We start from the raw sequence: 67,526 nt of genomic DNA on the forward strand, positions 1-67,526 counted from the left end.
TCGATTTATTTTGACAAAAAGCCCAAAAGTCATACTTCACCGACCCACAGATCTCTAGGCGGAGCTGTGGCTTCACAGCCCGATGAGAGAGAGAGAGAGAGAGAGAGAGAGAGAGAGAGAGAGAGAGAGAGAGAGAGAGAGAGAGAGAGGCGAAAGAGAGAGGGACGGACGGACACGGACGGACGGACTGGTGTCGCGGTGGGCGTGCGTGCTGCTGGCCCGTTCAGACTGCAGCGCCGTGCTCCATGATTGGATCATCCCCGTCGCGGCTGACGTGGCCGACGTCCCCGTCCCCTCGCCGCGATGCAGGTGGCTTGGAGGAGAGCAGATCCACCGCCAGGACACCGCCAGGACATCGCCAGGACACCGACAGGACATCGCCAGGACACCGACAGGACATCGCCAGGACACCGACAGGACATCGACAGGACACCGACAGGACACCGCCAGGACATCGCCAGGACACCGCCAGGACATCGCCAGGACACCGACAGGACATCGCCAGGACACTGACAGGACATCGCCAGGACACCGACAGGACACCGCCACGAGGGCCGCCTTCGGCAGGGAAACTAGATTCGCGGTGATTTGGCCCGGGAAGAAAGGGAAGCGGCCGCGCTGCCGCTGCCAGGGGGAGGTAATGAGTGAAACGTAGGGCGGTGAAAGAGGAGGGGGGAGAGTCCTAACGGCCGCGTCGCTCTGCCTCGAAATTAGGTGTGGTGGCTCGGGGGCTGTCCCGGGGGAGGCCCCGGGGGAGGGGGCGGGGGCACGGCCCGGGGCGGCGTGAACATTCGCGCGGTCGGTGGGATGGGCTGGGGGCGGGGGAGGAGGGCATCACAGCTGCAGCCTCTTGGACGATGCGGACGCACACACAGTGTACTAAAGTGTACAGCGGCACGGCTTGGTCGTCCTGGGTGTTCTTGTCGGCGCCCTTGTCGGCGTGCTCGGCGCTTGGTCGCCGAGCTTTGCCACTCCGCCGCACGCACTTCCGGTGGCGCGACCGTCTGCGGAATAAAACGCCCGCCTCGCCTTGCGGTCCTCTTCCTTCTGATTGGCGCAGTGGAGCCGTTTGTCAGGCCGTCTCTCTCTGCTTTGCGCGCGCCGCGACGCTCGGCGAGACACCGCAGGTCGTATTTCTGGTGGAAGTCCCCCGACCTGCTCCAGCTGGAGACCCTCCAGCTCCAGCCGCTGGCCGGCAGTCCGCCTGGCTAATTCGAGGCGCACCCTTGGCAGCCAGCTCTCGGCCGCTACAAGTACCGCGCGCTGGCCCAGGGCACCCTCAGCCCTCGGCCGAGTGGAACTGCGAACGGTGGAACGGGTAGCGCGGACGGAGGGCAACCAATGAAGCAGATTCGATTTTCCGGGCCGCTGTTCAGCGAACCCTTTTGTGAGGCTGTGGCAGCGGTTGGCCGTGGCTTGTTGTGGTTACTCTGATTGCGCTATGGAAATAATACGCCAGCAGGTGCTGCGTAAAAAGCGGAACTGAAAACAATACGCCGTGCCACCTCCGTTCCATTACAGCGTGCTGGTCCCACTGGTTACACTGGTGGCATTGGTCGGTCTGGTTGCACTAGTTGGCCTGGTTGCACTAGTCGGCCTGGTTGCACTAGCTGGCCTGGTTGCAATGGTTGCGAGATCTGCACTTATTGTGGTTGCACTGGTTTTGCAAGCCTCACCGGCCTCGCTGTGTACGACAGGCGAAACAAGCTTTCCACACCGACGACATCACAAATCGTAGCAAAACCAATACCCTCCCTCAGACGCCACGTAGGCGGGAAGGGCGCGTGATAGCAACCCCCCGCAACCCCCTCCCCTTCCCACGGGGAGAGAGAGAGAGAGAGAGAGGAAAATGAAAGTCGTGACGGCGTGTCGCACCATGACGCCAGTTATTGGAAGCGAGGCGAAGCGCGACAATCATGTCGTCATGGCAACGCGCGGCGCCGCGCTCGGTGCGCGTCATGTATCCGTGTTGTTGTTTACGGCATCATTCATATTCCTCCCGATCGGCGCGTTTTCCCTGTGCCTCGCCGGCAGGAAGCCGAGTTGGCCGACAAGTCAGCGAGGCGACCTGTCTTTCCCGCTTTCCGGTTTTCGCTTCAGTTTCGGCACGGCGGCGTGCTTGAAATTCCAGCGGCTGATCGCTTGGGCGGACCCTTGCCCCGCCCCGCCTGCCGATGCTGTCATCCCCCCACCCCCTCCCCCGAGGTTATTGCGGCGACCCGGACGGCCCGGACGCCATCCAGGTGTCCTATTGGCCGGCCGGGGTGCCGCCGGCCTGTCTCTCTCGCACCCATACGGGGCTCCACGAGTGCGAGTGAGGGAGAGAGAGAGAGAGAGAGAGAGAGAGAGAGAGAGAGAGAGAGAGAGAGAGAGAGAGAGAGAGAGGGAGAGAGACCTCCGTTCTGAATCCGTCCGCCGCACGCGTCATCCCTTCCGGCGGTCACCCCACTGGGAAGGGCAGGGCAGGGCCGACCCTTGCATCCTCGGAAGTCCGGTCCGGTCGCCGACGCGGAGAGACGCTGGGCCCTCGGTAATGGCAGAGGCCGAGGCCGCAGTCTTATGGCAGCCGCCTGCGCTGAGTAGCGAGTGTTTTCGAAGTGAAACCACCTCTTTGGGTTCGTGGCGTGTCTTTTGTATCGATCATAGTAGTTTTCATGAGAGAAGTATAGCCGAGACCTAGACCCTCTCAGGAAACCATGTTGCCTCCGATTTGAGCTCAGTCTAGTGTTTGTTTTTCTTTTTCCCTTGTCTTCTTTTTACATTTAGTTTTTTTTTTTTAAAGCATGGTGAAAAGGGAAATGCCCTGCCTAGCGCGAAGCACATCTCGCTTGAAACGACCCCCGTGACTGCCCCACGCATCCCCCGGCGGTCCCAGGTCTGCTTAATAACGATACCACCCCCCACCACCTGGAACGCCGACACTGCATGACGTCGCTCCGTTGTTCCACATCAGTGTCCCTGTGCGACCGGGAGACTATTACACACCTCACGTGCAAGGATTGTGTGTGTGTGTGTGTGTGGTGTGTGTGTGTGTGTGTGTGTGTCGGTGCTAGGCCAGAATTATATACCTGTGCCGGGTGCAGGGTCGGCCCCAGCGCGCACCCCTCATGCATATCGCCTTATATGTTACATCGCCGGGTCGGAAAGTGCTAAACCTGCCATACGCGCAAAACACCTTACCCGAGTACATAGTACTACACTCCCCGACAAAAGTGAAGAGTCTGGGAAAATATATTTGCGATGCTACTGCTTACGATTTTACAGTGCCACCACGACGTGGCCAGACCAAGACCTTCGCCCAATAATTAGGTTACCGTGGCGTACAGTGCCCCCCCCCTCTTCTCTCTCCAGCTGGAACAGAAAGTAGCTGGTCAGTGTCTGGCCTGCAGGACAGCGCGGCAGTTGGCCAAAGTGTCGCCCCGACTTGGTCGTTCTGCACACTGCCTGTATTGGCTCCATTCAACTTTTTCCCCGGCACTTCGTTCCGGTCGAAACTCTCGGTGCAGTCTCGCTGCACAGTACGTGACGCTGTGGCGGTCCACAGTGGGCCAGAAGACCGGTGGAGGCGGACAAAACTCTAGACGCGTTTTGAGCTCCAGAGTCGCTAAATGGGACTTGAACCGAACGTGTGACCCCACCAACGGATTGCTCTCCGAACGAGGAATCCATTGATGGGGTCACACGTTCGGTTCGAGTCCTATTAAGTGACTCTGGAGCTCAAAACGCGTCTTGAGTTTTGTCCGCCTCCACCGGCCTTCTGGCCCACTGTGCGGTCCTAGGCTAGGCGACGCAGGGCCGCGCAGCCCACTTACTTTGCCCGGCTGTATTTTATTTGGGCGCTAGGAGCACGGAAAATAAACCGGCTGTATTATTCAGAGTCTCTTGGCTAGGGCCGCTGCCCCCGGCTGCCCCCGGCTGCCCCCACGCACCCCGCATGACAGGTTGACCTGTCGAGAGATTACCTGGACGTGTGGGGGTGGCTTTGCGGAGGAGCGGCCAGACGCACGCGCGAAAAGGGAAAGCTCGGAAAAAGCTCGGGGAAAGGAAAAATTATGGCGGAGCGCCGTTTCTGCTGTTTCCCGTTTTTCACCGCGGCTGGGTATGAAAACCCCGTCTCCTTCAGGATTGGGGTCAGTTCAGTTAGGCGGGGCTTTGAGATAGGGTGATAAGTGGGCAAGGAGGGGAAGGAGTGACGTGGGGTCCGATTTGGTTACGGTGTTTGGACGACCTGCGTGCTTTTTGACCTGCGCGCTAAATAAAATTTCAAAATAAATATTTTTAATTTTTTAATTTTTTTCTTGCTTAAAAAAAGGACCCCCCACACTCATTACCAATGATGGTTACAGCTGCGACCTATTGTGTTCCAGTCGGCCCGCCTTTGCTGCACCCGGCAACGTGACCCGGCATCATCAAGACCCTTATCCAGTGAGCGTGGCACGGCACGCCGTGGCGCGCTGCGTCCCGAGAGGCCTTCCCCTCCGCGTCGCTGCCGCACTGCGCGGTCGACATGCAGGGCCTGCCGGTCCTGCTCCTTCACTATTTAATGCGTGGTCTTCTAGTGGCGTGCCGCTGCCCCGCTGTGCCGCTCGCCGCCCCGGTCCCGCTGGGTCGTTCGCTGTCTCCGTCGGAACGGCCCGCAGGAAAGACGACCCTTTTACCGGCGCTGTTTTTATTGCCCAGTGCCACACCGCGCACACAGACACACGCACACACGCACGCACACACACACACACACACACACACACACAGAGACACACACACACACATACACATACACACACACACACGCGGCATCTCACGGACTCATCACGCGCGAGTTTGCCACCCTGAGGGCTGGCTCGGCCCCCTTGGAAAGCAAGCAGACGTAAGAACCCTTCCCGCGTCACTCCAGTACTGCCACTTACTCCTGTCTTCACGCAAAAAAAGAGGAAATACGGCTATTCGTGCGACCGCGAAAGAGAAAATGTTTTGTTTTTTTTTAATGGCAGAAAAGTTTGTTTCCCATGACCTTTATGTCGAGTCAAATGATCAGAAGTACACGGGGGCTGCTTTTTACACTGCAGGAGAGGCACAGAGGGTTGGTTCCCGGCCTGCAGGCAGCTTGTCCAGGCAAACCAATGCATGCTCACCTCCCTGCCCGCAGTAGCCGGCCGCCCCGGCAGGCCTGCCAACCCCGCCGCCTCCAGATCGGTGCAGTGCGAACTGAAGTTGTTAGCGCGCCCCGAGCTCCCCGCCGCTAACGATGCCGCCGTCTTTTGTTGCCGGTGCGTTGTCGGCCTTGGCGGCGATGGAGATCCGCCAACTCGAACCGCAAAGTTTTTGAATGCGTCTGGTGCACCACTGGTGCGATCGGACGGCCGGCCACGCAACAGCCACGTGCTGGCGTGGGGTCTGTTTGGCGAGGCAGTATGGCAAACCGTACCCGACGAACTGTCCCCGACCGGCTGGCTCAGACTCTCGCCGCCGCCAGGACGTCTCTCTCGCACTCGTGCGGCGGGCGACGGCACACCCTAGTTGGTGGGAGTGAGACAGATGGGTCACCGCCGCCCTCCTTTCGAGGCCAACAGAGTGCAACAGAGCCGCAGCAAATGAGTCCAGACCTTCGTGACCGCATCTGGTGCAGACTGGCCGGACTGTCCAGACGCCCTACCCTTTCAAGGCCTTCCAGGAACCTTCCAGGGCCCTTCCAGGCGGCTGAAGAGGGCCGGCGATCCCGTCGCGTCAAAAGGAGGTCAACTTGTCGCTCTGTCTCTCTCTCTCGCACCTCCAGGGACCGAGTGCGAGAGAGACAGCGTGGCGCCCCACTGCGGCGGTCTGCCCGCTCCGCGCCACGCCGCACTTACGCCCCAATCGCGTGTGTTCTGCTTCGGCGGCTGTGGGCTACCGAGAGGAGCGCGCGCGTCCGTGTGAGTGCGGGCTGCGCTGGGCTGGGCGGGGCGGGGCTTGCAGGAGTACCCGGCCGATCCCCGGCGGACCGACCCGAGCCGGTCCCCGAGGTCCCCCGCCGGATCGGGGTCCCTGTGAAACGGCGAGTCGGTACCAGGGTAGCCAGGGCCTTGGCCTGGGCCGCAACGGGTTCAGGGTCGACGAAACCTAAAACCCGAAACCCCGTGCCGTCAGGTGAGCCGGCTTGGCCGGGCGGGGCGGACGACGCTGGGGAGGCCACGGTCCACCCTCACAGGCCTGGGTACCCGCCGAGCACCCCCTGTCGCAATTAGGAGATTTCGCGCGGGCTGTTGGCCACCCTGTGTTGCGTGCGTGCGGGGCGCCAGCCGGCCACAACGTGACGGCCCCGCCACAGCACCGAGGCACGCCAGGGCCCCAGCGAGGTCTCGTTTGGTTCAGAGTTTACGAAATTACTCCGACAGAAGTGCATGTGGAGTTGCCTCTCGCTTGGAACGCCCGGCGGGTGGGCCGCACAACCCGTGCGTGTGTTGCGGGTCGGCCTATGCCGAGCTCGTAAGGCGCTCCCCGCTCCGCCCGGCTCCACGCCACCCCGGCCGGACCCAAGCCACTCATGCCTACCCAAACTCGCGCCGATGCTGCTGCGCTTCCCCCTCTCTGTCTCCCTCTTTCCTTATTGCACACACACCTTCACCGCCGATTCAGCCGCACCACACCGGAAAGAAAATCGCCTGAAGTGGTTGGCCGCAACGCAAATGCTCTCTCCACTCCGCGTCTCTCTCTCTCTCCTCGCACGTCCCGCGAATAAGGGAGGAAGGCAGCGTCGATCTCTGTATTGAGGCCGCGGAGTAATCTCATTGAACAGCGCGTAATCTGCTAGTCGATTTTGCAAGCGTGTTTCCCCCTTCCCCGATGTAACCCCCCCCCCTCCCTATCGCGCTGCTCGCAGGCGTGCCTATTCGCCAATTCACTCCCCGACACGGCGGCAGCGCGATGCCCGTCTCGGAGCCTAACTTGACTGGCTCATATTCCATTCGTTTCCGCTGCTTTTTTTCCAGTCTTCCCTCAGCGCGCGCGCAAGCTCCTCACCTTCAAAGTAAAGTCCTCCCAGTCCTACCCAAGTGTCCCATCCGTGTCTCTGGCGACACTTTGCGGGAGCCATGCATGCCAACGACGTTTGTGTGTGTGTGTTTGTGTGTGTGTAGACTTTGTGCATACGCCGATTTTACATATTTCATTTCGAAGTTGGTGGCAGGATGGACTTGTCAGACTCTGCCGGGAAAGGTCGCGGATGCTGGTGGCGTGGCAGTGGCGTGGCGGGGCGCGAGGCTCACGCTTGCTGACATCGACTCCCACTGGCGGGCCTGGGTCCTAATGCCCTCACTAATCCGCGATGTACACCCCGACTCTGATTGAACGAACAGCACTCACACATGTACGCGCGTAAAACACTCACACACACACACACACTCGACCATCAGTGACCTTGATGCCCGCACACGGTTTATCGCGTTCGAGCCATCATTTCTTTGACGGTGCTGCTTGTGATGGCGGGCAATTAGACCAGCGTGAAACCCGCGCGCTCGCTGGACTGAGTCGTGGGTGGCATCCACAGAAACTAGACCGAACCGAAGGCTCTGGCTTTAGGGTGTTGAAAAAAAAGGATCATATTTTCAATAACTTTCTATGTGTTTTTAGCTGTTCAAAGTCCGTTGCATGGACCCATTTGCTGATCCATCTACCCTTCCTCCATGTCGGTCCGGCTCGGTTCGGCTCTCGCTTAGTCCCCAAGACATTCCGTTATTTATACCTCCCCCTCCTCCCTTTCTCTTCGTGGCAATTTCCGGGACGCGCATGACGGGCAGCGGCCGGTCGCCAGGGACGCGCACAAGGCCGACAAGATGCACGCCGTCACAACAAGGGGAAAAGAGAGAGAGAGAGAGAGAGAGAGAGAGAGAGAGAGAGAGAGAGAAGGGAAGCGACAACCCTCTATCCACACCGCAAGACGCCACGTGCTCGCGCGCGCGCACACACACACACACACACACACACACAGACACACAAACAAACAGAGACACACAGCACACGCCGCGCGCTCACGCACTCGACGAATTGAACATGCTCCCCGCAATTGCCGGAGGACCCCCTGAAAAGAGCGTCGCGGTTGCCTGGCTGCCTGCCTGCCTGGCTGCTTGTCTTGCTGCTTTGCGTGCCTGCTTCGGTCTCAGCTTACCCCGGCCGCGGTGGCGTTTTTTCGGGTTCCAGGGCGCGTGACGTGAGCGCCGCGGTCAAGGGGGCGGTGGGAATCTCCTTTGAGATCACGCGGCAGCAACCATTTGCTTTCATCTTCTTTTTTTTTACTTTTTATTTTGGTGCCGGTGATGCGCACACGCCGCATCGCGACGCTGGCGTGTCTTTTACAAATTTCTTTTTAAAAAAGACGCCGATTTTGTGCTAACGGCGCGGCGTCACGCACGCGGCCCACGCAAGCCCACCGCAAGAATGATGACAATGTAGGCACGACGCTCCGTAAATCACGACACGACGGCCCGTCCGTCGGCCTTTCGCGTTTTTAAAATAAAATGAAAATGAAAACAACAATAGAAAAAATGTGAAGGAAATTGGGTGAGTTCCGCGCCACGTCCTGCAGGTCACTGCGAAGGACGACAGGCACGACACGGTCCCGGGGGGCAGCCACCACCTCGGCGAGGACGCGGCGAGGACGCTGTGGGGCTCGGGGGGCAGGGGGTCGCGGGGGGCCGCTAAGAGCACTTCTGAGCCTGGCGACGGATCCTGGAGGCGACCCGGGCAGCCCGACCGGCCCGATGGAACGACCGTTCTGTGGGCTGGTCGCCTGGTCGCCCTGGCCGCCCTGGCCTTGGACGCGGCCAGGGAGCTGGACCGCGCGGCCTCCAGGATCGTCTTCCGGGAACGTCTTCCAGGGGGGGGGGGGCATCGTGGCGGTCCTCATTTCTGACGGGAATGCCTCCCCCTGCCCCCTCCCCCACCCCACACCGCTGGAGGCTCCAGCCAATCAGAGGCGAGTGAGTGACTGAGGCGTCGGGCGCGCGATGAGGTGCCAGGGAGGCGGATGTCATACACTGTGTTGCCGAGATTGAGCCAACCTTTGACGTATTGTGCGTCTCCGAGCGAGATGGAGTGTCTCTGGGACGGGGAGGGTGGGCTCAGCCCCGCCCCGCCACTTCCAAGGGATGCAAAGTGACGCGACACGCGCAGGGCGCAGGGCCCTACAAGGACGCGTCGTTCCAGCCGGCACAGTTTCGGCGCGAATGTGCCGGTGCAATCTGTGCTGCTAGCTAATTGCTGCATTGTTAGCCCGAGCGCGGGGGGGGGGCACCCTCATTGCAGGGGGGCTCAAGGAAGAGCGTAATATGAAGAAAGTGACGCCGCGCTGAGGCGATGCTGACAAAAAGAACGCCTTTTCGTAGTCGGGATAAAAATATAAAATAAAAAATACAGTGGCAAAAAGGACAATTACTTCTTTTTCTCTTAGTAAGTTTACTTCTCTTTGTTCTTCCCCTGCTTCTCCTCCTCCCTGCATCCAGCCATCGCCAATAACGGCGCTGGTATGCGGGGACTGCCGCGGCGGGGAAAAATATAATTGCGGGCCCGACGGGGCCAAGAATGGAATACTCGCTATGTGTGACGGAGAGAGAAAGAGAGGAGGGCCGGCCGCTAGGAAAAAACGGACCGAAAAGAAAAAACGGGGGCAGGAATGCTCGGGGGAAGGGGGGTGGGCGAGGGGAAGTCGAGGGGGCGGAGATAGAATTGGGGAGCGAGAGAGATAGAAGAGTGATCACGGGGTTCAAGTGGACTCTGATGAAGGGCACTGGGAACGCCAGCGAGAAGTCACCCGGCAAAGGGGGCAGCGGGGGAGTGGTGCGGGGGTGGGGCGACACTGCACTGAAAAACTGCAAAGCCACGCCTCTTACCTGCCAGCTCAACGGCGCGGCTGCAATATCTGAAGGCAAGGTCGTTCTGGAACACCACCCCACCGTAAACAATTATTTTTCGTTGTTTGAGCGTGCCGGTGTGAGACACGCCTTTCGATCCAGCCACACGTCACGACGAAGCGGCTGGTCCCACCGCGTGATCCTTCCCGCGGGATGATAATCCACCTCATCCTCCGGGATGATCCTCAGCCCGCGACGCCTCACTGATCCTTCCCGGACTCGCTCCTCTGGACGCGGTGCGCCAGGACGCGGCCGGGCAGCAGACGCCGCGCCACTCGACGCGGATCGGCTAATATTGGCGGAAGGGTCTCTCTCTCCCTCTCTCTCTGTCTGTCACTCTGGCCGTGCTGGCTCGGCTCTCTCTCTCTCTCTCTTTCTAATCGGCTCAGGCGGGATTAGTCAGGCTGCACGTTGCCGCCTTTTGACTGGCCGTCGCGTTTGCACGCCGCGCGGCTCGGCTCGGCCTTGGCGAAGCCAGCCCTGCCAGCCTTGGCGCCGCCACTGATAGAAAGCGAATGCCCGCCGCTTTTCCGCGCAAGTCCCCGCTGCTGCCAGTGGCGCCGCCGTGGCCGTTCGTGATCGGAACTACTTCCACCAAATGTTCGCATTACGGCGCGGCGGCGCGGCAGTGGGGACTGGCACGCACGGAAACGTGGCAAAGAGTGTCGAGGCAGGCTGCCTCTCTCACACCCGCGGGGACACCCAACGAGTGCGAGAGAGACGCCGGCGGTGAAATCAGCCGCGCATGCACACGTGACCGGGTCGTACTCATTGACATTTAGCCAGCGCTTCCCGAGCGCGGCCCTTGGAGTGCCGCGCCGGCCGCGCTGACGACGCGCGAAGGGCTAACGAGGGGGCGGCCAGAGTCCAATCAGGGCCTGGGCCGCCTGGACCGCCTCGCAGTGGGCCAGAGGACCGGTGGGGGCGGCCCAAATCCTGGACGCGTTTTGAGCTCCAGGGTCGCTAAATAGGACTCGGACCGATCGTGTGACCCCACCAATGGACTCCTCGTTTGGCGAGGAAGCCATTGGTGGGGTCACACGTTTGGTTCGAGTCCCATTTAACGACTCCGGATCTCAAAACGCGTCGCTCGGATTCCGATTCTGAGTGTCCTGAGTGTCCCGCCCAGTGCACGTGCCGTTTCAAGCTTCGACGGCCACGTGGCTGTCGCCGCTGTCGCGGTGCGCAGCGCAGGGCGGCAGGGCGCGGCCAGCGGGGCGACCGCCTCCAAGACCGCGGTGTTCGCCTCGCCTCGCCTCGCCCCGTCGCACGCAATGCTTGACCTTGGTGCACAATGCTCCCTGACGGGCCGAGGGCTGAGGGCCGCCATAAGGGCCTCTACGAGGGCCTCCACGAGGGCCGGGCCGCCGCGGTCCCTGCATACATTAGCTTTGAGCGCATGCACAAAGGGCCGGGCAGAGCCGCGCCGTGCCGTGCCGCGCCACGGAATCACAGCCCACTCATCAATCGCTTTTCAAAAACCCTGTTCTCTTTTTGCAAACATGTTGCCCTTGAAAAATAAAAATTGAGAAATCAAAAATAATGTTGTTTTCTAATTTTCTCCGTGTGCTGCAGCAACTGCCCGCGGGGCGCCCCGGGGGCGCTGCGTGCGGCCGGGAACTATGTGCCAACAATTCCCGCCACACTTGTCGATCCTCACCCGTCCTCACCTCACACAAGCTCTGCATAGCTTCCTCGGACAAATACTCGGGGGGAAGGGGGGCGGATGCAAACACTCTTGTCTCCGTGGCCCGCCACAAGTAGTACGCTGGGCTGTTCGTTCTTCCTTCTCTCTCTCTCTCTCTCTCTCTCTCTCTCTCTCTCTCTCTCTCTCTCTCTCTCTCTCTCTCTCTCTCTCTCTCTCTCTCTCTCTCTCTCTCTCTCTCTGCACACACGGCCGGGCCGGCCATGTTTGCAGTGTGCCCGAACCAGGCCTCCGCGCTTCCTTTCAGCCCGTCACTTAGCCCACCCCCGACGTATCATTTTTTTTGCCGCGATTCCGGAAAGTCGTTTCGTCGCTCTGTCACTCTCGCTCCATCGAAACCCGGCAAGTGCGACAGAGCGAGAGCGAGCGGCACTCTCAGGAGTCGGTCGGCAGAGGCAGAGAAGAGTAAGCAGCAAAGGAAAGGCAGTAATGTCCACGTGAAGCGGTGCTTACCTTGCTGCCTGACTGCCTCGTCTTTTCGGCGTTCTGTCTGTCTGTCTGTCTGTCTGTCTGTCTGTCTGTCTGTCTGTCTGTCTGTCTGTCTGTCTGTCTGTCTGACCGCCCTCCCTGACCAGCGTCAGAAGAGCGGTGCTGCGCATATTAATTTCATCAGCGCAGTGCCCAGTCCGGTCCCAGGTGGAGTGAGCGGGTGGGGCGCGCCGGGTGGCCCCTTCCCCGGGATCGAAGGCAACCAAATAACTAGTTTGCGCTGTAACTACCCACCTGCCCACGCCCGGTCCGCGGCCCCGGAACACTGGGACACTCTCTGACGAGCCGAGTGCATGCAACGCGGAGGGGGCCCGAAGGCCGGCCCCGCTGGCCCAGAGCGCGCGGACACCGAAACACGTCGCGCTCTGTCTCCCTCGCACTCACGTACCGTTGCGTTGGGGTGCGAGAGAGACGGATCCCTGCATGGCCCGCCGAGTGGTTGTTACCAAATAAATGCCGACCCGCTGTGAATGCTCGTAATGAGGCAGCACTCTTACTTTGAGGCTCGGCGCGCAGTGCGCCGCGCACCCTCGGGGCCGCACGCGAAGCCCGAAATCGGGTTCGTTCGAATAATTCGCAGTGGAGGGCCCATTTACAGCGCAGCGTCGCTAGATAGGCATCGGCGGTGGAGGCGAGGCTGGCGAGGCTGGCAAGGCTACAGTGGAGGCATTGAAGCGAAACGACGGCAGCGACACGGGGCGGTTGTCGCGGCGCGCCGCCGTCTTGCTGTTCCTTTTGCCGCAACAAGTTTCTCTTTCGCTCGCTGTTTCCTCGGTGTGGCCGCACAAAAAAATGCTACGATAAGGGCCCCGCTGCATTGTTACTCTTTGTTCCTTGACACTGGAAGTGACTGACGGCGACCGTGTTGCTTGTTGCAGGCCTGACCATGGAGTGGTTCGACCACCTGGACGACATGGTGCTGACGGGCGCCACGGCGTCGGCGCCGCCCGACGTGGTGAACGCCACCAACGCGTCCGACGTCCTGATGGTGGAGGCGCCCGGCTGCCCCGAGGTGGTGGCGGTCCGCTACCGCAGCCACCTGTTCGACGTGGACCTGGCCGTGCCCGAGTGGGAGGCGGTGCTCACGGCCGTCACGCTGCTGTCCATCATCATCGTGACGGTGGTGGGCAACGTGCTCGTCATCCTCAGCGTGTTCAGCTACACGCCGCTGCGCATCGTGCAGAACTTCTTCATCGTGTCGCTGGCCGTGGCCGACCTCACGGTCGCCATCCTGGTGCTGCCGCTGAACGTGATGTACGCCATCCTGGGCCAGTGGGTGTTCCCCATGTGGGTGTGCAAGATGTGGCTGACGTGCGACGTCATGTGCTGCACGGCGTCCATCCTGAACCTGTGCGCCATCGCCCTGGACCGGTACTGGGCCATCACGGACCCCATCAACTACGCGCAGAAGCGCACGCTCCGCCGCGTGCTGCTCATGATCGCCTTCGTGTGGGTCTTGTCCTTCATCATCTGCTCGCCGCCGCTGGCCGGCTGGAACGACTGGCCTGACGTGTTCGAGCCCAGCACGCCCTGCCAGCTCACCTCCCAGCGCGGCTACGTGGTGTACTCGTCGCTCGGCTCCTTCTACATCCCGCTCGTCATCATGAGCGGCGTCTACGTGCGCATCTTCATCGCCACCAAGCGCCGCCTGCGCGACCGCGCGCGCGCCTCCAAGCTCAACGCCGTGCGGCAGACCGTCGCCTCGGAGAACCACAGCAACTACCACCGCAGCAAGAGCAACCAGGCGGACCAGGAGTCCGTCAGCTCGGAGACGAACCACAACGAGCACAGCAGCGGCGGCAGCTTCCGCCGCGACACCAAGAAGCGCCGCAAGAAGAACAAGAAGAAGTTCTGGAAGGACGACAAGAACAAGGTGACGGCCAACCAGCTGCTGGTGCCGACGCCGTGCCCCGGCGGCGCGGGCGGCGTGGGCCCGCCGGAGGACTCGGGCGCCACCAACACCACGGGCACGAGCAGCCAGACCAGGTCCAGGGACTCGAGCCAGCGCCGCACCGAGGACGCCAAGGACGCCAAGGACGACCACCAGGACGGCGCCGAGCCCCCCGCCGCCTGCGTGGTCCTCATCCCCACCCCCGCGCCCGCCCCCGTCAACAAGAGGCCCACGCAGGTGTTCCAGTTCATCGAGGAGAAGCAGCGCATCTCCCTGAGCAAGGAGCGGCGCGCCGCGCGCACGCTGGGCATCATCATGGGGGTCTTCGTGTTCTGCTGGCTCCCCTTCTTCCTCATGTACGTCATCCTGCCCTTCTGCGAGTCGTGCTGCCCCACGGACAAGTTCATCAACTTCATCACGTGGCTGGGCTACATCAACTCGGCCCTCAACCCCATCATCTACACCATCTTCAACCTCGACTTCCGCCGCGCCTTCAAGAAGCTCGTGAACCGGTGTTTCCCGAGTTGCTTCATGATGTGATCCGGACGGCCAGAGTGAGACGGACGCTCTTACAGTGGTACGCCGCATGGAGGGGCGGTCTGCGTGCGCCGCCCCTCCAACGCCTTGCTTGTCCGTCGTGTTTTGTTACGTTTTTATAGAGTGAAAAAAAATTGTGTAGCACTTTTGGGCGGAGCAGCCCAGGACAATACACTCGAGGTAAAGTTATGTCTTCTTACTACTTTAGTCGTGCTACCAGATTTCCTGAGCCCTTATGTCTTAGGTCTTTATTCTAGTGGGCTTTATCTATTTGTTTGGGGTGAGGTCTCAACGGGACGAATTCATCAAGGTTGTGTCCAAAAAATATACTGTAGTTAGTTTAAAATAAATTGTGTACAGTATTTTAATCTTTATGCCGCCGTGGTGGCGCGTCCAGTATAGAGGTCATCCATATCTCTAAGAGTGGAACAAACTATTTGTAACATAGCACTCAAAAATTTCAGCTGAAAACATTCCCGTTACATTTTTAACAGAGTAGAACCTTTGAAATTGTGTAGTCTCACTACGGTTCAAATTGTAAGGTATGAAGACTTATTTTGTTCTGTCTCGTGTTATTGTGAGTCAAGAGGCGACTGATCTCGCCTCTTCATAGTTTCTCCCACCGCGTAAGGGAGGGTCCATTATTTACGTAACTCCTTGGGGAACAGGGACCTTTCCATTAAAAATGAAGAAGATCTCTAATCTCCTCTCCCTCCCAAAGAATAAATTATTTAACTCCTGAACCCATAGCCTTATGTAATTAATGGACTGCCTCTAGCCTGCTAGTCACTAATCTAAAGATTTTATTTTGATTTTTAAGAACAGACATGTTTGTGCCAATTTGCAGCTTAGGATGGGAAGGGTTGTCATTGGGTTTGCCATACATTTTTGCCAAGGATTGTTGTTTGACGATTGTTTTGGAGGTTTTGACGACCGGTTTCGTGCAAGTTTCCAGTCGAAAGAAAAGTGTGAAAAATGCGGGGAACGATTGTTTTAGAATGATGTTCAGACAATGCAATACTCCTCCAAATGTGATTTGAGAGTTCATGGTGCGCTGGGCTTGAGCCAATCCTGTGTGAAAGGTGCGCACGCCGAAGCCACTGTGAGCTTCTCAAACTTTGGTGTGAACTTGCTCAACTTCCGTCGTGAGATGAACAAAGTACAAAGCATTTTCCATGCCTGAGCGTGGGAGACCATTGTGATAAAGTATTGCTCGATGAACTGACGCTGTCGTCGGCCGAGGCTCTCGAGAGTCGCGGTGCTTCTTCGATACCTCGAAGCGGGGAGACGAGAAAGGTCAAGGGGAGCCAATCAAGGTGGCCCGGGATTTCGGTTTCGTAAAGACGCGGTGTGTCCTGAAAATTTAAACATCGGTTAAGGTCAAAAAGTGTGCGAGGAAAAACGAAAAATGGACGTCACTCTTGTACCACGCCGCACAGTCCATTCAAAAACTTTGAACCTTTTCTCGGAAGGAAATTCACCTCCGCTCTCGACTTGAGTTTTTATTTATTGTCTTAAGTTGTTTTTATGGAAATTCGAAAGAAAAAAAGCAGTGTAGCTGAGAGGAATAAATGTGATAACTGCCAAAAAGCAGGCCACTTAATAACCTTGGTGACTATTGTTGTTGTCGTTGTTTTTGGATCGCCCACCTCCTCCACGTGCAGAATATGTAAAGTCACCCTCCACAGCCCTACTTTTTTTACAATCAGGTCAATTAACGAAGTCAAATTGCAGGATCTGATTGCGTGATTGCAGCGCGATTGCCACCTGCAATTGCGTGCGAAGGTCGCGTTCGCCGAGGGTCATGCCTGGTCAGGCCGGCCGGACTGTAGTTAATAGGAGGCAGTGGGCTGGACACACACACACACACACACAGCGGCCTAGTCACAGAGAACTGCCTCGCGCCCCTAGTAGATGAAGGCTGCTTGTCGCAGCCCTGGGTCGGTTTGTTCAATTTTCCGCTGTGCGGTCGCTCGGTCGGGTATTCGCGAAAGGAAGAAAAAAGTTTGGGCTCGGAAAACAAACCCAGACGGCAACGAGTTTGCCACGGCGGCTGCTCGAGGGATGAGTATCCGGATCTGCCGCCCCACCGACCGGCCGAACCAAAAGGACCAAAAGGAAAAGAGGGCACCCTGCGCCACTGCGCCGCTCGCCCGTGAAACCGACATTAATTTTCATCAGGCCAGGGGGATGGGGATCCGTAGAGCCCGCGCAGACCTCCGCATTGGCCGAAAGGAATTCGAATCGGCATGGACTGCCTGCTCCGTCTGCCCGGTCTGCCACGCCAGGTCGGTCGCCAGCTCGGCCGGCCTGCCGCCGATTGAAAACAGAGCGAGCCTCCGGCATTAATCACACACAGCCAATACGATGTCGCTCGCTTGAAAAGGAAGGCGGATAAATGGCCCTTTAATCGGTTTTACAAGCCACGTCTCGCGCCAAGCTGTATCGGACTGTTTAGTCAGGGCGAATCAGTTGACCTATCAACATGGCTAGTTTACACATTAAGTCGGATGTGAGCAAAATGCCAATCCTTTTCTTGGAGGCTAAATAATTCGTTGGGTCAGCCAGAATCTTCCGGGGCCGAGAGTCCGCCCTCCGTCGAGACGGACCGCTCGCCAGCCCCGCCACCCACACGCCGCTTGCTTTCAAATTCAACAAATACGGTGCGCTAATATTTGCCTCCGTCGGGCTGTGGCAAGGCAACCGGGGGAAGGGGGAGGGGGCACCTCGCTGCGGCGGCCTCTTCGCTCGGAGAGGCGGCTGGCCGTTTTGACGCCTGCGCTGCTGCTTAGCACGAGCCGAAAGTCCACCTGCAGATGGACAGGAGGGACAGGCTGGACAGGGTGGAGAGGATGGACGGGACGGACGCGACAGGGACGCGCCGGCGGCGGTGGCGCTTTGGAGGGAAATGGCGCGGCCATCTGCATGCCATGCGCCTCTGGGATGCAACCTGCACGGGGGCAGCACGCCGGCCTCGCCGGACACTTTGCAGAATGGACACTTCGCCCGATGGACACTTACCTGGCACAGAAACGACGGGCCATTTTCGTAAGTACAGCCCAGCCTCGCGACCGGAGGAGAAGAAGAAGAAGATGCAGCAGAAGAAGAAGACAAACAGCCCTGGACGAGTTGTTTTTCCGTACACGTCGTGTGTGCATGGTGTCGCAAAAACGCGCGCGTGCACAATGTTCTGCAATTCGATCATCATTCCCTCCATAGCAGCGGTTGATCGAGCTAGCCCGGCCCCGCCAGCCAGGGGTGTTGCCGTGCTGCCCCGCCGATTTGGCGGCGGCGTGCACCTCGCGCGCAGATTAGCAGTCCCAACGACGCACGCAAAGTTGTGTCTCCCCGCGGGGCGGGGCGCGACTGTGATGTCAGCTGCCACGTGCTCGCACTGTTTCCCCCGGCCAAGTTAGCTCGGCAAACGTGGAAGGATAATCTAGCACTCACGGACTGCCAAGATGATGTCTGGTCCCGCGCCGCCAAGTTTGAGTCGGGGCCGAGAGATGGGCGGCCTACCTGCTGGGCGGGTCGGAGCGAGCGGAAGCCGCAGCTAGCACCGAGGCCCCTCGCGCCGTGCTCCACGCCCCGCGCAGCGCCTTACAGCAACGCGCGCGTAAAAAAGGGAAACCCCGTGAAAGTTTACCGCCACGGCCGTGCGTGCACGGCACTGCCAGGCGCTGCACGGCCGGCCTATCCACTGCTTGGCGTGCGCGTGACCGCGCCGGGTCGCGCGCAAAGCGGTCGTGCGTGACACATATGATAGTGTAGAATTACGGGCGAGTCCGCTGCGAGCCCCCGGGCCCACCAGCCGGGACCCACAGTGCTCCAGCCCAGCCAGCCCGCGGGTGACGGGGTGTCCGCTCGCGAACCACCCACCCCGCCGTCCGCCCCGCCGTCCACCCCACCCACCACCCCGCCGTCCACCGGCACGGCCTACAGGGCCTGCTCGCCTCGCCCTCGCTTAACTCAGTGATTGCCCAGGGCGTGCCGGCTTGCCAGGACTGCCCCTCCTCCGCCAGGGGGGGGCGCGTTTATCACGTTTTGTATAATGGAACCCTTTGACGTCTGGAGATTAAAGTAGGGGGTTTTGTTTTTGTCTCGAAAATGTGGACATTTTTACATGACAAAATTACCTTGTTGGATTGAAACATAGTTCGTCTTTCTTTTTTGGGGGGATGCGCGGGGTGGGGTCACGCAAAACACTCACAATGCAACCCTCAACACTTGCGTCACTCGGAAGTTGGCAATAATGCGCAAAAATAACAGGGAAAGGCAAACGCCTCCACCGGCGATCTTCGACAGTCAGCGCGCGGCGGCGCGGTGTTTTCCATCCAAAGTTGGCTGCGCCGCGACTGGCTGCTGCGCGCAATCTCTCCGCGAAGGCAATATTGGTGAGGTTAGCCCGGCGGCCGGCGGCCCTCGCAAGGAGCAAGGTAAAGTCTGGCCGCCGATAAAGAATTCCCCGGGCCGCCTGGCCCGCCTGGCCGGCCGGGCATTTGATTGAAAAGTTGGTACTGGCGCGCGGCAAAGTTTGCAAACTGGAGGAAAATAAGAACGACAATGACAGCCGGCGTGGGCGTCAGCAGGGCGTCGCGGGCCGCGGGGTGTTGGTTATTTAGAGGAACACGGGGACCCGCACTCGCAGTCTCTGATTGAAAGGGCTCTTACTTTCCCTTTCACTGCTGAGAATTAAAAGCGACGGAACGCCCTGGCAGCGAATCCGCGCCCGTTTTCTTGGCCAGCCCACGCTATCGCGGCGCGGCGGCGCGGCCTCGACGGCAAGGCCTCGACGGCAAGGCCTCGACGGCAAGGCCCGGCCCAGTCGCCGCCACTCCGTCGACGCGGCGGCCCCGGCCCGGCCCACGGCCCACGCGGCCACCAACGTGGCGACCGCTGCCTGCGCTGCCGGCGGGGCGGGGCGGCGCGCGCGACGCTGCCGCCACACAGACTCGCCGTCATGCGGAGGCCACGCCTGCCGCCCTCCACTGGACAGCGGGCATGCCCTTGACTGCCGCGACGCAGCGCGCGGCCTGCAGCCCACCAAGGTGGCCATGACCGCAGCCACCGCGGCCGTGCTGGGGTTGCTGCTGCAGGTACGGAGAGTCGCCGTGCGGTTCAAACTGAGAAAGCTTTCAAAATTCGAGTGCTTGTCATTTTGATTGTTTGCTCGCCGCCACCTAGATGTACCCCGTGTCCGGGCTGCCTCAAGGGCTGTCTCGGCCCGCGGCCACCAAGCCTGGATCAACCGGGGCGACGAGCAGCACCACGGCGATGACGGCCGCCAACAAGAGCCTGCTGCTGGTGCTTAACCAGCACAGCAAGCCCAACCTCGTCATCAACATCAACAATAACAACAACTACAACGGGGGCGTGGTCATTGGCGGGGGCTTCGAGAACTGCGGGAACAACCGGGGCTGCAGCCGGTCCTCGACCAAGGGCTCCACGACGCCCTCCAAGGGCGCACCGACCACCACGCCGACGGCGGCGGCCACCGCGGTTACCACCAGTGCCACAGCTACCAGCTCAACGGCAGCTACCAGCACGAGGGCCGGCTCAAGCACCACGAGTGCCGGCGGCATCACGTCCACAACTACGACCAAGACCGGAGAGACGACCACGGCAACAAGTTCGACCAAGGACATTGGATATCTGCTCATCATGAACCACGCCTCGTCCAATGTGATTGTTTTGGAGCCGCCTGGGAGTGCGGACAAAGCAGACGACGCTAGAGGCCCCGGCATCAACACCCGGAGGCCCACACCTCTCGCTCTGGTCACCAGCGCCGCGGACGACGAGGACGCCAAGGCTGCCGCCACCAAGTCGACGGGCACGACGTCGACGGCGAGCAGCGCGAAGCACTCGGCGGTCACCACCGCGAAGCACAAGGTGGTGACTACAGTGGACGAGGAGGATGTGAAGGCGGGTGTGTCCAAGACGACGACGGGTGCGAGCTCGACGGAGACCAGCACGAAACATCCCAAGAGCACTACCGCAATGCACAAGGTAGTGTCTAGCGCGGACGAGGAGGACGTCAAAGCTGGAGTGACAAAGTCAACTGCCGGGCCGACCTCCGCGGCTACGACGTCCATCGGCACCAGCACGAAGCCCGCGTCGAGCACTACGGTGAAGCGCACGGTGGTGGCCAGCACGGCCGGCGGCTGTCAGACGATGGTAGAGGAACCCGAGGGCGAACAAGCGGCTGACGTGGTCTCGGCCAAGGCCAAGCTGGTTGAGGTATGCCAGGTGCAGATGAAGTCCGAGGAGGCCGCTGAGGAGACCGCGGCTAGGAAACTCGTTCCGCGGCCAGCGGCGGTCATGAACGTGAGGGTGGTGGCGGAGGCCTCTGGCTGCGAGATCTCCGTCAAGTCCGTCACCGCCGCCGAGGACGGCCATGAGGACATGAAGGCCAGGAGCCTCAGAACGAGAGCCGTGGACGTGAGAGTGGTCGCCAGCCCGGGCGGCTGCAACGTGGACGTCAAGTCCGAGGCCGGCACCGCGCTGGAGGGCAAGGCCACCACGTCCAGGTGGTGGACCAGGCCGCAGTACTGGCCGTCGTCCAGGCCGTCGTCCAGGGTGGCGTTCACCATGCACCTCGCCGTGCTGCCGCAGCCGTCCGGTGGCTGCCACGTGCACGTCCGGGCGGACGACGACGCCAGTCACCAGGACGCCGACGACAAGGCCCACGCCAAGCACGGCGGGATGGGCGTGCACATCACACCCTATCGCACTGGTGCGGGCTGCCGCGTGGAGCTGGCGAGAGGCCAAGGCAGTGGCCAGGGCAGCAAAGGCTCAACGTCCCCGATGGCCACGAAGACGCCTTCGAACAAGGCCGCGAAGGCCTCCACCGCGCCAGCGCAAGGGAAGACGTCGCTTCCGCCGTCAGGCCCCGGTGGCCATGGCGCGGGTAAGGAGGACGACGACGCGGACCTGTCCCGGTGACTCGACGCGCTCGACGCCCTGGCCGATGTACCCGCCTCGCTCACTTTGCCGCCTCTGACGCAGTGGCCGCGGCGGACGCGCTGGCGGACGCCGACGCCGTGGTGCCACTGGACCCGGACGACATCGCGGAGCGCACGGGGATCTGGTCGGCACTGGGGCAGACGTTGCGCGCCGTCAAGGTGACCATGATGAACGGGGCCGAGGCGGCGGGCAGCGCCGTGGCCAGCATGGCGTCGCGCACCGCGAAGGGGCTGCGCGTCGCCATGGACATCGAGATCACCACCACGGCCACAAACGCCACTGGGACCACGGGGGCCTCCACCGAGGCGGCGGCGTGACGTCCGTCAACACCAAGCCGTCGATTAAATCAAAGTTGTTTGCCTCAAGCGCACTTGCGTGTCCCTTGTTTCCTTTTAAAATTTGAACCCTAACCCTTATCTATTTTGAAGCTTAAACCCGCATTATTTTTATTCAGTGCGAACCGTCAGCTCAAACAGTTTAAATTTCGCCATTAAAATGTCAGGACGAAAAGGCTGCAGGCACTACTTTCTAGATTCTCCTGTTTGCCCGAGTTTCAGAGGTGAAATTAAATAAACGGTCTCAGAGGCCGTTTCTTTGAAAACCATAGACGCAGTGGTGCGCGTCTCCCTCGCCGCGTCGTTGAAAGTAAAGCAGTCGTGCATTTTGGCTTTTCGGCGACCGCGAGGCGTTTGTCTGTGACTGCGCCTCTGTGCTCCGGGTACGCTGTGTCTGTCTCTCTCTCTCGCTCTCTGCCGCATCCCGGTGGGGCACGCTAGTTGGGCCGGTGCGCCGCCGGTGGACTGGCTCCGAACAGCGTCTGTCTCTCTCGCACCCGCCCGGGACGCCCCACGAGTGCGAGAGAGACAGTCTGTGGGGCACTGGGGCACGCGGCGTTGTCAGTCTCAAGGTAGGGGCTGCCATTACGCAGCCAGGGCCTGCAAGGCCTGGGGCATGGCGGGCAGGGGGCACACAATGGGGAGGAGAGACGGGCGGACAGAGGTAGAGAGAGAGTGGGAGAGAGACGCGCTGTCGCTCGTACTTACCGACTCGAGCACTGAGAGTGCAGCCCCAGCCTCTGCCCGGGACGCTCCGGGCCCTCACAGCATCGGTGCCCCGCCAACATTGCGCAGCCGACAGAACCGAGGGTTTGGTTATCAATTATCGCCTTCACAGGTACACCCCTAACAAAGAGAAGTTTACTCTGCGTTCCAAGAACGGTTCTCGGAACCCGTTTTATTTCCTTCTCCTTTCCCATTTGTGTATTTCCCGCGCGCAGCGGAGTGTGTGACTGTGTGGGTGAGAGCCGCCAACGAAGGCAACACCAAGAGACACCTCTTCAACGCGCAGTTGACAAAATGCGGTGTGTCGGCCCGGAGGTGGTTTACAGAGCCCTGCTCTCTTGGCCCAGCATTCTGTGCGTTCTGCGTGTCGCGGGTCTCTCTCTTTCCGCGCCACTGCAGCCCGCCGCACTATTCCGCAAACGGCAGCCCGGCCTGTGAAAGGGGCGCGGCAGCGCAGCCACGACACGCTAAGGGGGCGCCCAGGCCCGGCCCAGGGCACGCCGGCACGCCACTGCCATTTGAGGCAGCGCCGCTTGAAAGCTCGAAAGAGGGCGGCTTCATTCCACGCGGGTTGTCCGCCATGTGTCGCGTAGTCGTGTCGCTCTGGAGCAGGTCCTCCAGGCCCTCCAGCCGAAGATGATGAAATTCCTGCTCCAGCGCCATGCACCGCCCGGCCGCCCCATCCCCGCTCGCATGACACTGCCTGACACGCGAAACGGCAGACAATACAATTTCAGTCTGTTTTGCGTGTCACTGTCGTGTCTCTTTTTATATTGTTTTATTACTTATAAACTCGCTGCTGGATCCACCCACCGCCACCGCCCCGTCCCGACGCATGCAAGACCCGTAGTCCCCAGCGAAAAAAAAATATCGAATCGAAATTCTGGGGAAAATAATGAAACGCCCGACTTGGTTCGGACATAGCCGAATGTGGACGTCGGTCGGCCGATCGTCCAAATTGGAAATAACCGGCATTCCAGGGGGCGGGGTGAGGCGGGGCGGGGCGGGGCGGGGCGGGACAGGGCGCGGTGGAGCGGGGTGCACGCCTTAAAATGTGCTGCCTCGAAGGGAGCGTCTGGGATTCCAGACTAGTCTCCAGAGCGTCTGCAGGTTCCAGGGAGGTCTTTTCCAGGGACGGCCTGTTCCAGGACGGCCTCCAGCAGCAGCTCAAGGAAAGTTGGAAGCGGGGACATCATCATTGTTCACTAACTGTGGCGGATCCGGCCGCGGTCCGCCCCGGGGAGATGAACTAGTGTACTGCAGCATGGCCTGCCTGACGTTCTCTGCGCGTTTTCCGTCTCCGGTGCCGCCCGACGCGCTCGGCGCGCTCGGCGCGCTCGGCTCCAGCGAGTTTCTGAGCCGTCGCCGGATTCCGAACTCGCACCCCTTGAAGTTGCCGGACGCGACACGCGACGTGGAGCAAAGAGGAACTGCTACGTGCACGTAGTCCGACGTAGTCACAGCTGCCGTTTCTCAAAGCGCGCCGAAACAAGGAATGTGGCCCCAAAAATGTGCACTGTAAATTTCTTTTGGTGAAAGGTTGCACTAACATATTATGGCGGAGATTTTCTCCATAATACCAACAAAATTCGTCAAAATATCCATAAGGTACAGTGAATTCTCAATAATAATATGGAACATTTTCACTATATTATGGAGAAGCTTCACTATACAACATTTCGAGTGTGGGCGGTGTTGATAGTTGACATCGCCAGTAAAGAATTTCAAGCAGTTGAAGAAATAAGTGTGATAATTGGAGCCAGTGGATCGGGCACACGCGACAGCGATACCAGGTTTTTGCCACGCCCGGCTGAAGTGATATTTATCGTCGAGTTGAAATATGGGGCGTGATTTGTAGAAGCGGGGCTGTGTGTGGGACGGGGGATTCGCACGGTGAAATATGGACAAAGTGATAAGAGGAAAAGGCAAGGGTTTTATTCCGGACAGTTTTCTGATTTGTCAGTTAGATCCGCGGCGGTGGCGGCGGCGGCGTGTCGTCCCACGGAGACAGGGACGTCCAATCTGGAAAAGAAAAGGGGTGCTGTTAGCCAGGATGTCGTCCGTCTCCGTCACTCTCGCTATGCATGACGGGAAGAGACTGTTGCATCGAATGCAGGCCGGGGCGCTGTGATTGCACGTTGAGGTGCATCGAACACAGATCACTTCCGGGACATTCGCTTTGACACTGCCGGCTCGTCAGGCCTGGCTCGAATTACGGAATTAGGCCGCCGAACCGCGGCGAACCGCAATGCAGCCCGCGGCAACCTGCACTGCAAGCCCCCCCCCCCCCGCCTCGATTCCGACTCCCAACCATAAATCCTTCAGCAGCAGTCCACCCCCTGCCGGGCGCCCCTTCACAAAACGCGACGCTCCGTCTCTCTCGCACTCGCGGGGTGACCCGCAGGTTTGCGAGCGAGGCAGAGCCTGCCCTAATGTGTGTTTATGCCGCGCTGACATCGGCCAGACAAATTCGCAACTATCGACGCGAGCATTACTTTTGGCCGCCTCCACCGGTCTCCTGGCCCACTGTGGGCTGGCTTGCTGCTTTGCAATGACGGAGCGCCTGTCATCCGTCGGCACGCTGTCCCGCGGCGCGGACGAGGCGGCTGGGCTGCCTGCCTCGCAGGCGGACGCAGCGCCGCGCAGCGGGAGGCACCGGCACTACAGTGGACCTCCCGGAGTCCGCTGGCGTAAGTTTACTCCGAGAGTCCGCACAGGTTTGAGTGATACAGCGTCAAAGTTTTGACGAGCAATTACCACGATTTATCTGGTGGTCACGAAAGGCTACGTTAGTCTAGATTGAGCCGGAACCGCTTGCTATTTCTCAGAATTGTGCTGTTTTTTGTGTTTTTGGCAACGAAAGAAGGACGTCGGTCCTACCAGGAACAAAAGAAGAAACGGTGACAGTCACACTTACGTTGTCCTCTCATCGGTACAGGTAGCTGCCGGGGTAGCCGTAGCTGCCGTAGGTGCCGTAGCCCAGGCTGCTGTAGCCCAGGCCGCTGTAGGCGTAGGGCGAGTAGGCGGACGAGTAGGCCGAGTAGGCGTAGGGCGAGTAGTAGGACGAGTAGGCGTACGGCGAGGCGCTGAGCGAGTAGGAGCTGTAGTAGGGGCTGCCGATGTAGCCGGCGGAGGCGGCGGCCACCACGCACAGGAGGACGGCCTGTCAATGGGCGGGGCAATCAAACCATTAGTCGAGTGGGGCGGAACACACGGAGGGGGAGCGCCAGATTTCCCCCGCTCCGAGTCAAGGGCAAGATATCCCATCCGGACGCGGAATCACGAGAGTCTCCGGGGAAGCGAAACGATCGCAGAAAACGATGGAAACTGATTGGTCGAGGGCCGTTGTCCTTGATTGCCGAAGCCTCAAGTACTGGTGGCAGCCCTGCCTGGCCGAGGCTGGCCATCAAAAGAGATCCCCCCGCGGCCCTTAGCTGAGCCCTCCAGGTCCCTCTGGGGCCACGCAAGGGCTACGCCCACCGGTCCGGCCCCGTAACCCGACCTGTCCTCTCTCTACTTCGCTCGAGATTGAGTCCGCGACCCGCGCTCTCATCACAACACACACGATGCACCACAACAACAATTCAATCAAAGTCACCGCAGTGTTTGGGTAAGACGACGAAGTGGTCGTCTCTTTTCGGCCACAGTGACGTTTCCGAGCGAAACCACCCCGCGGCAGCGAACACTCCGGTCATGCACAACGCACGTTCACTCGCAACAGCGGGCTGATAACTTTGACACTCACGAGCTTGCAAATCATGGCGACGGCTGGTTGAGGTTTAGTCCCGCTGCAAGAGACGAAAAAGCACAACATGCCCTCCGTCACCGCGGCCGGAGGCTTATATAGGATCAGGACCCCACTCCCACACTCGCTCGGACCGCACACAGACACAATCACACTCACACACACACAGGGAGCCACTAGCTGCCTGCTTTAGTGGGGGTGCACTCAAGGTGGTCCGGAAGATGGGGATGGGTACGGAGAACTCCCCCCTCCCTCTCTTCCTCTCTCTCCCTCTCCGCCGCGGCCGGCTGGCCAAGGCGGCATCTCTCGCAGACACTGAAAGGGAAGCCCTCTGCATGGTGGAGGCACACTGGCTTGGTGGAAATTACTGTTGTTTTCATCAGGCGGTACAGCACACATATGCAGATGTGGACCAGAAAAAATTATCTCGTGCCCCAAGGGTCGTTTAGTGTCCTTTCAGACTATAATGGTGCAAAAAAGGAGACCGTGGACTAAATAAAACAGTAAAAAACACACACACATTTTTGGTTTAAACTTTACGCAAGAAGGGCAACGTATTATGTGTGAGTGGCATCGTCTGGATTTGTGTGTCAGTGTGCCTGTGTGCGTGCGTGCGCGTGTGTGTGTGTTTGTATGTGTGCGCCAGGCAGACGTCCAGGCACACAAAAAGACAGAGGCCACTGTCACTTAGTTGCCAGAAGCTCATGAAGGACCGCCAGCAGCCAGCGAGGTGACCGTCACAGCGTTGCACGGACTCTCTCTCTCTCTCTCTCTCTCTCTCTCTCTCTCTCTCTCTCTCTCTCTCTCCGACTCACACACGGCCACACTGACGCGCTCATCCGTCATAAAGGTGTATTCCTGAAAAGCAAAACACGGGAGATTTATTTTAATTTGGTTCCCAGGAAAATCCTCTGAATACTGCAGAGACGCTGCATCTAACGAGCGTGTCCGTCCGTCCGTCCTTCCTTATGATGGGAGTCAGGAAGGGCACGGCCGCGGCTCGGCCGGCGCGGTGCGGCCGGGAGGTGTCGTGATGTTTACATCCCGACAACAATTATGCGAGGCGCGCGCTCTGTGGTTGGCTGGCTGGCTGGCCCCTGTTGACTTCCTAAAAAGCAGCGGCGCTTCCTTCCGTCGCGGGCAGCGTTCCCCGGCCAAAGAGGCTCGCCTAAAGCAGCCTAAAGGCGCTACAGCCGAGCAGCCACCACACGAGACGATTGGACCGTGCCGCCAAAATAAGCCACCGTGTACACTGGGTGGTATTACGGTTTTTCTGTCTCGGTGGGCGGTGACTGCTGCTGCGGCTGCCCGACCCAATCTCCGTCCCCAGACGCATAAAAACAAAAGCAGGGGGCAGGCGGGGCACAGGCGGGGCACAGGCAGGACGCAGCCCATGCGTGGAGAACCAGGAGCCGGGCCTCCTCCAGGGAGCTGGGCATTCCCCCTGGGGCTGAGTGGGGTTTCATAGGGATATGGGATATGTTTGCTTCTGTCTCGGCTCGGCTCGGCTCGGCCCGGCTCGGCTCGGCTCGGGTCAGTGCCCCTTATTGCGTTGCCGGTGGCAATTTATCGCCCCCAACCCCGTTTTTACAGTGGCCCCTCCGAACGCAGCCCCTGATTCCGAGGCCCCGTTTTGTCCCGCTGTCTCTCTCGCTCGCGGGGGGCTTCCTGTGGAGGTGACAGAGACAGAGCGAAGCGCTCGGCTGGACGGTTCGGCGGGCGACCCGACCCGACCCGACCCGGCCCGACGCGCTGCGGGTTGTACAGTCGCGCAGCGCCAGCACCGCCCTCTAATCGTATCACGAAATGCAAATGCACTTCGGTAATTTCTCGCGAAATATGAGCGCAGGCCTGGCGGCTCGGCTAGCTGCCGGCCGCGCCATATACCAAAGTAGTTTCTTCTATCAGATTGAAAACTGTGAAGCCTGCGGGGGGCAGCCCAGCCTGCCGGCCTGTCGCGCGTGCAACGGCCGTCGCTAAGTAATCTTAATTGCTTTCACGGCGCTTCCGTCGCCGCCCGGCTGGTTGCGAGGCGTCGCTGCTTTCGTCGCGCTGTCTCCCTCGCACTCACGGCGCGCCCCCTTGGGGTGCGAGAGGGACAGCGCGCGGCGTTTTCCGCAGCGTCGCCCTGCAGGGCTGCGCGGGCCTGGGACAATCACTCTCGATGAGAGCGAGCAAGGGCTGCACGAACGGGCCGCGCGCCAAACGACGACGACGGCGACCTCCTGGCCGCCTGGCTCTTCCTGCCGCCAGCCAGCTCGCCGTCGTCCCCAAGGACCCCGAGGATGCGTCCGTTTCCTCTCTTGTTTTGGAGGATCCGCGCGGCCCGGCGGCGCGTCGCTCCCGCGATCCGGCCGTGGGAAGGGGGCCATGCCCGCCAGGCCGCCGCCGCCGGGCTGGCGCATGCAGGTGAGGTTGGCGTCGCCGCGACGCAGCGCCAAGGCCGTGCCGGCCGTGCCCTCAGTCGCGTTCCTCGCGTCACGCACACGGCCACTCACTCACACACACACACACACACACACACACACACACACACACACACACACACACACCACACACACACCACACACACACACACATGAGTAGGGGCAGGGAACCGCGACGGCGAGCCAGGCAGACGCGGGGCCGAAGTCGCGGCCAAAGCCATCTCCGTCGTCGCGGTGGCGCGCGGTGGCCACTGTCCATTTGGGCAGGAGCCACGACACGGCGGCGACGCGTCGCGGGGGTCGGCAGTCGTAAAAGAATGCAACGAGGGTGAATTACTGGATGGGATCCCCACCGTCGGCGATCACCATTTCCTACTCTCAAAAAACAAGTGGATGAGCAATTTAGTAGTGTATCTCCGCTGGTGACCGCACGGCTGTCTCGAAGCAGAGGTCCCTCCGCGTTTCAAACGGAGAGCATGTACCGTTCGATAGGAGCTCCGTCGAGAGAGGCAGAGCACTGTCGCCGGTGTATGACCTGCGGAATAAAAATAAAATCACTTACGCCCGAACGTTCCCATGTCGTCATCCAGGGAAGGCCAAGGAAAATAAAGTACAGCCACACAGGGAGGCGCACTCGCGTGCGGCGCGGGACAGAAAATGGTGCCCGCCGTGGCGTGGCGTGGCGTGGCGTGGCACGGCGTGCGTCGCCGTCCGTGCTTGCCGCGCACTCTCTATATGCAAAGCTGAACGGAGCGGTGGCCGGTGCGCCGGGCGGGACGCTGAGGGCGTAACACGCTATCGCTGCACTACCAGGCAAAGCACTACCCCATCCAGGACGACAACAACGAATCCCAATATGAATACGATGCGGCGACGACGGCCTGGACCTTGCGAGGCGCCAATCTGAATGTGAATACGGTGAGTCGATGCGGTGACTGTGAAGATTGTGTCCGAGACGTGCCGTCGGGGATGAACTGCACTGCAGGGATACGCTGCAAGTTACCCGAAATTTGGAACAAAAAATTGTGAGCGTTTGTTTTGCAACTTGTTGTCGATGACCGCAGGTGCGCATTCGGCCCTACGGAGCACGAGGCCGCCATCACGGTGAACCCAGTGGACCATCCTCGGAAGCACCGCGGCTGGGCACCGCGGCTTCCGTGCCCTTGGTTGCCTCGCCGGCCATTCGGGTGCAAATGAGTCCGACAGAGAGGTGAAATAATTGGCCGATGTTTCGGAATCCGGAATGCCGGAACGCGAAAGCCGAAAGCCCTTGCCGGTCCGACTGCTTGAAATCCCGAGAGCGCCGCCAGCGCCGCCAGCGCCTCCCGCGGACGGTATTTGCAATTAAAATCCGCGAGGCCCTTCGCGTCTTTTTCGGTCGCGGCGTTTCCGATCCGGGCGATGATTCCCCTCCCCTTATACACTACGAAAAGGAAAACCCTCTACAGTGGGCCAGAAGACCGGTGGAGGCGGTCGAAATCCCGGACGCGTTTTAAGCCCCAGAGTCGCTAAATGGGATTCGAACCGAACGTGTGACCCCACCAATGTATTGCTCTCCGAACGAGGAATCCATTGGCCGGGTCACACGTTCTGTTAGAGTCCCATTTAGCGACTGTCGAGCTCAAAACGCGCCGAGAGTTTCGGCCGCCTCCGCCGGTCTTCTGACTCACTGTGCTTCCCCTCCCTGATACACTTCCCTGCTGAAAAGGACCCCCCCCCCCCCCCTTGCCCTCCGCCGTGCCACCGCAGCCGGGCTGCTCTAGTTGTGTCTTCTTGATTGATTATTTTGTTTTATTAATCCGGTAAAAGTCGGGGCGGGATTTCGCGCGCTGCTGCGGCCTTATTTCTAATTAATTCCCGAAAGAATCAATCGGGTTGCATTTTAATTAGTTGCCACTCGTCGGAGTGACGCCTGGCAGAGGGGGATGAATTTTAAGGGGCCTTATGCACGAACTACGTGACGCGGAACGTTCCTGAAAAAAGGCGACTGAGAAGCCGGTCACGAATAACTACCTCTGTTCACCAGCGACGCAAAACGTTCATGTCTGAGGCTGCTGCAGGGAACCAACACAGCCTGAATCTGCATTCGTCTGGTTGGCCGCCTTGGCCGAGGCTAACCGCTCGCGCTTGGGAAAAAATGCAGCACATTAATTATTTGAGCATTATTAGGTCTCCCTCTCGTCGGCTTCCGTCCTTCCGTCCAGCTTTGGCCAGCTCTGGCCTACCTGCCTCTCGGGGCCCAGAAGAGGAGCTCCTTTGCTATTCCCCTCGGCGGCAGCGCCTCACTTCAGTTCGATCGAGAGGAGGCGAAAATCAGCGTGGCCTCGTCTACAGCCACTGGAAGAATATTAACGACTCGCGTCTTCCTTTGCCGACCCATGAAGACATGCGCCACCTCCTCTTTCTTCTTCACAATCCCTATCGCTACAATTAAATCCTTCTCGACTCTTTTTCCTCGCTCCGCGCCGCTCCGCGCTCCGAGTTGCTTGATTTCGGCCACACCCAGCGAGCCACAACATCAAACGGAGTGGAGCGTCTCCCCGACTTGCCCGACTTGCGCCAACTTATTCGTCCACTTTGAATTTAATTGGTGTATCGGCCGCAGCCTCGCAGCCCGCGGCTCTGGATTGACGGACCCGATCCATTTCGCATCCGAAGAAGGCAAAGTTTCTCAAATAATGACTCTGTGGCGGCGGCTGTTCTGGGAGACGCGGCCGGCGTGCTAACTTGATAAAAATTTACGATTTTTATCAGTCGTGAAAACGGCCGTGGTGAGGTTTTCTCATAAAGAAAGAAAAAAAAATCAGGAAATTTAGTTTGAAAATTTAAGTTCTTTGCTTGCAACGCTCGCTCAAATGGCGTCCACATTTTCCATCAGGGTATATATACGCAGTTGTAAGTTTAGTTAGGTTGGCAGTTCATGCTGCACACGAGTCGATCCACCTCCAAACCGGAAGTTGCAGTGGTGGGTGGATAGTTGGTAGAGACTCCGCTTCCGGCTGGCTGGCTCGGGCTGGTTCGCGCGGCTCTGTCTCATCCTCGTGCCCAACTTTCGGCAGCCGCGAACATGATACGGTAATTACGGCACTCACCTCCCCGGGATGTGTTTCGGGAAGGAGAGAGAAGGCAATCGCAGGAGTGCTGGAGGCGAAGAAGGATGGAGCTCATCTCGACGAAACGTCCAGGGCATTATTATTATTATTTTTCTCGCCACCGACATTTTTTTTTCTGAATATTCCTCCCCGGGCTCTACAGGTTGCTTTTCACCCAGAGGCTGCAGACTCCTCCACGCACCGAGCCATGGCAACTGCGAGCCTCAGACTAGAATGAGGACGGAGTGTACAAACCAGAAGATTCGTTCAGTGAAGCGAGTAACCGCTGTGGTTCAAGCCTCATGGGCGCGGCGAGCCGTGGATTTTTTTTTCGAGACCAGCCGCGCATAGCCGCGCAACCTAGGCCGTCTCACCTTGCGGACGATGCCCCTGATGGCCGGCAACCCACCGCACAGGCAGCATCAGGTGGAGCCTGGCGGGTAGGCAACCCAACCGCCAGCACGCCGTAGCGGGCTGCCTATCCCTCCGTTGGCAGGCTGACAGGGTGGAGCGGTGGCTGTCGCGGGTCCCTCCGAGCCTGGCTGGGCCCTGGGCCCTGCCGAGCAAATTGGCCGGAACGCAGTCGATTCGTCAATTTGGCGTGTCAGATACCTGTCGTGCGTCGTCGTCACCCCCGACTTGCTGCTCGTTCGATCGCGTAAAGGACGCTACAACGCCCCCGCCGACCGCCGCGCCACCCGCCGGCTGGATTGCCTCGTTCAAGAGCGATCGCGGACATCGACACGCCGAGCCTGGCGGAAAAGAAAGAAAAATACAGCGAGGTAGTTTGTCGGCCCAATTCGAATCCAATAAGGGGCACCTCGTGACCTGCGACCTGGGCCCATGGCGCCTTTGACCGTGTGGCGCGGTGTGGAGCGGTGCGGAGCCGCCGGATGGGATAGGCTGTCCTAATTGTACCCATTGTCGGGGGCGGCAAACTTGGGCATTCGGACCGCCGCCCCGCCTCTCTCTCTCTCTCTCTCTCTCTCTCTCTCTCTCTCTCTCTCTCTCTCTCTCTCTCTCTCTCTCCCTCTTCCGCACGCGGGGTGCTCTCGACGCGACTCGTCCCCCGGCAATCGAAGATCCATTCAAAGTCGGTTAAAAGAATCCGAGCGGCCTCTGGCTGCCTTTGGCTCTCGCCGCGCTCCGCCGCGCCACCCAGTAGCCAGATGGCCTCCTAGAGCCACGCGGGGCGCCGAAAAACGGATAGAGTTGTTGCAACTTCTTGGAACTTTTCACTCTCCAAATTTCCAGGAGGGTCATTTGTCTGGTGGAGTGTTGGAGGTTGCTCCAGCAGGGCTATGCCGCAGTTTAGTTGGGCAGGTGATCAAACCCACAAAAAAAAAAGTTTTTTCTCGGGTGTTGATTAATATTAAAAAGTTTAAAAGCCGCGTTAGGTCAATATTGTTCGTTCAAAATGATGCTTAAACACCAAAACAATAAAAAGGAACTGACCATCCCGACTAAGAATATTCTGTGACGTGACGTCACTACCACGTCACTGCAGCGTGCAGCATTGACGTCACTGGCGACGTCGTCGTCCTCTGCAGAATGTACCCCCCCCCCTCCCTTCACCAACCGGTCTAACTTTTTGCTCCTTCCATCCTTCCTTTGTCTGGACGCACCGCTGCTGGAGTCTGTAGCCTCCCCCCCCCCCTTTCCCCCCCGGGCCCCCCTCCCACTAGCACGGAGAGGTGTTCGGTCAGCGACTGGGGACTGCAGGCTGATTCTGCAGGCAGGGCTGGGCAGGGCCCCACGAGTGCGAGAGAGACAGTGCGACGAAAGCGATGCGCGGAATCAGTCTGCTGCTTTTCTTTGCGACACCCAGTGGCCTTGGCTGTATTAGACGATGCAGTGCGGGTTTGGTCCTTCCAAAGGGAGGCTGCGCCAGCTATAGTGGTAGCGATGTAGACGGCTTTTCCCTCTGTTTCCTTCTCCTTCATCTTTCTGGTGGAGCTGGTCGTTTGGTGGCTTTTGAGAAAGGCGGTGCCCGGCGCGACGCAGAGAGTACCAGCTTTGCCACGGAGGGTGCTCAGCCCGCGGAATACAAACCGGCGTCGCTTCTGTCAGTGGTTTCCTCCCCTTTTTTCTCGGAAAAGTAAATACCACTGTCATTTCTGCGCCCTCGTGCCTCCGAGGCGTCCGCCTTGCCCTTCTCGACCTTCTGCGGCACTCGCCGTCAGCGCAAGCGGCCCGCCGTGGCTCGCTGTTTGTCGCAGCCTCGCTGCTGTTCCTCGAAGGGCCGGAATGGCAGTGCCCAACGACAAACACGTTGCAGTGGGGGGAATATTCTGGAGATTGAGGCAAGTATCTGTTCGCTCGGTGAAAGCACGGCGAAAAATGATCGACAGAGTCGCAGAGAATGCACTTCGGGAAAGAGAATACGACAAGTTTGTGAAAACTTAATTTCTTTGGGGATTTGCGGGCTTAGAAGAGATCGAAGATGGATATCCAAGTGGGTGTGAAGGAGATCCTATTCCCTGCAGTGCCTTCTGATAACGGTTCTCTAGAATTATTATCTTTTTAGCGCATTTTCTGCTTGCGCGTCGCAGCGAGGTGTTCATGCCGCCTCCAGGGAGTCTCGGCGTGCGCAGGGTGTACAATGCAGCTGCCTTATCACTGGGCCGCCACGCTGCCAGCCAGCCTTCCTGCAGCGCTAAGCCCCCAGAGGGACCGCCCCGCCGCGCTCTCGTTGTTTTCGTTTTCATTGCCCGGCTCATTTGAAAAAACACTTATTGGTTTTTCTGACTTGATTTAGCAGTCGCGGGCTTTGTTCGACGTTACTGCACCAATGCGGGGCACGGCAGAAGCCGAGGCAGAGGCCGTCCGACGGGAACCACACGCGGGGAGGGCCCCTTCCCCCTCCCACCCCGCCCCGCCCCGCCACGCCCTAGGACTCGCCGCGCTGGCCCTGCCTGCCTTAGGCCCGGCTGAGGCCTGCCTGAGGCTGCCTGGGCCCGGGGCATCGGCCGTCCCGTCCTGCGACTTCTAGGCTGCTGCATCCCCGCCGCTGATTGGCGCAGGTGCACTCCGGCCGGGGCGCTGCAGCCAATCAGAGACGAGCACGGCGACGGCTGCGTATAAATACGCGAGCCTGGCCGGCTGGTGCATCAGTCTACTTCTTCTGCAGAAAGAGAGACCCCGCCATCACCATGATCAAGATCGTCCTTCTGCTGGCCGTCCTGGCCGTGGCCTCCGCCCAGTACATCGCGCCGTACATCTCCAGCTCCTACATCAACCCCCTGTACCGCTCCGGACTGTACGCCGGCTACAACCTGCCCTACGCCTACAACTACAACTACGGCTACGGACTCCCCCTGGGCTACAACTACGGCTACAACGCCTACAACTACAACCTGCTCTACCGTTAAGGCCATTGGTAAGTGGAAGCAATTTTTCATGACTTTTGCCCGGAAACTTAAGTGTCCTCGAATCTTTCATGTGCACTTTTTGATATATGGTACATGAGGATTTCAAGAGACTTTTTCGTAAATTTTCATTTTTTACAAGAAAAAAAATACTTACGTGCGTTTTGTAAAATACAAAAACGATGAAGATTTTTTTACTTAACACATTTAAACGGTGTGTGTTTCATTTTTGCAACCCACGTAAGTGCATTGTTCTCACTGTCTCCGTTGTTCTGTTTCAGCTCATCCACCGCCCGGCCCACCCCACCCGACCTCAAGACTGACTCCAAATTGGAACACACATCACATCTTCGTCCGCACTGAACCAACATTTTGATTTTGTGATGAATTATCTCATAATAAATTATTGCCATGCATTTCATGAAAATGTCCACTTCTTCTTATTCTCTGAGTTCAAGCCGTTCCCTTTCAAACTACCATACAAACTGTCTTAGCCAACACATATGCCTTTCTGCAAAAGGGCTGATACGAAAAAAGTCTGCTCACGGTTAAAATGCTGTTTTGAGTAAAAATGAACAGTGACACATACAGTCGCTGCCCACAAGGACGAAAACAACCAGCACTGGAAAAAACACTGATGGTCTAAAATGATGCTTCAAATTATAGATTTTCACAATGTTGTTGTTGAAAAATATAGTTAGATGCACAGCAATCACGACCAAAACTGCATCGTTTTCCACAAGTTCGACAAACTCACCAAGTCTGTGCAGAAATAAAGCAGATGGGCGCCTGAACGATGACTACAGTTACCGACTTCCTAGTGGGCGAGGAGACGACCTTCGAGGTGCCTATGAGCTTTCGTCAATGCGACTGATCCAACAGCCACCCCACCCACTCCCTTGAAACGTTGCAGTTTGAAGTCATGCCAGGACTTATTTATACCACAACGGATATTATGGTAATCAATTTTCCATAAGTATCCTTGTCTGTCTGAGAGACCATTTTCTACTTAATACGGCTTATTTTCAATGTTTTTCTTGACTTTTTGTGTTTATTTATAAGAGAGGAAATTATTCGCTACGTCATGTAGCAAGTTTCTGAATTTACTTAAATAATAATCTGTCACTTTCGGACAATGATTGATATTTTGATCTGATCAATAATCGAAAAGGAAATTTCAGGCTATTGTATTCGCATGGAAAAAATATCAACAACAGATTAAGACAGAAAAACATTCAATTTATTCAGGTACTTTTTTGGTTTTCACACATTTTATCACAAAACGCAATAGGAAATGGTCAGAGACGGCTAAAAAATTTGGAGTCATAAACACTCAGTCACGCCAAAGTCGAAACAATTTCACAAAGCGGCAACTACTGTCATCGATGTTGAGCTGCTCGCCGACAGGACGGTCCTCACCGTCCTCTTCGGGAACGCGCAGCCACCGCTAAATCAGTCTGCCGCCTCCGCCAGGATGCCGTCGTGGAGCTTCATCGCCGTGCTCAGTAGGGGTGCACGCCGTAGCCGGGGAGGCCGGTGGAGTAGGCGCTGTAGGCCAGGGGGCTGGCGAGCGGCGCGCTGTAGGCGCTGTAGGCCAGGGGCGCGCTGTAGGCGCTGTAGGCGTAGGGCAGGGCGATGCCGTTGGCGTAGCCGTTGCCGTGGTAGCTGGACGAGCGGATGGCGGCGGGGGTGGCGATGAGCTGGGCGGAGGCGGCGGCCACCACAGCCAGGAACAGGACAGCCTTGAGGAACATGGTGCTGGTGTTGTTGGTTGTGGTCTGCCGGAGGATCGACTGGTGCTGCAGCAAGACGGTCACTGCCTTTTATACGAGCTAGCTGCTCTGCGCTGCGCCGAGGCTGCGCCGGCCGGAGGGGCGTGGCCGGGGAGGCTCGCCGGGCCCACGGGCCAGCCGACGGGCCACGCAGCCACGCAGGCCGGGCCCGGCCCACCTTCCGAACGCGGAAGCGAGTGCGACTGACTCTATGACGGATCGCCTGGCCGGCCGGTCGGGCAGCTCTTTTTGTTTGGGCGCGGTGTGAACCACCGGCCAAAAATGTGCGACGTGACACGTCTCTCGAGAGGAGTCGTCTGGTGTTTCGGAAAAGTTCGAGGCAGGACAGCGGTACAGGGCTGCGTTTCTTTTGATTAATGTTTAGAAACGCCCTTCGCGCAACGCAAAACAAAAATTGTTTGTGGTTGTTGAGTTTATTGCCAAAGGAAGAATTGTTGTGAGTCATGTTCTAAGAAATGATTTATCTGTTTTGGTTCCGTCTCACTAAAGCAATTGTTTTCTCTTTACATAGCAGACTAGATTTCTGAAACAAGGGCTGGGTCCTAGGTAGTATTTGGTTTTGGATTGTTTCAGAATGCGGGGGGATTGGGTGCTTTAGGCGATGTTGTGGCGGTATCAGGTCACGCGGTGGGGCCGCCCAGAGTCTGAGGCCGAATTTGACCGGGCGCTTTGAAGGTTCCCCGTTTCAGGCTCCGGCCGGTGGTCCGGCAGGCGCAGGCGAAACGCAATCCCCATTCAGACAAACTGGATTTCGGCAAACAGAAATCTCCGGCAACCCTTTGTCCGTCCGGCCGGTTCAGCCCAGCCCAGACCGCCCTCTCACGCGCTGCCCGGCATTCGAATTGGATGAGGCTGGAAGACGCGCCGCCGGCCAGACTGCATCCTGGCAAAAGCTGTTCATGATCAAGGTGAACACCATCGTGGTGCCCCGCCCGCCACGCCCCACCACGCCCCGCCACGCCCCGGCGGCTGGCCCGAGGAAAGGAGACGACGGCCCAATCCGAAGGCAGTCTTTCGGTTTGCGGCGGCCCTGTTCAGCGCGTTGTCCGCCGTGCGGCGCGCTGCGAGTGCGAGCGAGACGAAACGCAATCGAGCGCCGGCGTCGGTTCGGACGCGACCCGGAGCACGCATCGCGCCGAGCCTCAGTGCGGGTGAACGCTCTGCAGCGGGAATGGGAATGTCTCGCAAGGAGATGACGACGGACAAAGGCGTGCTGTCTGTTATTGTTAATGTTGTTGTTGAACTTTCAGTTTCGTTATCGCAAGTCCTGACATTGGGGACGGTTTGGATCCTTTCCGCCTCTGCTTGTCCTCTTTGAAACGGCCATACCTGTAGGGTATCAGAAAATGCATCATCTTGCTCCATGATGGCGGATGGTGACCTGGGGGGTATCTTACTACTCAAGTGATTTTGTGTTTGTCCCACAAGGACCCTGCTCTTGGCTTAGCTCTCGAAACGTTCTGCGATACGCTGTGATTGAACAGCTGCTTTTGTTTGTGCGATTCATCCAGAAACCAGGAGGAGGCGGGGGTGTTTGGAGAACGAGTTGGAAAAGAGGAGTGGGGCGTAACCACCTGCTGCCTCGCCCGCTTCGCCCGCCTCGCCTCCACGAATCCGGCTTGCACGAAGTGACCCCCGAAGCCCCGAGGGCCAGGCCAGCAGGTAGGCAGGCAGGTCCGGCTGCACGCAGGCAGACCGCCACGCCACGCCGCCTCCCTCAACCGGACCGCCAGGCCGGCCAAAAATAGCCCAGCGTGCTGTTCCCACCCACCAACCGCCGCGCTGCGCACGAAATTTAGCTCGTTCGGCGAATGGCTGCGAGAGGTGTCCATGGAATGAGCGATGAGGTGACCTCCGCGAGCACCTGGACCACCAGGACCACCATGAGCACCAGGACCATCAGCACCTCAACGGCCACCAGGACCACGGACCACCACGAGCACCAGGACCATCAGCACCTCCATATGACCACCAGGCCCACCAGGAGGCCGTCATCACCACCACGAAGACAGTAGATCCACGCGTTGGCACTGTTGCCTCTGCTGGCTGGCTGGCGGGCTGGCTGGCTGGTGCTGCTCGTTTCCGCGAAAATGAAATGCGAGAATATAAGGAGAGCAGCGCTTTGTCAGTGCCGTCTCGTTACGGTGGCGGTCCCGGCCGGTCCCTCGCGGCGGCAGCGCGGCGGCAGCGCGGCAGGATGACGGCCAACTATTTCTCCAGCCGCGCCGCGCCACGCCGGGCCGCGCCAAGTTGCCGGGGTTAATCTCATTATGACGGAGGGCAGTCAGGTGGGGGCGATTCAGGCTGGTTCGGCGAGGCTAGCTTCGCTTCGTTATGCACTGTCGCCAATTTGTCGCGAGCCGCGGGATGATGCATGAAAGGCGAGGGCGAGGGGGCAGCCGCCGGACTCGCAGGGGGCCGGTGGAGGCAGAAAGTTTCGAGTCCGCATTGGTCCGCGACAACGCGAAGCCCCGCATTACCCTCGTCCTTCTGTGGGCATCAAGCGCGAGTTGGTCTGTGTCCGGACTCGGCACTGTTTCGCGAACCTGGTCGTACCTCTGAGCAGCCCTCCCACCGGGAAACCAACACTGCACAGCACACAGTCGCGACGCGGGAAACGTGATCCCGCGGCTGGGCGGCCGCGCGCGGTCCCCGGTCCGATTTCGGCTGGTTGGGCGCGGGGCGGGGCGTGGCGAGGCCACTTCCTCGTCATCAACGCACCACGTCATAGGCCACGCCACGTCACAGAGGACGTCACCAAGTGCCTCGTCGTGCACGTCACCGCCGCCCTGGCCCTGGCCGTGACCAAGGACGCCGTCCTGTGCACGCGTCCTGCGGGCCCGGAGGCTCCATGGAAGGGGTAACGACTACCTGGAAGTCCGGCAGCATCCACGCGGTGCTGGCTCCGGGAGAATTTCACAGATTGCGGCCAGTTACTCGATAACTCCGGGTTGCTTTTTTGGGCGTGTTCCTTAGCGGTGACGAATAGCCACCAGAAGGCAGACAACCGCGCGCCTATCGCCAACACTTTTCTTCTGTTTTGCTTGGGATGATGATGGATCCGTCCGACGCGCACGAGATTGTGGCTGGCCTGACAGAGCGGCCGCGATTTGCCCAGAGGCTGGCAGAGGGTTCCCGCCACAGCCACCGCGACCGCCACGCAGCCAGCACCGAGTTCACACCCAAACTTGCTTGATGGAAATCGGAGTGCCAAAGTCCGCCTTTAAGTCGAGCTGAGTCGCATCGCGCGAGTTGGTAATCAGGAAAATGGCACCCCGCCGGGGAGTCTCGCAGCCACACGCCAAAAATCACCAGTTTCGTATACTTTCTGCTCCAACTTTAAGAGCTCCCCTCTTTCGACTTCGATGAACGCAACCGAAGCGATTGAGAAGCACGGTGACTGATCGTAAGCACTGCTTCGGTGTTGTTCTCGGCGGTCTTCGGCTCCGCGGCGACGCTCCGCTATCGGTGTTCGGCGGACGACGACGTAGTCCGAGCGAGTTGGCGTGGAAATGCTGCCGCCGCGCGCTCTCTCTCTTCCCTCCTCTGTCTCCCGCGGGGCGGGGCGGGGCGGGGCGATCGAGCAGACGCAATCAGGCGGCGTCCTTGCGCGCCGAAAACCGTAATATTTATTTACGGTGGCGCGGTTACGACACCCCCCTCCCACTCCTCTCCCCGCCGCCGCCGCCCGGCTGGCGGGATCACGCAATGCCAAGATCAAGGTACTGGTCGGGCCCGCGGCACGGCGCAGCCTCCAGCCAAGTCCAGGGTCAAGATCATGACGAACCGGCTGCCAGGCTGCGCTGCCTTGCCGCCGCGCCGCCCAGCCAGGCAGGCAGCCACGCCCCCCTCCTCGCCCTGCTCCAGCGTTCCATGCACCGGCCGTAAAGCGAAAGGATTGGCAGTGGCGGAGTAAAGTTTAGGCCTCGATTGCAGACTTGGATGAAGCAGCGTTAACGTTCGCCAGGCGTCCAGACTCCTCCGAACGGTCACTCTGACTTTCTTGCACTCGCCGGATATCCCGCAGGGGTGAGAGAGAGAGAGAGTTCGGAATCACTCCACCCCCTTCCCCCGGCGCGCAGGACCGCAGGAAGCATGCCTTGGCGGTTCGGGCCGCAGCTCCCTTTGTGAACCCAATGCAGTTGCCAACTGTTGTTGCTGCTGTTGTTGTCGGGGCTTCTGTTTCAGCAGAGGCCATCATTGTTATGCGCGTTGTGACAAAAGACACGGGGCGCTAGTCACACGCCACAACCCTGCTTTTATTTCCTGCTCCGCTGTTGTCTCTTTTTATAATGCTGTTAGGCTTTCGGATGCACGCGTGCGTGACAATGTGTGTGTGGACGCGAGGGTGCGCCCGAGTGAGTGAGACTCAATCAAACGCGGTCTGGAAGCAGGGGTCGTGGAAATGAACGCAGGTGGCGTCCAGACCGAAGAAATTGGACCGCGACATTCATTCCAAAAGCAGATTCCACAGTTCAAATATTTGATAACGAACAGCGCGTCGGAAACAATGATTGGAACGCAACAAAAACCGCAACGACCAGCCGCAACAAGAAGGTAAACAACGCAAAACCTCATGGTCCCACCTGCGGCACGCTATCGGGGTGCCGGGGTGCACGCGATGGTGGAGAAGGGGGGGGGGGACCTACCCCGCAGAGTTGGCCGCAGGGGAGTCTGCCTGGCCTCAGAGCGCAATGTGTGGTGTTCACAATGTAGTGGCGTGGCTGCAGGAAACAAAGACGAATTGTGGCGCCAACACAGAAATAAAGTGAATAAGGACGGGACTCGTTGTTTTGTAAACCGCGCCCCACCGGCCACGGCCGCTAGGCCGTCTGGCCAACGTTAAGGCAGGTCCGCGACGGCGCCACGCCCCCACCCTCCCCCGCCCCGCGTGGGTGCCCGGCCGTGCCCGGCACAGCACGCGTGCGTGCGCGTGCGCTGCTGGCGGTATAAAAGCTCTGGCCGGCCGGTGGAGAGTATTCAGTCTCCGACCGAAACAGCATCACCATGTACAAGTCCCTGCTCGTCGTCTTCGCCGTCCTGGCTGTGGCTTCGGCCGGCTACATCGCCAGCCCCGTGGTCAGCACCTACGGTGCTGCCGCCTACCCCGCCTACTCTGCCTACTCCGCCGGATACTCCGCCTACCCCGCCTACTCCGCCTACTCTGCCTACGGCGCCTACCCCTACGCCTACTCCGGCCTCGGCTACGGCTCCTCTTACCTGTACCGTTAAAATGTAAGTCAGTTTTATTTTTTGTAAAGTGATCTGAGTGCACGAATTTGGTTCATCAATCTCGGACTTCTATTTTCCCTTGTCTAATGAGATTTCTTTTTTTTCTTTTCCAGGGTCGCTGCTGACGACGTTTCATCGGTCGCCACCAATGCAGCAATGCTGCGGTGCGTTCAAACATTTTGGCTTCACATTTGATCGAAAAATAAACTCCTGTTTCACCCAGTATAACATGCTATCTTTTGTTACCCCGTCATAATCCACGAGAATGATGAGATCACTAGCGTCTCGCGGATGCAACAGGAGCCCCCCCCCCCCACAACTTTTCGGCCTCATCGAGCCGTTTCGCAAACAGCGTGAATATTCGGGCCCGGCCGGAGCCGCCCTGCCCCCCATCACCGCAGCCCTGCTCATCGCGGCCACGCCACGCCGCACCGCGCCGCGCTTCGTTCGCCGTGCGTTATATTACCAAAGTTGGCGCGGCGAAAGAAGGGGCGGTACCGACAGAGACAGAGCGCCGGCAAGAACGCCGCGGTGGGGCGGGCGGCGGTGCGGCGCACTGCCAAAGTGGAGTTTCATTACAGCACAACGACACCATCTCCATCGTCGCCGTCGTCATCTTCGCTCAAGGTGGATGAAGGTCAACGCGGCGACCGTTTCAAACTCAATCTCCAGTATTTACTCCCGCACTTTGGCGGCGACGCGCCTAACCTAACCCTTTCGGTTCTGGAGCATCGGGTGAATTTTTGTCGTGGTGACACTGGTGGCCGAGCGCCTGTGAACCGTCGCATAGGCCGCACCGCGCGACACGCGTGCATCGCGGCCACGACGGCGGCCTACCCGCCAGGCGCTCCAGGGCCGCTGACGGCCACCCCGCCAGGTAGCCGTCGTCGCCAAGACGACGGAGATTGACAAATTTGGATTATAAAGTTAAGTAATCATCACCCCGAAATAATCCCTGGGAAAGTTTGTGTGGCGCCTCGCCGCCACCTGACCCCTCTCCCTTCCCCCGTCTCCCACAGCGTGACACAAAGGCCGGAAGACCCTCGAGGGGGCAGACCGGCAGGCCGGCAGGCCGGTAGGCCGCGCGCCGTCGTGAGCGCTATAGTATCTCGGTCGCCTCTGTTCGCAAAGTCGCGAGCGGGCTGATTCCGAAGTGCTTTCGTCACTCCGTCTTCCTCGCACTCATCGGCCGCCTCGTGCGCGCGGGAGGGAGACAGCGACTGTGTGCGGTATCGGCCAGGTGCTTCCCCGACGGCCGACCGGGAGGGGGATGTCTTCACCTGAGTGTTGCCCTCCTCTCGCCGCGCTGCGAGAGGCTGGCGCCCCGACCTCCGGAAGCGGGGTGTTGGCCTGCGCGGAAGGGGAACTCGGATTTTATTAATGGTTGCTCAGCAGTCTCTTTCCGCCAGTCCTGGCGGGACAGACTCCAGACGAAGGCCTTGTAGGAGGGAGGGATTTCCAGACACCACAAAAGATCAAACCTTTTGTAGAAATTGGCAACCCTCCTCAGAGAAGTTTGTATGCAGCCACGCCGCAGGCTTGACTGAACTCACTGCAAAGTGCAGACGCAAAGGAAGAGGGTGGGCCAGTTTTCGCAGTGTAGTCAGAGCGGGGCTGGCCACTTTTCGCAGGGTGTAGTCGGTACTCTCGGTTCCGCCCCACCAAGGAAAAGTCTGCAGTCTGCGCATGAATTATTTGGGCTTCTCCATCGAATCTGTCGCCATGCCTGGCGTGCCTGGCGTGCCTCCGCGGCAAGGGCCGCTTTTTGTTTGGCTTGGCGGACCCTGTGTGCAAGGGCTTGGCAAGGTTGAATACTTCGGCAGGACACCGTAGGGAGCCCAGAGCGAGAACGAAAGTTTTTGCGGATGAACACTTTTATTCAATTTTGATCACAGCCAGGATGGATTGAAGGCACTTCTGTCTGGAGGCAGAGATGCGGGGTCCGGGATGGCGTCGTCTGCAGCGAGCACTGCAACAAGGAGTAATTTGATGAGACAAGTTTTGTAATTGCACGTTTGGTTCTGCACGCGGTTCTGAATCTCTGATCCAAGAAATATTGCCTGGTCTTGTTGATTAGTGCAATGCCATCAGTGAAAATAGAGACGAACGTCACGAAGCCACTTACCATTCTCGGTTTGGAGTTTAACGGTACAGGTAAGAGGAGCCGTAGCCGAGGCCGGAGTAGGCGTAGGGGTAGGCGCCGTAGGCAGAGTAGGCGGAGTAGGCGGGGTAGGCGGAGTATCCGGCGGAGTAGGCAGAGTAGGCGGGGTAGGCGGCAGCACCGTAGGTGCTGACCACGGGGCTGGCGATGTAGCCGGCCGAAGCCACAGCCAGGACGGCGAAGACGACGAGCAGGGACTTGTACATGGTGATGCTGTTTCGGTCGGAGACTGAATACTTTCCGCCGGCCGGCCAGAGCTTTTATACTCACACGCGCGTGCACAGTCCGTCTGGACGGGGGGCTGGACGGGCTGGGTGGGGCTGCGGCCGTCTGCTCGGCGGGCAGCCCAGCCCGCCTGGCGCTGTACCACGTGGGTTACCTGCCTCCGAGCCCCACCACTGTCAAACGCACACACGCACGCAAGGGCCCGGGAATCGATGTGCACTCCGATAAACGTTCTAGGAAGCCCTTCGGCGCCAAACTATTTCCGCTCGGCCGAATTAGGCAGTTTCGGCGTGACTGGGTAAACGGGCGGGAATCCTTGGCGATGCGATGCTGCGCGTGAGTGTGGCCAACGAGCAGACAACAAGTCCCTCGACGGCGAGCCAAGGCCCTCCACGGCGATCCACGTGCAAGGCGCGCACGCACGCCGCCAAGGCCGCGAGGTGGTGGTCTTTGTGGATCAGGCAGGGCGTTGCAGGGGGATGTACTGACGTGGGAAGAATGCTGGTACATAGACCAATTCTGCCCTGAACGTTCACCAGCGGCAACAGAGCGTCGGTTTTGTTTGACGAAAGTATTATTGTAGAGTGGGGGACGCCCCTCACCTGGAATTCGCCGACGCGGAGACACATAGCCGACGATCTGGGCCACGACGTCAGCTGCAGCCAATCAGCGGAAAGGTTTTTATCCCGGCCAGCCAATCAAGTGATCGGAAGATTTAGCGGATCCGCCGCGTCGGGCGCCAACGCCGAAGGAATGGACAACTAGCGTTCCCTGTGGCTGAGCGGTATTGATGGCCCCGTGGATTCGGGTCTCGGAGGGGACCGGAGATTTTGCCGTGCCCACGCCGACTGCCTTGAGTCACTTTGTTGAGGAAGAAATCACCAGGCACACGGATTATTTCATTACATTTTGTAACAGAAAACGCATCTGGGCGTATTAGACGTTTTGCACGGGAGACCAAAAGATTTCAAGAGCAAAATTTTGGCAGCTTGTCGATGTTTAGCAATGCGTTGTCTCTGACACCACCAACCGGTGAAATTCAGACGTCCGAAATTATCCGTTCCGTTCCGGTCTCCGAGTCGAGACGCTCCGACGGGCCGCCGCCGCCGTGCGCCGCCCGCCTTGGCCAAGTCTGGCCAAGTTGCAGCAGTGCGGCGCCGCGTGGCTCTGTCGCTCTCGCACTCGTCCCGCTGGCGCGCTGGGGTGCGAGAGAGACGCGTGGGCCTGCAGGCGCACCGAGTGACCGCCACATCCTGGGCCGCGTCCAGAGCAGCGGGTCGACGCGCCAACGGCAGCAGCCAAAGGCAGCCAAAGGCCGGCCGGGCCTTGCGATTATGCGTGGGGGCGTTAGCCTGGCGTTGGCCTGGGCGAAACAACAATGCGCAAAGAAACCGCGGATCTGTCCAGAAAATCCCACCCGTTCGACTGGCCGATTGTTGCGTGTCTGCGGCAAATTTGCGAGAAGGTGGTCTGTCTCTCTTGCACCGCTACGGAACGCATACGAAAGCAAGGCGACGAAAAGGCCCTTCCCGACTCCTGCTGCGCTCTTTGATTCCCGTTTGTCTCTCTCGCACTCCAACGGAACGTCATGCGAGTGCGACTGAGACAGCTGCAGGCTAGAGGCAAATTAGCGTCCGATTCACTCTCGTTTCGATGGCGCAGCGGCACAGTGGCCTCGCTGAGGGGGCGGGAACGAGAGCCGCCACTGCAAGAGGAGCCCAACTGTTTGGGGTTGCCTCGGCAGTTAGGGTCGTTTTCAGGCGGGGACTCGAAATGCAGTGCCAGGACGCAGTTGTCAAACGGAGACAATAGCCGCCAGCGGCAGGCATCCTGTGTCCTGGGCCCACGCGGGGGCGGGCTGGCCGTTCATGTTCAAGGTGGCAGACTCAGCTATCTGTCAGTCCATTTTGTTTGCTTTTTCACCGTGAACCTGGAGGATAAAGTGTGCCTCTTTCGGGATTGAAAGGCATGATCCAAACCACGCCCTCGCTAGCTCGAGCATCAAACCACCTCTCTCTCGCTCTCTCGCACACTCACCACCGCGTGGACCAACCGCGCCCGTCCACGCGTGAACACACTGTACACAACGCACGCGCGTGTGAGTATAAAAGCTCTGGCCGGCCGGTGGAGAGTATTCAGTCTTCGACCGAAACAGCATCACCATGTACAAGTCCCTGCTCGTCGTCTTCGCCGTCCTGGCTGTGGCTTCGGCCGGCTACATCGCCAGCCCCGTGGTCAGCACCTACGGTGCTGCCGCCTACCCCGCCTACTCTGCCTACTCTGCCGGTGCCTACCCCGCCTACTCTGCCTACTCCGCCGCCTACCCCGCCTACACCGGCTACTCTGGCTACAGCGCCTGGAACTCCCACCCCAGCTTGTACTCCGGCCTGAACTCGGCTCCTCTTACCTGTACCGTTAAATGTAAGTGTTCCTTTTACCACCCTGTAAACCTTTATTTGGCATTCATCGTGACAGGCTGCCACGCCCGTCCCCGCGGGAAACGTTCTCAAGGTCTTCCTGTCTTCCTGTCCCAGTGTTCGCTGCAGACGACAACTTTCCGGCCCGCGCTCCCGCCGTCGCGATGGAGCGCATCATGCAAACCGTTTCGGCTCCACGAATCGTCAGAAAATAAACACAGCTTCTCATCTCAAACTTGCTGTATTCTCTTAACCCCGAACACACACACAATCATACTCCGGGCCCTGCTTTGAATTGACAAAACAGTCGTCCTAGTCGCGGGTACCAACAACTGAGTGTGCACTGTTGTAAAGAACAGCTGTATCAGATTTTAGTGAAGGACTAAAATGCATTTTTATTAGACCAAATTAAACACAATAATTTGATGAAAACTTCTATGACAGCGCGTCCTCTGAAGACGAAGTGGGTGGATTTTCTACGTGTCTCTCAGATGAACACCGTCGTGCCCGTCCGTCTGGCCCCCATCTGGCCCTGGACCGCGCCGGTGTCCACGCACGAGCTTGCGAGGCCGCGGCTTTGGAGGCGACGATGTGCATTGGACATGCCCACGGGCAGGCATGCACGGCCCGGCGGATAGAGCGGATAGCGCGGATAGAGGCGATAGGGTGGATAGCGCGGATAGAGGAAGCCTCGCTATTCCCATTCATTGGCCATGGTAATCGCAGCAGCACCGTGCAGCGCCGCACACCGCCAGCAAAAAAAAGATAGTTCGCAAAACGTTCACCGACCGCACTGCGCTGCGCTTACCTTCTCCTATTCAGTAGCGTCCCCTTTACGAGCGCGGCGCGCTCTAGTCGAGGCACTCTAGGTACTCTTTCCGCTCGCGGGGCTCGCGGCTGCCGGTATATTGCCGCTTTTTATCTCCTCATCTGCATTTCGGGCGCGTTCACGCCGAGCGCCTCGTATATTGGACGGACTTATTAAACCCACTAAATTTGAGCGGGGCGGAGACGGCGTCGCCAACGGCTTCCCTCGTCAGCTTTCAATCGCCGCGCTTAAGCGACACTCCTCGAGGAGCCTTTCGATAGTCTCGATACAGTCGCGCGTTTCGACTCAACTGCGTTGTCTTTTACTGTGCCATCGTCCCTGCTCCAAAACAACTCTCTTGCCATAACAGTCCTCTTGCGTGGACCATCTCACGCACTTTTCATCGTGGTTTTGATGTGTGTGAGTGAGAGAGTGCGTGACTAGAGTTTTGGGCAGCGCGAGCCAACAGCTTCAAGTGAACCAGATGGACAATGAGGTCGACTTCGGGGGCGGGTGCGTCTTTCTCCTTGCTATGGCTGCGCAGCAGGTGGCCGCGGCACCGCTCCGGCAGTTGTCCATTCAAAACAATGACACAAACTCCGCAGCCGTGCCCGGTGTGGCTAAGAGAGAGAGGGAGGGAGAGAGAGAGGGAGAGAGAGAGAGAGAGAGAGAGAGAGAGAGAGAGAGAGAGAGCGAAAAGAAGTCGTCTCACGAAACTTTAGCCTCGCGCCATCTGATTAAGCGACGGGACTGTTCAAGACAGCATGTGTCTCTTTTGTTATTTGATTTAATTAATGAAGAAGGCTTACGGAATACGGAAGGCGCGCCACTCGCCCGGGGCGCAAGTCACAAGTATCACCGTCTTGCTCCCACCCCCTGCCGTCCCGGGCCCACGCCTGCCCAGCCACGCCAGCCGGCCGGCGGGGAAAAATGTGAAAATTCTCGGAAAGGGCTGCTCTTGGCATGCCCTTCAGATTGGGCCCGCCCCCTGCCCCCAATCCCACCAGGATCAGTGTGTGGGATTTTTAATGAGCGGAAAATGAATAATCTGCTTATGCATCAAAGGGAGCTCGCGGACGTGACACCTCTGAGGCGGCAGCCCGCAGCCACAGGCAGCCTGCCGAGCAGGAAAGGCACGAGGAAAAGAGGAAAATAGACCGGGTTAGATATTGCGAGACATTTATTGTTTTTTGTCAGTCTTGAGGCCGAATGTGGTGTGAAGCCCAGCGGTCTGGAGAGCACGGGGCTGGCGGGGGTCCGGATTCATTGGGAGCTGAAAACGAAAACATGGATAGCGTGAGAAAAATGGACACCACAGACAGGAGGTGCCAACCGCATTCGAGGCTTGCACGAAAAATGTCGCTCTCGTAAAAGACCGCATAAGAGATACTTCTTTTGAATGGTACTCACTTTGAAAATTAACGGTACAGGTAAGAGGAGCCGTAGTTCAGGCCGGAGTAGGCGTAGGGGTAGGCGCCGTAGGCAGAGTAGCCGGAGTAGGCGGGGTAGGCACCAGCGGAGTAGGCAGAGTAGGCGGGGTAGGCGGCGCCGTAGGTGCTGACCACGGGGCTGGCGATGTACTGGGCCGAAGCCACAGCCAGGACGGCGAAGACGAGGAGCAGGGACTTGTACATGGTGATGCTGTTTCGGTCGGAGACTGAATACTCCCCGCCGGCCGGCTTCTGCTTTTATACCTCTAGCGCACGCGTGCTGTACAGTGCGTGGCTCTCTCGGAACTCTGCGTGCGGGCGGGGCGGGGCGGAGTGGGGTGGGGCGGGGAGCCGCAAATCGGGCAGGGGCTAGTGGAGGGCGTGGTCCTCTTGGATCATCTTGAGCCTATCGAAGGCAAACTCATGTGCGTGTTTTTTGTTTGGATATTTTGCTCCGGACGAGCCCGCCTGCGTGGGCTGCTGCTGGATCCTGAGGCCATCCGCCGAAACGTTTAATTGCTACGCAAATCCTGGCTGGTCCGCCCGTGGCGGCGCGTGGAGACTGAGTAGCGAACTCATTCCACTAAAGTGGGCAATAAAGTGTGCGAGTTCAGCATCGCGCATCGCTTTAAGTTTTGAGGATTTCCTCAACGTCTTTGGGTGAAAACAGTTGTCCTGCAGTGAGGCACTGCCAGTTGACGGCAGTGTTTCCCTGCCTTGACCCAGTCCGTGCGGTGTTGGCCTGTTGGTCCTACTTCCAGGCCTTCTTCCAGGCCGTCTTCCAGGGCGTCCGTTGCGCCCCCGGCTGGCTGACAGCCTCCGGCCCGGGTTTCGCTGGCCTAACAGGGCGACCAGTACTCCCCCGGGACTAACGAAGGGGCGGGCCAAGGGACGGGGTGGACGGCGGACCTCTGGGCGGACACGGTGGACGGCACACGAGACGGGTATCAATATTTTAGGGGAATCCACACGCGCGGGCTGCCCGTCCCTAGTTCCCCTGGGGGCAGAGGAGGATGTCACCCAGCCGTGTGTGCGTGTGTGCGCCCTCTGTGTGAGTGAGCGCTGTGTTAGCGTCCGTGTGTGTGTTAGCCTCTGTGTTAGTGTGAGTGTAGTGTGCGTGTGTGTGCGCGCTCAGCAAGAAGGAAACCAGGTAGGCGACAGGTTGAATCAGTGACACCACCTCGGGGTCCAGTCCAATGTCTGCAGACATGTCAAACATGTTTGACTTCACGAGATGAAAGCAAAGAAAGGAATTTCGGCGTGGAATTCGACCAACTACATGCTTCACAGTGGCTGGCTGCAGGCCGCAAGGCGCAGGGCGTTGTGTCGTCTCGCTAGGCCTGTGCGGCGCGGCTCCGGGTCACTCCGGCCCCCTCCCCCTCCTCCGGGCTCACGACATGGCGCGAGGCACGGCGCTGTGCCGGCTTAGTCCGAGCGCAGCCTTGCGAGAGCCTGGGGAGGATATCGCGGGCTGTAAGCGGGAATGAACCGAGCCCCGGCCAGCCCTCCCCTAGCCCCGCCATGGCGCGCCAGCCCCTCGGGGGAACTAGCGTCAGTTTCACCGGAAGAATAGGCCACGAGGATCCCGACGGAGTGGGGCGGGGCGGGGACCCGTTCGAGTACAAGACCGCCACCAATTGCATTCACTGGGGTAGAAATGGCCAGGCGGCAGGACATGAGAGGGGGGAGGGGGGATAAAAGAGCCTCCCAAGAGACCAGATGCACAGTGAGAAAGTCGATTGGGAAGATGGCACCCACAGCCGATGCACGCAACGCGACGCAACGAGTCTCGAGACATGCACCCGCGAAGGGAATCCTCTACGTTTTCTGTCGACACTGGAACAAGACGGCTGAGTCGCTGTCCCTCTGCCGGGGTGGCAGGATAGTTTCCGCGACACGCCGCACCGTCTGGAAGGCCCTGGCCGTTTTACCGGCCTTCCCGGCTCGGGGCGAAGCACAGCCGGACGAACGGTGGCACGGCCGCAAAACAAACACTCCAGCGTGGCTGCGGCTGACGAATCAGGCCGACGAAGAGGGGGAAAGTGCGTGCGGGGGTGCGGTGCGGCCACGCCCAGGACGCCGCCACGCCTCGGACGCTCGGACGCCGCGGTCCTGCTCCGCTGGCGGCCTTGCGAAAAGCCCGGCCGAAACTGTATAAAAGCGGTGGTCGGCCGGCGGAGAGTATTCAGTCTTCGACCGAAACAGCATCACCATGTACAAGTCCCTGCTCGTCGTCTTCGCCGTCCTGGCTGTGGCTTCGGCCGGCTACATCGCCAGCCCCGTGGTCAGCACCTACGGTGCTGCCGCCTACCCCGCCTACTCTGCCTACTCCGCCGGTGCCTACCCCGCCTACTCCGCCTACTCCGCCGCCTACCCCGCCTACACCGGCTACTCCGGCTACAGCGCCTACAGCGCCTACCCCAGCGTGTACTCCGGCTCCTCTTACCTGTACCGTTAAATGTAAGTTCTCTTTGGAGTGGCAACGTGCACTGTGAAAGTAGGTGAACTTCCATGCCTATCGTAACACATTGTGATCTTGACTTGTTGCAGTGTACGCAGCAGACGACAATGTTCCGGTCCGCTCCTCCGCTCCCTGGCTGAGGTGCATTCAACCTTTTCGGCTCCACAAGTGATAAAAAAATAAAACTGTTGCATTACTTAACTCATGCATATTATTTTACGCCCCGAACCGTTTATTTTTGGAATATTCGAAACTCATGATACGAGTCCCACCAGTCTCCGCACAACAACAAAGACTCTCGACAGTGATAAACACACACAAAAAAACAAGTGGGTTTTGCTCTAGAAGTGCAAAAACAGAAATAATTCAGGGATCCCGGAAAACTTTGAAACGGTTCAACCTGTTCCGTGGAGGACCTGTTGTTCCACAAAAGTTTGTTTGAAACGAATAACGCAGACAATTTGATAAAAAAAAGAAATCATATTTCAGAAGTTTAGCAGCACTGCATTCGATAGCATGGGGGTCTTCCCTGCCCTCTTTTTTTTTTGTTTTTGTTTTTGGGAGTTGAGGGAGAGAACTGCGCCAATCGCGAACATGCAGTCAAAACTGGCCACCGTGGCGTTCGAAACGCGCGCGGCGGCGTTCAAAAAAACAAACACCTGGCATTGTCCTCTGGTTTGGCTCCTCCGCGAGTGGCGCGGCGAATGGCCAGCTTTTCACGTCGCCGCGTGTGCGCGTGTGTGTGCGTGACGGGCAGCCGTCTCTCTCGCACGCCGCACGCGTGCCCGGGGCGGCCTGGCGACCGACGAGGACAGAAGACCTCGCCTTCGCGGGGCACGTGGCCGCGGAGGAAAGGCCAGGCCGGGCCAGGCAACGACACCCTCACAAAAACGGGGGCCGTCTTCGCCGTGACTGGACAGGTGGCGCTGCGTCGGCCGGTGGAGCCACTACACTGCTGCCGCTCCTCCGGGATCATCGGCGACCAATTACCGGAGTCCTTGGGATCGCAGATAACGCACGCCCGCCCACGCATTCCAGCACGCCGGCGCCGCGTCGCGCCGCGTCGCACCCAGAATAGAACAAGACGCGAGCGGCGCACAGTGGGCCAGAAGACCGGTGGAGGCGGCCAAAACTCTAGACGCGTTTTGAGCTCCATAGTCTCCTAATGGGACTCGAACCGAACGTGTGACCCCACCAATGGGTTGCTCTCCGAACGAGGAATTCGTTGGTGGGGTCACTCGTTCGGTTCGAGCCCCGATTGGCGACTCTGGAGCTCAAAACGCGTCTAGAGTTTTGGCCGCCTCCACCGGTCTTCTGGCCCACTGTGCGGCGTGCGAGCGCTCCAGAGCGGCGGATTGGCGAGCGAGCCCCGCGTACACCTGAGCGCTTCTATCGCTCTCCTTGCTCTTCCAAATAACGCGCGCCCATCCTTCTCCGGGAGCGCGCCCGCTCCGCGCCGCCCGCTTTGTCACTGACACGACATTGTGTGCGGTTTGGCGGTTTGGCGCGCCTCCTTTGTGCCTCGCCCTGCGACCGCCAGATGGCGCGTCCGGCGCAATTCAGCCGAACCACGAAAAGGCGCTTTCTGAATTTATTTACTAGCGTCAAAAAATTGGAACAGAAAAACAACAGAATTAATGTGCTCGAAATAATGACGGAGGCACTCGTATTTTTTATGGATCTGAAAAAAGTCTTTCATTGATCTACATACGGACTCACCACGCGACGCAAGCAAATCCTGGAAAAATTCCTATATTTTATAAGTTTCCACTCGACCCTGTTAGTCCCGCATCAGAGAACAAACAGGACGGTCGCAAGCGTCTCCTCAAAAAATATATGAGCCGTTCTCATATTTGACGTATTTCCAGCATGAAAAGTGCCGCTCTTGTCCAGTGTTACCTGCGTCGCCCGGCGCCTTTGGGCGTGGCACGCCGAGGCCCATAGCAACCGTCACCAGTGCTGTCATAATGGGAGCGTGTTGACTCCCCCCCCCCCCGGGCCGCCGCCGCCGTCTTCGAGGAGCGTCGCTCTGATTAATCAAAATCGGAGCAGAGGTGTGGCGCGAGAATAGAAGGATCCGCGTGTGACGTGTGCGTGCGTGTGTGTTGGTGTGTCTACCTGTGAGTGAGGAGGCATGGGGGGTAAACAGGGGCTCGCTGTGGGTGTGGTGGTAACCACGCCCAAAGCACAGCGTCTCCGGTTGGCCGGACCACGGAACCCCCTCCGGCCCCCTTGCCCCCCGGCAGGCCAAAGGCGACTCAAATTATTGTTGGCTCGTTGCGAGGCACGGCACGGCTTGGCACGGCTTGGCACGGTGCGGCGTCGCGGCGCGAGGCGTCCTCGAAGACGCTCCTATATAAGCGCACGCCGGCCGGCGGGGAGTATTCAGTCTCCGACCGAAACAGCATCACCATGTACAAGTCCCTGCTCCTCGTCTTCGCCGTCCTGGCTGTGGCTTCGGCCCAGTACATCGCCAGCCCCGTGGTCAGCACCTACGGCGCCGCCTACCCCGCCTACTCTGCCTACTCCGCCGCCTACCCCGCCTACTCCGGCTACTCTGCCTACAGCGCCTACCCCTACGCCTACTCCGGCCTCGGCTACGGCTCCGCTTACCTGTACCGTTAAACTCCATTCCACCCGTTGAACGTAAGTAGAGCCGTCGTCGACGCAGTGTCAAAGAGGAGTTAGCCTAACACGCATCTTCTGCTCCATTTCCCGATGTTTCACTTTGGCCCACTTTGCCTTATCGTCCACAACGTTTTAACTCGGCTGACTCCAGGCGTATGTGGTGCATTAGTTAAATGGCCCGCGAGTCCTTCGCCCCTTTTTCGCAGAGAGCCGAGTAAAAAATTCATCCCGGTCCAAAATCAGATAACATCCCCGGTGATGCAGCAACTCTGGGGGACGGGATCTCGCCAGCGATCCTTTCGAGGGACCCAGCCATTTTTCATACAACGTGTGCTTCTCGTTTTCCTCCACAGAAGTCGCAGCAGACGACAGTTTCTACGGCGCGCCGCTTGACTTCGCAGCTGAGCAGCGCTTCAGAACTTTTCGGCCTCCATATCTCCACCAGTATAAAAATGCAATAAACCGTTTATCATTTTAATTACTTTGTTCGTTTCTGGTTGTCTGGGAGTTCCTGAGTCCTTGATACAAGTACGATGCGTATACGTATTGCAGAAAAACAAGGCCACTGTTTGTGCCTGAAAAAAAAAGCATCAGAGGATCATCCGGATTCTGAAAAAAGAAATCCTGAAAACAGAATTCATACGAACACTTCCGCTTCCAGCGCCATACACTCCGAGCCACAATAATTAATTCCAAATTTCGGCTGGCAGCTCACGTCGCAAGGCCGGGCTCACTGCATAATACGATTCCGGCGACCCGCACGCGCACAGCGCATCACAGGGCAAGGCGGGGCGGGGCGGGGCGGGGCGGGGCGGGGCGGGGTGGGGCGGGGCGGGGCTACGCAGGGCGGCCCGAAACCGACGTCGTCAGCATGCGTCTTGCTGCATGACCAAGCAGTTTCCCGCACCCCCGTGCCTGGGCATGCCTAGGTGTTCCAGGACTGGCCCTCACAAAGCAGTGCGCACCGCGCGCCTGTCCTTAAACTCGACCGCGATGGCCTTGATGAGGACGCAGCACTGCGAAGCGCCTTGCGACGCACTCGGAGGCGCCCAGAGCACACAGGGTCCACAATGCGGCACCCGCTTTGCATCGCAATGTCTTGGGTTCGAATCCCCGCGCCCGCAGATTTTCGTGCAGTACTGCCGCGAGGGGTACCTGGCGGGGGCGTGGGTTGCGGGGACCGCTTTTGTCTGGAACCTTCTCGTCAAGCCTCGCCCGCCGCGTCCTTGGCACTGTGCACAGGCTGGCCAGGACCCAGGCCGCGCCCACCACGCCGCGCCTCGGGCGAACCGATTCGCCGGCCGGCGCACAAAGACGATGCCTTACACTACTTGTTTGACGTCACCGCACAGTGGGCCAGAAGACCGGTGGAGGCGGCCGAAACTCTAGACGCGTTTTGAGCTCCAGAGTCGCTGAATGGGACTCGAACCGAGCGTGTGACCGCACCAATGGATTGCTCTTCGAACGAGGAATCCATTGGTGGGGTCACACGTTCGGTTCGAGCCCCATTTAGCGACTCTGGAGCTCAAAACGCGTCTAGAGTTTTGACCGCCTCCACCGGTCTTCTGGCCCACTGTGCACCGCGCGCCGCCTCGCGCTTTGAAGAGCCGCGACGGCTATTCGCGGATGCCGGCCACGGTGGTCCACGGCGCCGCCACGCGTGACTGCCCACTCCTCCGCGATTTCGTTCCTTAAAGACGCGGACTGAATAGACGGCCGAGGTGATTAACTGATGTTGTCCAAATCGGATCCGCAACTATTTTTAAAATTGACTCGGCATTGGCGCCTCGTACAACACTGATTTCAGAACAGGGCAAAGATTAATACAAACTACGACTGCTGGAGCCTCCCCCCCCCCCCCCGCCCCGGCACCTACTGTACCCTCCCTGCATCACTCGCCCCTTCTTACAAACAACCCCTTCGGGTATCTAGTGTGTGAGAGAGCGAGCGGGTCGGGTCAACAACCAGGCAGATGCCGTGTTGGTTAATACGAAATGACTCGTGCGGTAGAGCACGGCACGGAGAGCTCCACCGCAAAGGTTTGCTCTGTTTGTGTGTGTGTGTGTGTGTGTGTGTGCTCGTGCCCTCATGTGTGTGTGTGCGCGTGGCCTTGCCAATGCCAATGCTAGGGCTCAAAGACATTCCTGAGGCACCGCCTGCAACGAGACGGAGTCTCCGCTGCTGTCCGGGGGACCCGGGAGCGCGCTGGAGCACCTGGAGCAGCCTGGAGCAGTCGGAGCAGCCTAGCAGTGCTGGAGCAGCCTGGAGCACCCTGGAGACCCTGGAGCAGCCGGAGCTGCCTGTTGAGCAGCCTGGAGCAGCCTGGAGCAGCCTGGAGCAGCTCATGGAGCGCTGGAGCAGCCTGGAGCAGCCTGGAGCGCCTGGAGCAGCCTGGAGCAGCCTGGAGCAGCCTGGAGCGCCTGGAGCAGCCTGGAGCACCCTGGAGCAGCCTGGAGCAGCCTGGAGCAGCCTGGAGCAGCCTGGAGCAGCCTGGAGCTCCAGGAAGCGAAAGTGAGGCCCGGGCCCGCTAACGCGGCTAACGCGGTTTGGGGCAGTCGGCAGTCACACCGGGCCGCGCACGTCGCAAGGCGGCCGGGAGGCGCGCGGCGGAGGCAGGAAAAAAAATTGCGGGGAAGACTTCATCATCCGGGAACATTGTTAGGATAAGAAGGCTGGGCCGGCTGGAGCGCGAAGCACCGCGAGCACCGCGGGGAAGCCTTGCTGCTCCATGACGGCGGCCGCGACACGAAGCAGGGACGTGCGTCCGTCGTGCACGTCGAGGCCCACAAAAGGAGCAGGGCAGGTTCGTGCAGGCTCCTCGTCGGGAAAAAAGACCCTGCAGCCCGCCGCACCGGCCGCCGTCGGCCCGGCAGCGGACGCCTGCAGGCGGCGAGGTAGGCATCCCGCGGTCACCACTGCTCGGCGGGGCGGCCTGTGCTGTCCCGCAGGCGCTCCGCTGTCGTCGCCGTCACGCACTGCTCTGTCCTTGTCACTCCCCCGGGACGGCCCATGGGTGCGAGAGAGACGGCCGGCGATCGGACTCGCACGACTTGCCTTGCAGAGCGTGCGGCCGGACGCCGCGCAGTGTTTTGTTTCTTTTCGTCGAGCGGCTGGCCGGAGCTGCGGCTACCTGGCAGTGACGTCAGAGTGGCCTCCGTGACGTCACGCGGGGGCCCTTCTTGATTGAGCCCAGCGGGGCCCTGCCTGCGGCCACTGGGGAATGACGCAAGTGAAGCAAGGCGGTACCTTTCTGAGCGATAAACGATTTTCGCGGAAAAGCATAGAACGGCCGGCCATCTCAGGTTTTCTTTCGTGTTCGCCCCGCAGTCGGTGTCGTCGGTTCGGGCAGTCGTTCCTCATGGCACTGCTTGCGGTGCCCGCGGACGCGGAGAAGCACCTTCACGACCAGCCTCTGTCTCCATCGCGCTCCTGGGGCGTTCCAAAGGGGTGCGAGGGAGACAGACCGATTAAAACCCGGCGGGCGGTCGCACGCGTTTTGAAATCACTTGCAAAGCGCGCACGGGGTCTTCTTTCCAGCGGGGAATGTGTGGTCGGCGACAAAGGCGCGGAGGGCGGCCCTTTCTGCACAAAGACAGGGTGAACACGCCCATGCTGGCGTGAGCAGCGCGCGCAGCGCGAGCGCCCACAGCGATAATCTTCCCTCCTTTTCTTTTCATCTTCTCTCCCTCTCTCTCTCTCTCTCTCTCTCTCTCTCTGTCGCGATATTGGCCGCCTCCACTGGTCTTCTGGCACACTGTGCCACGCGTCGCCTTCGCGATGCCCTCCTGTTCTTCCGGTAAATCGATATGCAGGGTTCTGTTCGCTAGAAGGCGGTCAGCATCGTCATTTACCCTAGCGCAGCGCTGCCGAAAAAGTAGGCGAAAATGCCCACAATCGGGCGGCTTCCTTTATGGCTCTTGGAATTATTATCTGGGCAATCGGCTGCGATCCTCTCAGCTGGCGCGCCCTTGCCAAATAGAGAGAGAGAAAGAAGCAGAGAGGGATGCCAGCCCTAAAAACAGCGGCGCCAAAACGGTTGGCCAAACTGGCAGCAGCTAACCCTTTCTGTAAACGAATGCCGCGCGCCTGTTAATGCATTTATCGATTCGCTCTGTTTGGCCGGGCTGCAGAAAAGGGATGGCGCTCCTCTGTCTTATTTTCGGCGAGGGCTTCGTTTTGCAGTGCGGTGGCTATGGCAAGCTGCTGAGTGGTGCGTTTGCACCAAGTCGTGTTGGAAAAACGACAGATCCATGTAATTGCTCTGCGCTCTGGAGTGAGAGAGAGACAGAGAGAGAGGGAGGGGAGAAGGCATACACCAAAAGCGGAGGGGCAGGAAGGGGGGTCAGTAATTGCACGCTGCACACACACACACGCACACAGTGTGATTGTGGCTGAGATTGCACCGCACGCACAATGGCCCGTGAACGCACGCGCGGCGCTCCGCTCGCCGAATGATGAACATTTAGAAGCGACCCGGCCGATTGGCTGAGACAAGCCTCTGCGCTGCTGTGCGTCTGCCAGCCAGTCCGCCTGCGGCGCTCTGCCTTCCTGCCGCCGCGTCGCCGCGCACGGTGCAGCGGCTGTGCTTTCCTGGCTGCCGACGGCGCTGGAGTTGGGAATGTCGCACCACTGCCAAAACTGCCTCTACTGCCTAACATTCACAATAGTAAAGTGTTAGAAAAATGCAGTTGGTTACTGCTTTTCAGTTTCGCAGTGTGAAGAGACTTTTTCACGAGTTTCCACAAATGAGGGTCGGTTGGTTGGCGGAGGGGTAGGCTCCGCCATGGCTCCGCCGGGGTCACGGCCTTGTGGCTCATCATCACACCACGCACCGCCTCTGGGACGAGCGCCTGAACACATTCAGCCACATTCGGCGGGATAAGCATAAGCACGCGTGCGGCCAACCGGCGGGCCGACCGGCGGGCACACTGGGCTCGCAGATAAGGGAACCAATCCCCCCGACGGGACGGCCTGTGAGCTGAGGGCCCCGAGGTCCGAGGGTTCACCGCGCCGGCCTGCGGGCCAGCCGGACCGGTGGTGCCAATTTCTGTATCGCTTACAGGCCGGCTTAGGGGCGGCGCGGCGCACAGCCCACACGCACGAAGCTCCCAGGGATAAGCCGGTCGCATGCGGACCTCTCCACGGCCTCCTCCACGGCCTCCTCCACGGCCTCCGCCACGGCCTCCGCCACGACCTCCTCCACGGCCTCCTCCACGACCTCCGCCACGGCCTCCGCCATAGAAGCCTGCAGCGGCACCGCTTTGCCCAATCAAGCCCCTGCAGCTCGAAGGAAAAACACACCCCGCCCAGCCGCCTGCAAAGCGCTCTCGCAATTTCGCTATTTGAGTTTCCCGTTTAGGCGAGGGGGTTATTCAATAACGTCCTGATTCTGCCTCGAATGTGTTGCACTGAAAAATACGGGGAGTTCGGCGGGCACCTTTAGGCCCGCAGTAGTAAGGTCCCCCCTCAGTCAGGGAGCGCCTCAACTTTGGGGGCTCTTACTACTGCGCTCCGCTCGCACCTGCTGCGCTGCCGAGCCGTGCCGAGCCGCAGTGCGACGTACAGTAGGCGCGACGCGCGCGACGCGCGACCAATTTCAATAGATTGACGTTCGCTATGGTCCGCTGCGGTCGCCGCTGCTGGCACGGGCAAGGTCGCCTCACGCCGACGCGCTCGGGAGCGCCCCTAACTACTTTCATCCACCCCGGCCTCCCCGGCCTCCCCGGCCACCCTGATGACCAATTAGCAATTTTGGCACCCCGACACGTGCACCTTCGATGACGCGAAGGACCCCAGAAAATCTCGTTCGCCAAAATCCGCCAATATTTCACGACTACTTTATAAATTTTCAACATTCTCTAAGCGTCTTTTGGAACACTCATCAAAGTGATTGGGAATCAGTGTGTGTTGGTCTCGAAGGTAAATCACTTATCTTCGAGCACCTTTGCGACTGAAAACAGAAGAACGCACCTCTCCCAATTTGAGCCTGTTCGCGTGAAAAGTGTTTCCAGGCAAACGAGGACACGCAGATAAAGTGGCATCGGTCAGTGCGCGGTGCGCAGTCCAGCCGATGCACAGTGGCGGTCTAATCCACGGGGCCACGGGGGGAGGGGTGGGGGGAGGATTACTGTCTGGATTCCGCTTGTGGTGCATGTAATCAATCATCGAATTTAGTGAGCGGTCGCCTGCGCCGCGGGCTGCGTCGCCTCAAACGGGACGCCCGAAAATGCCGTGCGTGCTGAACGACGCTCTCCGGGAGAGCGCCTGGGTTGCGAGCATCGCGCTGTCCTGTTCACCGTACGTCCTTGTGAACAATGACTAGAAAAACTCGATTGGGAATAGCTGACGCGTTCCCGGTGAAAGCTGCTAATGGTGGAAATGAACCGTGCTTTGCTGCCCGACCGGACTGCATGTCACTTCCATTGTCACCGCCAGGCAAATCCATTCCGCGTCGTAAAAGAACAACGCGAGGTCTTCTCTCTCGAACCGCGCCGAATTACCGACTCTTTATTGTTTCCCGCGGTTTACGACCACACTGTGATGGCGCTCTGAAAGTAGCGTGGCGTCCGCGGCCCCTCCCTGACCTGCCGAATCGCCGCTGGACGCGGGCACGCTGCCAGCGGGCCGCCCCCGAGCCGTCGCTCTGTCTCTCTCGCACTCGTAGGGCGCCCCGTGAGGGTGCGAGAGAGACAGAGAGAGGGCCGTGGAGTCGTCCCGTGGCCTGCAGCGCCAAAACACGCCCCCCACTGCAAGGACGGCAGTGGAGTGGCTCTGCCGGCCCGGCGTAGCCCGGCGGGCCTGCTGAGGTGGCCGCGGGCAGCGTGCCCGTCACGGCCTGTCCGCCAAAACACACACTGTCGAACAGTTTGTCAAACTTTCGCGACTTGCAGGAGCAGCCGTCAGGCAAGGCAGACAAGACGGTTGTTGCGGGCAGATGCTCACCAAGTGCATCCAAACCAATCTATCCGTATAAACTTGTTCGTTGCAGCAGAAATCGTAGTGTAGTGTCCGCGGGTGGTGTACAGGGAGAGTAAAGCTTACGAAACAAAAGAAAGAAAAGACGGTTAACTTTATTTTTTTTTTTCCAAAAGTACAAAACGCCTCGTAAATGCGGAGTTAACTGGGGGTGCAGCGGCCGATCGGCGGGATGTCAGGTCGGGTGCGTCGGGCATTAAAGGCAGCCGGCCTGCAGGACATAAAAAGCAGCGTCACTCTTCCTGAGAATAGCGGGGCAGTAAAAATTGTGGCACATTAAGGATGATCTGAGCCAGCAAAAGGCAACGCTTTGTCCAAAATAAGAAGTAGAATCAAACGAGCGTAAAGATTGAGGTGTGCTTTTCTGGCGTCCAACTGTACAGCCACAGTAAGCTGTTCGATTTCGCACTCTCAAAACCTTGCATGGTGCACTCGAAATGGAACTCACCCCATCTCAGCGGTACAGGTAGGTGGAGTAGGCCAGCGGCGACGCGTAGGCGAGGGGCGCGCTGTATGCGCTGTAGGCGTACGGGTAGGCGTACCCGGTGCTGTAATAGGCGGAGCCGCGGTACAGCGGGCTGGTGGCCAGGTACGGCGTGGCGATGTACTGAGCGCACGACGCGGCCAGGACGGCGGCGAGCACGAAGAGGACCTGCTTCAGCATGGCGGCGGTGTTGATTTGTCTTTCGGCAGAAGACTAATACAGCCCGGTCGCCGCGTCGCGGTTATATACCACTGCAGCTACCGTGCGGCGTCCGGGGAGGGGAGGAGGGGACAGGAGAGGGGTATGCTAAGGATGGTCCGGTGTCCTTGGGGCGCTAGGCCAGAGGGCCACTACGATGCAGTGCTACTTGGCCTCCTCCTTGGAGCGGACAGCGCGGGCCAACCAACTCGGCTCGGCTCCGCCCTGCGGGTTGTGCCGGCCGGGCTCGGCTCTGCTCGTCTCAGCCCTCACCACACAGTGTGGCACAGGGCACACTACACACACGCCTTGCCAAAACGGGGAGCACTCAGCGCCCCGGCAGACCGATTCCGAGAGTCGTTTTCGTCGCTCTGTCTCTCTCGCACTCATAGTGAATGTTTGCTGCGCCATTATTCAAAACGTGCCTACATAAATATAGGGCCGCCCAGGCCGAGAGAAAGATAAGAGATAAACATTTTTTGTTTTCTTAAAAGAAAATGCGGTTGGTAGTTTCCAGGCGCTCCCCGGGCAAGGCGGGCCGACGCGGGCCTAGGCGGGCCAGCGCCACGCGGCTGGAAGTGTCCCTCCTCCTCGCTGCTGCTCGCTACTTTTCCCTTTGATCTCGGCGCGCTTCCCACAGTGTTGCAGTACTGATACCGTGGCCCTTCTGGCCGCTGTAACAAAAACACGCAAGCTCGTTTCCTTGTTATTGTGCATCAGAAAAATTTCAGTACGGATATGGATGATGGAAACCGAACAGATTTTCTGCGCGGAAGACAAAGAAACCGTCTGTAAATCGCATTGTTGTTGTTTATTTTCTTGCTTAGTTCGTCAACACTGAGACTTTCGCTCTTTTTGTTTTTGAGAGTGTGGGTGAACCGCATGTAACACTAGCCCAGCGGTTCTCAACCTTTCTCGGCTCGCGACCCCAAATTTGAAGCCAAAAATTCCGCGACCCCCAGGAAAAATTTCGCGACCCCACGGGACCCCTCCTTTAACATGCCACGGCGTCTGATCCGAGGCGGGCATTTTGCTCCCTCAACGGGCAACTGGTCTTTGGACCTTCCTTTAGCATGCCTTTGTTACGGAGTGCAATTATCAGTCTTAGTTTGGGAGCAGTATTGTCTCAAAGTTGGCCAAAACGCTCAGAAATGTCTATGAAAAATCGTGTTTTGGGCCGATTTTAAGCAGCCACAGCGTCTGATCCGAGGCGGGCATTTTGCTCCCTCAACGGGCAGTTGGTCTTTGGACCTTCCTTTAGCATGCCTCTGTTACGGAGTGCGATTATCAGTCTTAGTTTGAGAGCAGTATTGTCTCAAAGTTGGCCGAAACGGTCAGCAGTGTCTTTGAAAAATCGTGTTTTGGGCCGATTTTAAGCAGCCACTGCGTCTGATCTGAGGCGGGCATTTTGCTCCCTCAACGGGCAGTTGGTCTTTGGACCTTCCTTTAGCATGCCTTTGTTACGGAGTGCAATTATCAGTCTTAGTTTGAGAGCAGTATTGTCTCAAAGTTGGCCGAAACGCTCAGAAATGTCTATGAAAAATCGTGTTTTGGGCCGATTTTAAGCAGCCACTGCGTCTGATCCGAGGCGGGCATTTTGCTCCCTCAACGGGCAATTGGTCTTTGGACCTTCCTTTAGCATGCCTTTGTTACGGAGTGCGATTATCAGTCTTAGTTTGGGAGCAGTATTGTCTCAAAGTTGACCAAAATAGTCACAACGATTTTTCAAAGACACGACCGTTTTGATCGACTTTGAGACAATACTGCTCCCAAACTAAGACTGACAATCGCACTCCGTAACAGAGGCATGCTAAAGGAAGGTCCAAAGACCAACTGCCCGTTGAGGGAGCAAAATGCCCGCCTCGGATCAGACGCTGTGGCTGCTTAAAATCGGCCCAAAACACGATTTTTCATAGACATTTCTGAGCGTTTCGGCCAACTTTGAGACAATACTGCTCCCAAACTAAGACTGATAATTGCACTCCGTAACAAAGGCATGCTAAAGGAAGGTCCAAAGACCGATTTCCCGTTGAGGGAGCAAAATGCCCGCCTCGGATCAGACGCAGTGGCTGCTTAAAATCGGCCTAAAACACGACCCCAGCATCGCCGCGACCCCTTAAAAAAATTTCGCGACCCCGCTTGGGGTCGCGACCCTAAGGTTGAGAACCACTGCACTAGCCATTTTACAGTGCGAGAGCCCCGCCATCTCGGAGGGCCGTTCTGTGAAGGCGTCCCCAGCAGACTGATTCCGAGAGTCGTCCGTCTCTCTCTCTCTCGCACCCATGGGAGCCTCATGAGAGCGGGAGGGACAGAGCGATGAAAACAACGCCTCTCGGAGTCAGTCTGCAGGACCTGTTTTGCGCGCGCAGGGGCATTGCCTTTCGTACTCCACGCGTTACCGCACAGAGGGCACTCGTTGTGTCGCTTTTGTTTTGATTTTTGTGACGCTCACTCTCGAAAAAAAATTGCATAATCGTCGTCGGATTCTCGCTGCGCTCCTGCAGACTGAGAGGCCTGCAAGAATAGCCACTTATTGTGTGCTGACTGCATAGTTCTCGGAGTCAGTGGCTTACAGTGAGGAAGCGGCGCGCTGTGGTTGCTGCCACTTGCGGGGCCCAGCGACCTTGGGCGCCTTGGGCTTCGTTTCGACGCTCGTGCGAAACGGCCCAAAGGCGAGAACGACGAGAATCGTCCCGGATGATCTTACGGCGACCGCCGTTTCCGTGCCGTGCCGCCCAGTGTCCGTATTATTAAAGTCATTTGGATTTTTCTCGCTTTGATGGTGTGCAGTGTATCGGCGTGCCCAGTTGGCTGATGGGAAGGTGGGGATCTCAGAAATCAGAACCGGCAGACTATCATAAATAAGTGCAACTTTTATTTCAGATTTTAAACGTTTTTGTCAAATTCTCGAAAAAGGTAGTAGAATCGAATGGAAGTCATCGTCCCAGGAGGGTGGCAGTAGTCGAGCATGGCGGGTATCGGCTGGCAGTCGTGGTCGGTGTCGGTTGGCGGAATCTTGAACAAGAAAGAGGAAGAACGTCAAAGCGGGCTCCAACCTGGGACGGCGAACGCCTTGGCGGTAGGCAACCCGGCGCGCTTCCGTGTCCCCCGGTTGCCTACCCTCAACTTCGCAGGCGCCAAGGCTACTCACCACTTGTAGAGGTAGTTGTAGTTGTAGGCCAGTCCGGAGTAGGGGTAGGTGTAGGCGTAGGGCAGGGAGTAGCCGGAGTAGCCGGTGAGGCCGCTGTAGCCGTAGTAGCCGGTGCGGTACAGGGGGCTGGCGATGTACGGGGTGATGTACTGGGCCGAGGCCACGGCCAGGACGGCGAACACGAGGAGGAGCTGCAACACACGGGGCCATTAGAGAACCAGCAGGGGGAATCACTGTCCATTGGCTTCGCTTCGTAAAATAATTATCGCGGGGGAGGCTAGAGCACGGGAAGCACCTCCTTCAAGCGCTTGCTCAAGCAGTGGGAGGACAGCACACGAAGTAGTAAAAGGGAAGATGACTGCGATTTTCGTCAAGGGACAAGACAGGACTAAACAATCCCAAGACGAAGTCAAAGTGGCGGTTTAAAACGACGAAAATCAATTGTTCGCCAACAAGTGTTTGCGCGAAACTTTGGACAATCTCAATTAATCTTTGTCTAATCTCGAGCACAGCCACAGACACCCTCTCCTCACTCACATACACACACATACGCGCGCGCGCGCACCGTTTACACGGACACAAGCCACACGCTGGGGGCCTATCCATTACCAGGCAGGCTGGCCTATGCATTGACAAGCGAGCCCCCGGCGAGCCCACGCCGAGGCCCCGCCCGGGGCAGTGATTAGGTCGATACCCAGGCTCCGCTCCGGGACCGTCCGGGACCGTCCGGGACCACGACGGCGCACTTCGGACACCACACCGGGTGTCAAGCCACCGCCCCGAAGATGGGCTCAACTTTGACGCCACCTAGTTAGCTAAAGCGAGGGACAAACTTTCGGGGTTTGCCAGAGCGGAGGCGCGGTCCACTCTCTAAGGCAAAAATAAACGGGGGGGGGAGTGACACTTTTAGCTGAGATTTCTTTGGGTACGGGTAAGCCGCCTGTTGGAGGTAGGGGTTGGCGAAAACCCGAAAGGACACGTAGGGGCAACGCGACGCCGGGGCGGGGATGGCTCCGAAAGACGCGAATTGGAATCAGGGGCTGAAAAAGAAAGGCCCTCTGGAAGAATTGGCGCCGTCTGCTACGAAAGGTAAACAAAGGGACTGCAGCCGCCACGCCTGGCAAGGCCTGGCGATGCCCTCGGCTTAATCAAATGAAAGAGAAATGTCGGGAGCAGTGACTGGTAAGGCCCGATGGGGGGCCCGGCTGGCCTGGCTGGGCCTGGCCGAGTGGCTGGCTACACTGCCAAAAGCAATTTGGGCTGGAAGCCCGGAGCGGCGCTAGGAAGAAGTATTTCCTCGAAAGCCCGCGCACAACGCAGGCCACACACGTAGAGATAGGCGAAAATTAAAAGGGCCGCCAGGGCCTGGGCCAGGGCCTGCACTGCAAGGCCAAGGGGACTCGTATCTCGGCACGTAGGGTGGCTATGGCGGGGCGCACAGTGGGCCAGAAGGCCGGAGGAGGCGGTCAAAATCCCGGGCGCGTTTTGAGCTGAATGGCTGAATGGGACTCGAACCGAACGTGTGACCCCACCAATGGATTGCTCTCCGAACGAGGAATCCATTGGTGGGGTCACACGTTCGGCTCGAGCCCTGTTTAGTGACACTGGAGCTCAAAACGCGTCTAGAATTTTTGCCGCCCCCACTGGTCTTCTGGCCCACTGTGGGGCGGCGGGGCCGGGGGAGGCAGAGACTTACAGCCTTGTACATGGTGGAGCGGTGCGTCTTGCTGCAGAAGACTGGTGCAGGACGCCGGGCCGCGCGCCGTTTTATAGTGGTCATCAGCCGCATGGAGATGTTCGGGGCGGGGAGGAGTGCACGCTTGGCGACGGTGCTGCCCCCTGGCGAGCGGCGGGGAGGGGCTGGTTCCACTGCACCTCCCCCCCCCCTCCCCCTTTCTCGTTTTTGCGCGGCCCTCGGACGTCGCGATACCATCGCCGCAGGACGTTTTGCAGCTAATCGATATCTCGGCAAAATCGATAGTAGGCGGGTGTACTTAGATCGTTTTTTTTTCTCTTTTAGCAATTCTTGTGTTGTTGTACAGCCATACCGCACGACGGAGCGTCGCGAGGCGGTGGAGCAGCGGAGCGTGGAGCGGGCCCTGATTCGTGTTGTTTCGGTTTCCTTTGTTACACCGCGATTTCACGGTGTTAAACGAGTGGCACGCGTCTCGTCACTGGGAAACCCAAAAACGACAACGAGATAAATTTCAACAAGGATTTGATTAAAAACTCTATTTTAAAATAGTGAAAAACCTGAAGATGCGTTAAACTTTATTTTTCGCTGTTTTGCGAGGCACTGCGCGTCACGTTGGCAGAGCTGCGCCGGGGGTCAGGGTACCGATTTCAAAACTCGCTTTGTGATCAAGAAGGGAGTGCAGTCGCCCCGCCCAGCCAGGTTGTTTGGACAA

General features: G+C 58.8%; 8 protein-coding genes, 1 long non-coding RNA gene and 1 pseudogene across 9 annotated transcripts in view; 6 read left to right on the forward strand and 4 right to left on the reverse strand.

Annotated features, from left to right (window-relative positions):
• The window catches only part of LOC117652553 (probable G-protein coupled receptor No18), a 57,576-nt gene extending 41,469 nt beyond the window's left edge, over nucleotides 1–16,107 (forward strand). The window contains exon 3 of the mRNA XM_034397563.1: nucleotides 12,951–16,107. Coding sequence (XP_034253454.1) covers nucleotides 12,959–14,503 — 1,545 coding nt within the window. The 5' untranslated portion in view covers nucleotides 12,951–12,958 and the 3' untranslated portion in view covers nucleotides 14,504–16,107. The remainder of the gene's footprint in view (nucleotides 1–12,950) is intronic.
• A 3,330-nt stretch (nucleotides 16,108–19,437) lies between these two features.
• Nucleotides 19,438–21,833, forward strand: LOC117652583 (mucin-19-like). The gene is made up of 2 exons (XM_034397612.1): nucleotides 19,438–19,596; nucleotides 19,685–21,833. Exons 1-2 carry the CDS (start codon nucleotides 19,555–19,557, stop codon nucleotides 21,440–21,442), a joined length of 1,800 nt encoding a protein of 599 aa, XP_034253503.1. The 5' UTR covers nucleotides 19,438–19,554; the 3' UTR covers nucleotides 21,443–21,833.
• A 2,604-nt stretch (nucleotides 21,834–24,437) lies between these two features.
• On the reverse strand, nucleotides 24,438–26,325 carry LOC117652511 (cuticle protein 6.4-like). The gene is made up of 3 exons (XM_034397477.1): nucleotides 26,270–26,325; nucleotides 25,442–25,687; nucleotides 24,438–24,546 (listed from the first exon to the last, which is right to left on the reverse strand). Exons 1-2 carry the CDS (start codon nucleotides 26,282–26,284, stop codon nucleotides 25,451–25,453), a joined length of 252 nt encoding a protein of 83 aa, XP_034253368.1. The 5' UTR covers nucleotides 26,285–26,325; the 3' UTR covers nucleotides 24,438–24,546; nucleotides 25,442–25,450.
• A 15,615-nt stretch (nucleotides 26,326–41,940) lies between these two features.
• On the forward strand, nucleotides 41,941–42,405 carry LOC117652579. Its single transcript, XM_034397609.1, has 2 exons — nucleotides 41,941–42,183; nucleotides 42,294–42,405. The coding sequence occupies exon 1, from the start codon at nucleotides 41,956–41,958 to the stop codon at nucleotides 42,178–42,180; it is 225 nt and encodes a 74-aa protein (XP_034253500.1). The 5' UTR covers nucleotides 41,941–41,955; the 3' UTR covers nucleotides 42,181–42,183; nucleotides 42,294–42,405.
• Nucleotides 42,406–44,036: 1,631 nt separating this feature from the next.
• LOC117652578 lies at nucleotides 44,037–44,562 on the reverse strand. Its single transcript, XM_034397608.1, has 2 exons — nucleotides 44,306–44,562; nucleotides 44,037–44,149 (listed from the first exon to the last, which is right to left on the reverse strand). Exon 1 carries the CDS (start codon nucleotides 44,545–44,547, stop codon nucleotides 44,323–44,325), a length of 225 nt encoding a protein of 74 aa, XP_034253499.1. The 5' UTR covers nucleotides 44,548–44,562; the 3' UTR covers nucleotides 44,037–44,149; nucleotides 44,306–44,322.
• Nucleotides 44,563–46,715: 2,153 nt separating this feature from the next.
• LOC117652576 lies at nucleotides 46,716–46,985 on the forward strand (annotated as a pseudogene).
• A 1,968-nt stretch (nucleotides 46,986–48,953) lies between these two features.
• On the reverse strand, nucleotides 48,954–49,448 carry LOC117652580 (cuticle protein 4.9-like). The gene is made up of 2 exons (XM_034397610.1): nucleotides 49,202–49,448; nucleotides 48,954–49,064 (listed from the first exon to the last, which is right to left on the reverse strand). The coding sequence occupies exon 1, from the start codon at nucleotides 49,423–49,425 to the stop codon at nucleotides 49,210–49,212; it is 216 nt and encodes a 71-aa protein (XP_034253501.1). The 5' UTR covers nucleotides 49,426–49,448; the 3' UTR covers nucleotides 48,954–49,064; nucleotides 49,202–49,209.
• Nucleotides 49,449–51,419: 1,971 nt separating this feature from the next.
• LOC117652577 (vitelline membrane protein Vm26Ab-like) lies at nucleotides 51,420–51,883 on the forward strand. Its single transcript, XM_034397607.1, has 2 exons — nucleotides 51,420–51,681; nucleotides 51,772–51,883. The coding sequence occupies exon 1, from the start codon at nucleotides 51,434–51,436 to the stop codon at nucleotides 51,677–51,679; it is 246 nt and encodes an 81-aa protein (XP_034253498.1). The 5' UTR covers nucleotides 51,420–51,433; the 3' UTR covers nucleotides 51,680–51,681; nucleotides 51,772–51,883.
• Nucleotides 51,884–54,048: 2,165 nt separating this feature from the next.
• LOC117652582 (cuticle protein 4.9-like) lies at nucleotides 54,049–54,788 on the forward strand. The gene is made up of 2 exons (XM_034397611.1): nucleotides 54,049–54,328; nucleotides 54,664–54,788. Exon 1 carries the CDS (start codon nucleotides 54,095–54,097, stop codon nucleotides 54,305–54,307), a length of 213 nt encoding a protein of 70 aa, XP_034253502.1. The 5' UTR covers nucleotides 54,049–54,094; the 3' UTR covers nucleotides 54,308–54,328; nucleotides 54,664–54,788.
• Nucleotides 54,789–61,360: 6,572 nt separating this feature from the next.
• LOC117652414 lies at nucleotides 61,361–61,972 on the reverse strand. The gene is made up of 2 exons (XR_004588162.1): nucleotides 61,734–61,972; nucleotides 61,361–61,496 (listed from the first exon to the last, which is right to left on the reverse strand). It is a non-coding gene; the product is annotated as an uncharacterized LOC117652414 (long non-coding RNA).
• Between the last annotated feature and the right edge of the window lie 5,554 nt (nucleotides 61,973–67,526).

Source organism: Thrips palmi, unplaced genomic scaffold (genome assembly GCF_012932325.1).
Source record: "Thrips palmi isolate BJ-2018 unplaced genomic scaffold, TpBJ-2018v1 HiC_scaffold_7, whole genome shotgun sequence".
Taxonomy (NCBI): Eukaryota; Metazoa; Arthropoda; class Insecta; order Thysanoptera; family Thripidae; genus Thrips; species Thrips palmi.

Coding starts and splice junctions, on each gene's coding strand:
- LOC117652583 (XM_034397612.1), top strand. CDS start 19,555: ATGACCGCAGCCACCGCGGCCGTGCTGGGGTTGCTGCTGCAG. Junction 19,597..19,684: donor TGCTGGGGTTGCTGCTGCAG/GTACGGAGAGTC, acceptor GCCGCCACCTAG/ATGTACCCCGTGTCCGGGCT.
- LOC117652579 (XM_034397609.1), top strand. CDS start 41,956: ATGTACAAGTCCCTGCTCGTCGTCTTCGCCGTCCTGGCTGTGGCTTCG.
- LOC117652578 (XM_034397608.1), bottom strand. CDS start 44,547: ATGTACAAGTCCCTGCTCGTCGTCTTCGCCGTCCTGGCTGTGGCTTCG.
- LOC117652580 (XM_034397610.1), bottom strand. CDS start 49,425: ATGTACAAGTCCCTGCTCCTCGTCTTCGCCGTCCTGGCTGTGGCTTCG.
- LOC117652577 (XM_034397607.1), top strand. CDS start 51,434: ATGTACAAGTCCCTGCTCGTCGTCTTCGCCGTCCTGGCTGTGGCTTCG.
- LOC117652582 (XM_034397611.1), top strand. CDS start 54,095: ATGTACAAGTCCCTGCTCCTCGTCTTCGCCGTCCTGGCTGTGGCTTCG.